The sequence below is a fragment of the Corvus cornix genome, chromosome 1A (assembly GCF_000738735.6).
Source record: "Corvus cornix cornix isolate S_Up_H32 chromosome 1A, ASM73873v5, whole genome shotgun sequence".
Classification (NCBI taxonomy): Eukaryota; Metazoa; Chordata; class Aves; order Passeriformes; family Corvidae; genus Corvus; species Corvus cornix.
Genome location: NC_047057.1, coordinates 6735303 through 6790372, shown reverse-complemented (window position 1 = coordinate 6790372; position 55070 = coordinate 6735303). Strand labels below are relative to the sequence as shown.

The 55070-nt window shown below is 42.1% G+C and overlaps 4 protein-coding genes across 10 annotated transcripts; 1 reads left to right on the top strand and 3 right to left on the bottom strand.

The window, feature by feature from the left end:
- Positions 1 to 6105: 6105 nt before the first annotated feature.
- Positions 6106 to 14100, bottom strand: MEIG1 (meiosis/spermiogenesis associated 1). 5 transcript variants are annotated; one of them, XM_039571594.1, is made up of 4 exons: positions 13963 to 14100; positions 11798 to 11930; positions 9799 to 9961; positions 6106 to 7765 (listed from the first exon to the last, which is right to left on the bottom strand). In XM_039571594.1, the coding sequence occupies exons 2-4, from the start codon at positions 11899 to 11901 to the stop codon at positions 7637 to 7639; spliced, it is 396 nt and encodes a 131-aa protein (XP_039427528.1). In that variant the 5' UTR covers positions 11902 to 11930; positions 13963 to 14100; the 3' UTR covers positions 6106 to 7636. The 5 variants fall into 5 exon arrangements, with proteins under 5 accessions (XP_039427528.1, XP_039427530.1, XP_019146435.1 ...); XM_039571596.1 differs by lacking the exon at positions 11798 to 11930 and adding an exon at positions 10525 to 10585 and having other exon boundaries at positions 13963 to 14098; XM_019290890.3 differs by lacking the exon at positions 13963 to 14100 and adding an exon at positions 10525 to 10585 and having other exon boundaries at positions 11798 to 11884.
- A 105-nt stretch (positions 14101 to 14205) lies between these two features.
- Positions 14206 to 25963, top strand: DCLRE1C (DNA cross-link repair 1C). 2 transcript variants are annotated; one of them, XM_039570755.1, is made up of 14 exons: positions 14206 to 14330; positions 14431 to 14482; positions 16194 to 16278; positions 17337 to 17396; positions 18062 to 18117; positions 18196 to 18297; positions 18566 to 18638; positions 18809 to 18949; positions 19457 to 19558; positions 20169 to 20305; positions 20452 to 20506; positions 22100 to 22188; positions 23051 to 23151; positions 23620 to 25963. In XM_039570755.1, the coding sequence occupies exons 1-14, from the start codon at positions 14222 to 14224 to the stop codon at positions 24585 to 24587; spliced, it is 2130 nt and encodes a 709-aa protein (XP_039426689.1). In that variant the 5' UTR covers positions 14206 to 14221; the 3' UTR covers positions 24588 to 25963. The 2 variants fall into 2 exon arrangements, with proteins under 2 accessions (XP_039426689.1, XP_039426690.1); XM_039570756.1 differs by lacking the exons at positions 14206 to 14330; positions 14431 to 14482 and adding an exon at positions 16898 to 17104 and having other exon boundaries at positions 15040 to 16278.
- Positions 25964 to 26270: 307 nt separating this feature from the next.
- On the bottom strand, positions 26271 to 37472 carry SUV39H2 (suppressor of variegation 3-9 homolog 2). Of its 2 annotated transcripts, none has more exons than XM_039570757.1 (7): positions 37395 to 37472; positions 36250 to 36395; positions 34629 to 35300; positions 32576 to 32722; positions 30902 to 31031; positions 29385 to 29500; positions 26271 to 28501 (listed from the first exon to the last, which is right to left on the bottom strand). In XM_039570757.1, the coding sequence occupies exons 1-6, from the start codon at positions 37411 to 37413 to the stop codon at positions 29391 to 29393; spliced, it is 1224 nt and encodes a 407-aa protein (XP_039426691.1). In that variant the 5' UTR covers positions 37414 to 37472; the 3' UTR covers positions 26271 to 28501; positions 29385 to 29390. The 2 variants fall into 2 exon arrangements, with proteins under 2 accessions (XP_039426691.1, XP_039426692.1); XM_039570758.1 differs by having other exon boundaries at positions 26271 to 27281.
- Positions 37473 to 38447: 975 nt separating this feature from the next.
- Positions 38448 to 49987, bottom strand: HSPA14 (heat shock protein family A (Hsp70) member 14). The gene is made up of 14 exons (XM_039571532.1): positions 49900 to 49987; positions 49700 to 49780; positions 49515 to 49597; positions 48421 to 48469; positions 47536 to 47629; positions 47324 to 47414; positions 46059 to 46163; positions 45331 to 45492; positions 44773 to 44928; positions 43633 to 43735; positions 41901 to 42113; positions 41334 to 41507; positions 40405 to 40475; positions 38448 to 39129 (listed from the first exon to the last, which is right to left on the bottom strand). The coding sequence occupies exons 1-14, from the start codon at positions 49954 to 49956 to the stop codon at positions 39051 to 39053; spliced, it is 1518 nt and encodes a 505-aa protein (XP_039427466.1). The 5' UTR covers positions 49957 to 49987; the 3' UTR covers positions 38448 to 39050.
- Between the last annotated feature and the right edge of the window lie 5083 nt (positions 49988 to 55070).

Below are 55070 nucleotides of genomic sequence, written 5' to 3'. Positions count from 1 at the left end.
ATGCTCCAAAACCTCAGCTGAGAGTCACAGTGTTTGATAGATTTAGAGAAAAATGTCCTCAATATTTTTTATTTTTGAGAAAAAATATGTTCAAAAAGATAAACATTTCATTAATATATGCATGTGTATGCATATATAATGCAAATTTCCCTCCTGGCGTCTGATACGTGTATAAGCAGTTTACCAACTGCTCCTCTGAGCTGGTGGCAGACATTAAGTGGGGCAGCAGCTGTGGGGCTGCTTCAAAACACCCCTTTGAAGAGCAGAGGAAAGAGCTCGGTGTGACACTGCTCCTTACACACCAGCTGAACGGCAAAACAGCCCCTCCTCTGCTGCATCTGCAAATCAGACACCACCTGTCACCCCGCCAGGGTGGCAGGAATATCACAGGGAAATCTCCATTGGTACTGATATTCAAGAAGAAAAATCTACTTTGAATGGCAAAAGGACACACAGCAGCAGTATCACCTCCTGATTTTGCAGGTTTTCCATCTTGTCATTTAAGCTTTCCACAGTGGGATGAACACAAAAGAAAACTATCCATCTATTTGTCCTTCCTTATCATGTGCATATGCTCCCCTTGGCACTACCACAGCCTTGAAATGCAGGATTTTGTGATGGTCTGCAGAGAGGTGAGATGAAAAACCTTCTCTGCCCACAGCAAGCACACTTTGAGAGGTCATCCCACTGGCATCAAGGGTCTGTGTTGCTCGTTCATCTTCCCAAGCCACCTCAAGGCTACCAGTCATCCAAGCACATCCAGGAGAAGGAGATTCTCTTCCCAAAACTCGGTGTTCCTGAGGCACACACTCCATTAAACAATGGCTAGCCAGAGGCTGACTAAAACATCTGCCTGAAATCCAGACTGCTGCCTCTTGCGCTGAAATGTTTCCAGCTGGCACTGCCCCAACCGCAGGCTTTTTTCTTCTCCATGGGCAGGTGCAATTCAAAACCTGCAGTGGCTACAGCCTCTGAATTGAAAAGCAAGTCATGCAAATACTTTTTGCACAAGGGAGCTGTTATCTAACTAACGTTTATGGATTTCACGGAGTCTGAGGGTGTGGACTCTCATCTCGGGGTCTCTCACAGCACAAGTCACTGCTTATAGTCAGGTAACTCTGGGCTGAGACTGATGACAGTGTTTGGAAACTGTGTTAGTCCTCAGGCAGTACAATAATGTTCCAGAAACAAAACCTCTGCCTGCTCTGTATCTGTCTTACAACTCTGTATCCACCTCATCTGTATCAGACAAGATGTGTCAGTGGAAAATACTTATTACCCCTATTGACAGAGTCCCAATGTAACCACTTCATTAATTTATCCCTAATTAGAGTCTGTTTATCCAGTCTAGTCTCATTCCCTTTTAAGTACTGGTTCATGTTGACCTTCCATCAGTTCTCTGGCACGTCTCCAGTTTTCTAAAGTTTGTTAAGATCTGAAATGAGTGAAATTAGAGTATTGAGCTGCTGGTCTTAAGACTGGGAGTGTACAGACTTCTGCACTGAAAGTGTTTGTATTTAGCAGGTGATGTTCCACATCCTCCTCAGCTACAGATGGTAAATTATTTCATCTGGTGTAGATGGATCCTACTACTTTGTTCTGATATAGTAAAGCAGGAATTATGAACATTTGGTGTGATGTTTTTCCCATCTGATAGATATAAGTGGTAAAATTGTAAATAACAGAGAAGCTGTTCCGAAGTTAACATTCCTGGTGATATTTTAATGCCGTCTTAAAGTCTATAACATACTGAAGTTTTTATATTTCTTGTTTCTGTTGCCTTGCATTCTCAATAATCTGCTTGGAATATACATTCTGTAGCAATTAATATCTCTTCTAAACATCTCTTCTGAACTCATCCTTCAGATCTATCTATCTATCTATCTATCTGCCTACCTACCTACCTTCCCTGTTGAAATATTGCTCTGATCTGACAAAATATTAATCCACTAGTGTTTTAAATAAATCTCTGTAGTTGCAAGTGTAGTAATATTTCTCATTTGCTGAGACCAAAGTTTTGGATGACAGGCTATCAAAGAGATATCTCATGTTTTTAATTAGCATCTCCTCCAAACAGTGATCTTTCAGCTCTGTTACACAGACCTCCTCCTTTTCGAAGAGTCAGTGGAGGGAAGAAGAGTCGTTCTGGATTGTGATTCACGTTCTTTCTGAACAACATGGAGATGTATCTGTCAGGGAGGTTAGGATAGGAGCTGGCAGGTTGTAACCACCACAGAGCAAGAGCTCCACTGTCTGTAGCTTGAGGAGACCAGAGCCACGGAAAGAGGCCGATCTGCAGGGACACCATGCTCTTTTCTCCAGAAACACCGCCCAACACATCCCTGTGTCAAGTGTGCCTGGCTCCAGCCCATCTCTCCAGGCACAGCATCCCAGCGCTTATCTCCTCGCACTCGCAGCCCACCTGCTGGCTCCTTCTCGCTCACATCCCAGCACTGGCTGGAACATCGTGTACTTGGCACGAGGATGCTCCCCAGGACAGCACAGCAAACATCTCTAGACACCCCGGGCAAAAATGAAGAATCTGCCATATATCCAGTCCCCCTGCTTTTTGCTCCACCCCCAAGCAGCTGGCGGTAGCTGATCCACCCGTACAGAGCCGCTCCCCCTTGGATGAGGTATTTGGGTGCTCCTGCCAAGGCAGGAGAACATCTGCAGCGAGAAGCTGGGACCACACCCTACTTCCCCAACCAGCAAGAGCTGCCAGGAGGGGAAGAGGTTTCTGTGTGTACGAGATTGTTGGCGAAATGCTGCTGCATCTGTGTGCTTGACTCTTGAACCTGCTCGTCCTTCCCTGAACCCGCCCCCTTCTTCTCTCCGTTCCCCCTCCTCCTCCTCCTTCTGCTTTTGGGCATTCCCTTCCCTGTATCTCCACGCCCTTAGAGCTGCCGCCTGCCAGGCACGTGCAGCCGCGGCAGCACCGCGAGCTCCGGCGCGTAGGTGCCTCTGCATCATCCTCAAAGCGCAGCCAAGCGCCTGCCGGGGAGGCTGCCACGAGCACGTGTGAAACTGGAGAGCATCTGCTTCACTAAATGGTTTGGTTACTTCGTATCACAGAAGTAACAAATAACGAGGAAAGACAGTGATTTAAACATGCAGGCACACAACCATTAATGAGCAGGTGATGAGAGAGACAATAAGGGAAGCCAGAGCTTGCCAGGCACTGACTGATGGGCCATTAAATGAGCTACTCTGGCTTTGGAGACGATCTACCTCAATTTTGTAACTGATAGGATGGAAAAAACATGGTTAGTGTGAATTTTAAGGGGTATTTGAGGGAGCTTGGAGGATTGCACAAAACTTAGTCAGGATGTTTAGGGAAATGACCAAAGACACAGGAAGGGAAGGATCAGGGTGGAACAAGTATGGGAAGATGACAAGGAAGGAGGTTGGAGGGATCAGACATGTCAGCCAGCGTTTGGGTAGGATGATCACCTGGCTGGGCCCTGGCCCTGAATCTCCAGAAGGTAGGCTGGCCTGCCTTCTTATTAAATCACATCCTTAATTACCTTTTATGTGTGCCAGCCCCTGGAAAAGACTCAAGGTCTGAGCCAGGGCTGGTTGAGGGAGCCAGGATAGAGGACACTGGACAGCATTTTCAAGGGATCCATGAGCATGGAGTGCCTGTGAAGGCAGAGAATATGGAAGAGTATTGAGGGAAAGGAAGAGCCACAAAAGCAACAGGCAGCAAAGATCGTCTGTCTCAACACTGAGAGATGTAAACACACTGGCAGAACAAACCATCTATAAAAATGATTGTGTTTGTTCAAAGCTACATTGCAGGGATTTTTTGGGTGCCACCCTGGAACTCTACTGACAGTACACATTCCCCAGTCACCCTCCCAAATGCTGTTTGAGTGGGTGCTGGGCTTCAGATTTGAATTACATGCAAAGTCTTAATTGCAACAAGAAAGAAACTGTGTTTTATTAAGTAATTACAAGTTGCCAAGAAGTGCTCAGCACAGGCAGGCTACTGAGAAAGCAGATCCAATGCATGAAATAATCCAGTGGAACTGGATTAGTAGGAGAGAACCTGCAAGGAGCATAGAAGAACTCCATTCCAGCTGCTTTCAGGCAGCCTTCATTTGCATAGGCCATGTGAGGAACAGCTGCACCAACAGCTGGTGAGTTAGAAAGTTGTTTTTAATGAGTTTGAGGCCAATCATTTTCAACACTTTGAAACAATGGAACCATGTTTGAAAACCAAAAGGCTGAGGTTCAACTCTCTTCAGAGATGGAAAAACAACTTTCCATTTGGGTGCCTAAGTGAAAATCAAAACACTTATACCATCCTTCTGTGTAGAGCTTTGAGCTGCTGTGACTGCAAAGCAGTCAAACAACCATGGCATCACTGTCAGAAAATACTGATCCATAACAGATTCCAGTAAAGGCTGAAAAACAGAGCACACCAGCCTGGAACGCACAGGTTGCACTCTTGCCATTTCACATGTAGTTGTCAAACACAAAGCCTGAAAAGTAGGTCTTGGAAGTTTGTTTTACCTACTTCTTGTCAGCTTCAACAGGCACAGAAAGGATTTATTCTTCTTGTACAAAGCCATGCAGGGAATTAGACCAAGTAGATGAGGCTTAGGCAGCTGCAAGCTAACAGAAAGGCTTGCCACTGCCATTCCCTGAGCTGCTGCAAATGACCATTAGAGCGTTACAGTATTCCCTGATAAGAGAAATACCTACAGATAAGTACCTGGGAAAGTACTTTCACAGAATTACTTTTTAATAAGAGTCAAATCAGAAAAATAGCACATATTTTCATCTCTAAGCAATAAAACTTGAGAGATGTGCTTTAGCTCTTTAAAATTCAGTAAAGAAGTTTTTATAATGATGTTCAGAAATCATTTATGGTGATAAGTACTGCTGTGTCACCCTTAAAATAAAGCCCAGCTACCCCAAATCGCTTACTTCTGATACTCCTTCATAGCTTAAGAGACAAGTAAGCTCCACCTGCTTAAAACTGAGGTAGGGATATTTCAGTTACAGATGTATCAGATAAAACACTGAGTTCTTTTGACAGCTCTTTGAGTGAAAGATACATCCTGCACACAGGCAGCAGAGGAAAACTTGCTGGTACTCAAGTATCAGCTTCATGCTCAGCCAGCACAGCTGAACGCCAAAGCCAGGTCAGGAGGAACTTTGGCAGGCTGGAGCAGTGGTTACGTTACCTTAAGTTTGGCATGAACTGGATGTCAAAGGACAATTTTAACTGAAACCAACACTGCCAGTACAAAACCTGCTGTTTCACTAATGAACTGAGAGAACTCCCAAATTCAGCACTGTCCTGACAAAGGCCATCTCTGTAAACTGGTCTTACTAATTACAAGGCTTGTCTCTCTTTTTCATCCTGTGAATCTTTTAAATCTCACAGTGAGATTCAATCTTTTTGCACACTGAAAATGCTGAAAAATGTAAGTAATAAAATATAGGTAATTCACTCTCTCAAAGTGGGAAGGATCTGTCAACTCATATAAAGTGGAACATGAATTCCCATGCTACTCATTTGAAGGGAAATATCCATGGGCTGCATGAAATGCACACTCATGGTTTTAAAATATAGACAGAAGCATCCAGCAGTATTGCAAAAATATTGAGGAGTTAGGTAAAATGAAGGAATCCCAGAACAATCTCTTACATGTATTTCAACTTTTAAAAATCTTTCTTGAGGAAAAAATCCACATTAAATCCTAAAAAGTTACCTGCAGTTTTAATTCCTGTTCTCGAATGCCCAACTACGTCTTTTTTATAGACTGAGAAAATAGCTGTACGAAATGTTCTCACTTCTTCTGTGTGTGCTGATAGCAATAATTTCTGACAATAAATTTGAGCTGGCTATACAATACATCTGTGTTTTGTGTAATTCTTTAAAGGCTGCTTCATGTCCACTGGAAGACTGTTTTTAGGAATCTATGAAGTTAACAAAGTGAGATCCACTAAACTAAAGTGACAAAATTGATGGGTTATCTGGTAATTGTTCTGTTCCCACTATTTAATTGCAAAGTATGCAAAAAGTCCTGTCTTTAAAAAGTATATCTAGAGCACTCCAAATATAAAAGAAATAATAATGAAAGGCTGAAGTGGCATTTATGGTAGCAATGCTTTATTTCTCTACACTGCAGTAACTCTCTCTTTATATGCCATTAAAACCTTCCTAGAATATGTTTCATAGTTGCTTCAGAGTATCTTTCTGTCATTTCTCTAGCAGAGCTCATACAAGTTTAAGCTAATATTTTCCAAGTTGTCTAAATAAGATGAGATCACCACCAATCATTGTCAATGAGGTCTTTTAAATATTGCACCCATACTTATTTCGACTAGGAGCTGTAAGTCCTCTATTTCTCATCTCGAGTCTGCCTCCATCTTAGGCTCAAATAAATTAAGAATATCCATAAGACAGGTGGTCAAATGTACACTGCTAATTCATGCCTAAAACTGAGTTTAGATACCCTTGGTCAACAGTATAGAGATAGGAAATATTAATAGCAATTTTTTTGTAACTACCACAAACACACCTACTGGTTTACATAACAATAATCTGTTCTACTGGTCAATTATCAAGAGTTTTGGCATCTCAAAGTATTTTAATTAAATCCCTTCATGAGTGAAGGTAAGTACAGTTCCTCATCTTTATCGAGCGTCTCAGAGTAGCCCAGGTATGTGCAGCTGCTGCAGAGTTGACGTCACAGCAGCACATTCAAAGAAAATGTTACATAGCTGCACTTAAAAGAAATTAATTGTGCTCACAAGAGCTTTTCTCTATTCAGAACAAAGGCTGTCCAAATGACAGGACCACGCGTGGATGTTGATAATGTGACATTCCAAGTTAGATGAGATGAATTCTGCCCAGAAATCCCACACATAATCTGTGTACGTCACTTTCCCCTAAATATTACAGAGTGTGGATTTCATGTTCTCCCTGGAGTTTTATATCCCATGTTCCCAACACCTGTAAATCCACAGTCCACCCCTGCAAGAAGGCATATGCTAGTAAGTCAATTAATACTTCCTCTTAGAGTAATTAATACTGGCACCTGACAAAAATACTTTGGGGATAGATAGAAAGACATTTCTGTTGTGACTCTTTCTATCACAATAACCAGTCTTTATATCTGCAGCTCAGCACTGGCTGATTGTTCAGTGTCCTTCACTTAAATTCTTTGCTTGTTATTCTTGCTCTGCTCCAAGGGATTTTTAGTCAGTGCTCTGGCCTTACTTTGGCCCTTTGGAGTCTCATAACCCTTAGCTACACCAAGAGACTGTGGCTGACATTAACCAGTGTCAACAAGATTATATTGTTCGGAATAAAGATTGATGCCTTTACTTACAATGGATGCTATACAGTTAACTGAAATATATGATGCCCATCTGCCAGCTTTTTTATGTCAAAGCATTTGTAACCAGGAAAATGAGGAATAATAAGACTTTTGGTTATAGGAGGGAAAAAGTGAAGCTTCTATGTCTATAGTTCAGGCTTCTCTACATTTCCAGCACTCCCCTTCCTATCTAAGCATGACATGGATACTTAAGGTAAAACAGATTACACAATTCATTTACTTACAGGTCTTAAGAAATTATTTATAAAAACAAACCAACCAGAACAATAACAACACTAATACACATAAACTTTCACTTTGTGGACATCTTTGTCTTCGCATTCTCTTTGCCTGTTGTAATAATAGAATGTATTGTCCCTTCTCTGAAGTTTCTTAACAAATCCAGTTTCTGGCCAGCACTCTACCTACAAGCAGAACAAAAAGGACATGCAATCACCTGAACATGCTCACATTAAATGATGTTTGTTCATTACCTTGCAAAGAATATAGGGTTAAATTCCATAGGAAACCCTCATTTGCATCTAAAGACTACTTTTCTATTAATTTGCTGAACTTCTGAAAACAGACTGAGAACAAGATGTCAGAAACCAGTTTTCAGGTTTAGCATAAACTTATGTGATCTGAAAAGCCTAGAGATAGGAATCTAAGATATTTGACAGGCTAATTTAAAATTGCTCAAGTCAAAGATTTTAAAATATCTTGTTTAGGAATATAACATTGATGCTATTCAGTTATTCAGTAATCTGAGAGGCTGTAAGAGTCTGCTTCTGTAAGACTGCATACACTTAAAGGTTTCTTTCAGACCTTCTGACCATAAAAAATGTGGTTTTAGTTAGCAATTTCATGAAAATAAAGTAAGCTGCAGACTGTGTCAGTCTTAAAGATGGTGGGATCAACCCCACATAAACACAGCACCACTCTGGTGCTCTTCACTGTTCCACAGTGTAAAGCTTTAAATTAAAGGCTTGAGCATTTGCACATTCAATAGCTTTATGGCTTTAATAGCTCTCTCAGCTTGAGCATCTATGACTACTTCTGATTAAACTAAACCTTAAAAATCAGGTAATAAGCATCTTATTTCTCTTCAAGGCAGAGCTGACAACAGGATGTCAAACTAGAACATTCTCTAATTGGAGAGCCCCAGAAGTGGTTTCATCACTTACCTTATGACTTCAGGCATACAGCTGTGTTATTTGCATTGTCTGTCTAAACATAACAGCCTTAATATTCATTCTACCTACACTATAATTGCATCTTTAGTAACAACTGCATTATAGAAACCTAAAATGGACTAAACAAGACATTTCAGAATATGTAAGTTGAAAGAGAATCACTGCCAGGCCCTGGCAGACTGGAACAGAATACACACTCACATTACAATGACTCAGTGGTGTTCTTTAACTTTCATCAGGGTTTAACTGCCAGTGGTTGTGCCCTGCCATAAATCTTAAACACACAGATCCTACCACAATAATTACACTATTTCCTTCTGCAGTTATTGAAAATCATACCACAGCTTTTGCAGTGGTATCAGAGTCCATGATAAAATAATAAACTGTATCTTATCATGCACATCAATGTTTTTCTGTGTTGTGAGTTAACTGGATGGGGAGTGAGTTTCTTGGAACTTTCTGTGCTTTCTTATGTGCACAGGAGGTCAACATCTTTTAAAATTGTGGTTTTCATACTATATTTGCTGCTTTGGGAGATAAATTACAGAGTTGTAAGAAAGATGATGCATTCTTCACTGTATTAACCTTTTGGTTGCTGTTTTGAACCTCAAGTAGCCACTGGATATTTGGCCACTACTCAGTAGCTCATCTGATGTGCTGGGGAGCATCACCACCAACTGTAGCGAGCAGAGGCACAAGTCCTTGGTGTTGACAAGAGCCTGTGTCACAACTGCCTTTAGCACAGCTGGCATCAAATATTTCCATTGTGGACATCATTTTGACAGAGGCCAAGTTTTGAGTGTGCACAAAGTCCAACTGTGCTACCACATAATCCAACTGCAAACCGAAGCAGTAGCAATGACACAGGACTGACTCTGTGGACAACCAATGAGTTTCCTATCAAGTCTATTGACAGAGTAATGGGGAAGCTTCAGAGAACTCACTTTGAAATATTTCTTCCCTCAATACTGAATTATTCCCTTGGAGATCAGCTACATCTGTTCAAAGAGATCTGTGATGCTTCTAAATGCATCAGAGAGGGGGAGCAAAACACAGGCTAGGCAGTGTTTCTGTTTCACTTCTGTGAAATGAGGTATTCTGCACAGTAAACAACAGCTCCAAAATTCAAGTCAGACCTGTGAGGAAACACTGTATCAGAACCTAGCCTAAATGAAAGGAAATAAGCTGCATCTCCATTCTTATTTAATCATTTTACATGAGACAGAAGTTTAAAGTAGTAACCCTTTCAAAGTTCTGAATCTTACCTCATCAACTTGTTTTACTTGTTTATATTCCACCTCATCTCTGTATCCAGCTTGCTGAAATCTGTATAAGTTCTCTACATCATCTGACCATATTTTGGCACGATGCATAGATTTTGGTTTCATGTCAGCTTTACTCATGACTTCAGAAACTTCAGACTTCTTCCTGAAATTAGACAGGAAAATTAAATAGAGAAGACAGAAGCAAGTGATTTTGTTGGGGACACAGAGTAACAGATAGAAAACAAAATTTAAAATAAAGGAATTACAGAGTTCAAAGTCTGAGGTTAAAAAAGGAAGAAGTTATAAGCAGCTGGAATCAAATTAAATGCACTGCTTGATCTCAAACAAACCCAACTCATCTGTACTTCCATACACATCTTGACTCAACCTTCCTAAAACTTAATTGTGCAAATTGATGCATTAAAAAAATATTAAATGCAATATTTTTTAAATTTCACATCTTCGCATTTGTGTCCCCTTGGGGCAGGCAGGCAGATTTCCAGATTTTTCTTTATTGCTCCTGAAGTGACACAAAACTGGGAACCACAGAATGAAGATCTGGGCTGTTACTGAAGAACAGCAAACACTCAGGATAGGAGAGGAGGGGGAAGGAGAAGTGTGCAGCCAGTCACATGGCCACAGTGCAGACGACAGAGATGAGGTCTTGACAGATAAACTGGATAAGGAGACAAGGCACACAGCCTGCCAGAATTCACCCTTTCCTACCTTCGCCCAATCCAACTGACTGCCACTGACTTCCTCCTCACACAAAACCCATTCGTTCAATCTGCTGAGACACAGTAAACAAGTTAATCAACTGCTAAACCTGAAAAGAGCAGAGAGGGGGCAAGCTGAAACTCAAACTGAAAAAAAAAAAAGACAAACCACCAAACAAATTAAAAACAACAGCAACAAAAAAGCAATAAAAAATTGCAGACAGTGGATACTCACCAGGGACGGATTTGAACTATATGAAAAGAAATATGAACCATTTGACTTCTGCCTTATATCTGAATTTCACTGCATTTACTTTCCTGAGTGTATCTTATTTTGCTACTCAAATAGAACTTCTGTTGCTTCTGCAAGCAAAACACACATATCACTATCATGCCTAGCAGGTATGATCAGAGATGAGTACTTTCCTAGTTTTGAAATGTCACCAAGCTTCAGCTTTATAATTAGGAAGGAATGAAAGCTTCTGGATTTTGCAGTGAGAGGATGAATACAGTCTCCCTCCCTGTGGGTAGGATGTTGTCTCCAAACCCTGCACATGGAGTAAAATTTCTTTTCTTGGCAAGTTCCCGTATCAACAGAGAGCTTGAAAAGTTGAATGCTGAAATCTTATCAAATGCAAAATGCCACTAGTCTGTTAGAAAAGCAGAAATTGGAAAAAAAGTCTTGCACCACAGGATAAAAATCTTTGGGAAAATTATATCAAGAATTATTGTTATCATGATGTGAAACTAGCAGAAAGAAGCCTGCACACCTGTCATCTGTTTGTATGAGAGCCATCAAGAGACAAAGAAAGGGCCTTTCATCTCTTACTGAACACACTTTATTAGAGATCAACAAAAATATGTAAAAGGGCATTTTTCTGGCAACACTTCACCATTTCTTGCAGTTCAGTACTCCAAGCATTCTTTTACCAGGCATTGCAGCATTTTGCAATTCAAAGCAGCCATTTACTGAAATAAAAAAGAAATCTTCCCACCTGGTTATGAGGTATCAAATACAAATTAACAGGATAAGCAAATCCTTATTCTTAACATTTAGGGTAGTCTTTGGGATATCTATCTCAACATTTTTTTTTTCCCCTGTGCTGAAAAGGGCTCTTTTGCAGCCATCATGGGATTTTTCAAGCTCTGTATTTGTTCATCAGTGTTTGATGAGAACTGTTGTCAGTCAATATTGACTTTAGACAGTCAATATGATTAGGAATAACATTAGATCTTAATAAATGCTAAGCCATAATGAATGTAAGTGTCTTATGATAACTTACATGTCATTAGTATTAAGTACTTCTTTATAGGAGGTGCTGGATTCACCTAATGAATGTTTTTCTTCAAGACATGTAGGTAGGTCTGGGACTTCCTGAGTCACCATGAATTCACAGTGCCTGTCCACAGGCGCTCCTGCCCAAAAAGTAAAGAACATACATTGAAAGTTCCAGCTTGGTGACTTCAAATAATGAAAACACCATCCTGATATTTTTGGGATGCTATTTGAAAATTGTACTCTTTGTCTATTGTGTGTCCAAGTTCCAGGCATAGAGCTGTTTTCATTGTACCAGAGCAGGAGACAGCTGTACTCCAGCCAAGAATTCAGTGAAGAGATGAAAGACAACAGACAGATAAAGGCAAATAAAGAAGACAAGAGAATGGTAAGAAAATACCCAGTTTAATATTAACACTTTTCATTTAAGGGGAACTTTTGAACAGTGAAGTGCACTTTGCTAAGATGACAATGTTTGCCTGCTCCTAATTCAGGGTAAACAGTGAGTGCTTTGGCCTTGGGAACATATTTTTTAATGTTAATCATAACACAATTACTGTGGAATCCTAACTAGCCTGGGCTCAGACATGGTGGTTTCCTGAACAGTTACACAGGCTGTAAGGGTCTGTGGGAAGAGAGCATCTGCTCCTTTAAGGCATCTGCTCAAGGACCATTTTCACTGCAAAACGGGGTTACAGGAAAGGGAGGAAGCCATACAACAGTATATGGGGACTCAAACCTGAGCAGCAAATGAGGAAGGTGGTGATGAGAACCACACCTGGACAGTCATGGGGCATGTGAAGAGCGTGAGAATGTTTATTCCAGCAAGGTTATCTGATCAGGGACCTTGTCAGTTGGGAAATTTGGGAAAAGGGGGGAAACAAACAAATCGTGCAGAGACAAGGACCTGACAAAACAAACATAGAGAACAAACCTCAACTCTAGCACTAATAGATGGGCTATCAGGAAACTACAGGAATGACATCCAGGGAGATCAACCTGGACTTTGCACTGGTGAGACTATTACCCAGGGGGATCCAGACTTGGAGAGCTGTGGAAATCCATGGAACTGTATAGATCTGTGAGAAACGTGTAGGAGAAGTGGAGCAGGGAGGAACAAAGATGGGAACAGACAGAAAGGAGTATAAAATAAGCCTGTCCTGTGTAAAACAGGGCCAGTCAGTATTACACACCTGGCTGAGCCCTACACCTTCTTAAATCTTAACTGTCTCTCTGCATAAGCTCTGTATTCCACATGTGTGTGTGGTGCAAGGACAAAGTGTCAGCTCTGTGTGAGACCTGTGTGTGAGTGAACAGTGGTGCCAGCTCCTGGAGTCAGGCTTGGGGGTATGAGCACCTCTGGCCTGTGATATCAGCTGCTGACGCAGGTGGGGGTACTTAACTTCCAGCCACTGAAGCAGGAACAGGATGTGTCCTGAAAAATTAGCTACTGGGGGAGGGCTGTCATGAGTGAGGGGCTGCATGTCAGCAGGTTCAGCTGACAGCCTGTGTGCCTGGTGCTGGGGAGGAGTGGTGTCTGTACCTTCACCCATTTTGGTATACCTAGGGTGCACACCCATATTCACCAGCAAACCTGAAGCTGAAGAGTAGGGACACCTTGGGTCCAGGCCAGGGTATCAAGCAGGACAGGGGGCCCTGCTGCATCCTCAGCCCAGCAAGGAGCGCCATGTCCCCAGGCAGGAGGGGCCCTGGGCCAGAGCAGCGGGAGGGCTGTACCTCCTACAGCACTTAACCCAAGTCAGCAAATACAGGACATGCTTGGGGTCTCAGAAGAGCCAGTAAGAGATTTCATAGGATGTGAAGGGGGTGGAAAGGACCTTAAGGATCGTCTGGTTCCAACCCCCTGCCATAAGAAGGGGCACCGTCCACTAGATCAGCCTTGAACAGTCCCAGGGTTGGGGCAGCACAGCCTCGCTGGACAACCTGCTCCAGTGCCTCACCACCTGCTGCACTGTAAAAAAATTCTTCCTAATATCTAATCGAAGTTTCCCCTCTTTCCAGTGACTTCTACCTACTCTACCCGCCAGCTCCTTGTACACGCCGTGGTGCTCAGGCAGACATCCCGGCCTGAATCAGTGCTGCGACGGTAACTTCACCCTGCTCCCACTGCCATGGCCACAACCCGCCCACCCAGCCCTTAAGGCGGCCCACCTCAGTTCGAGAGAGGGAAAACGGCGACTCTTCCCACGCGGGGCGGGGCGGCGGTCGGGACGCGATGGCGGCGCCCCTCACCGGCCTGCCCCGCCCCCAATCCCCTCACGGCTCTCCCCCCGTGACGCCAACGGTCGCCAGGCAACCGCCCGCCATGGCTCCTTTAACGGGCCGTGCCCGCCCCTGATTGGCCGGGGCGGGGCGGGGCCGCCTCGCGATTGGCTGGGGGCTGGGCGGGCGGAAGCGCGCGCCGCCCGCCATGAGCCGGTTCGGGGGCCGCACGCGCGAGTACCCGGCCGTGTCCATCGACCGCTTCGACCACGACAACGTGCGCGCGCGCGCCTTCTTCCTGTCGCACTGCCACAAGGGTGAGGGCCCGCCAGGGTCTCCCGCCGCCGCTCTGCCCCTCCCCGCGTGTGTCGTCCCGCCCCGTGTGTCCCCCGACTGACCCCGTGCCTCTCTCCCCAGATCACATGAAGGGGCTGCGGGCGACCGCCCTGAAGAGGAGGCTGGAGGGCAGGTACGGGCTGGCGGCGGGGCGGCCTCGGGGGAAGGGGCTGGTGCGCGGCAAAGCGTGAGTGAAACTGCGTGGGGATCTGCCGTGGGTCGTAAGCCACAGGGTAGGAATGGGACAGGGACACGGGAGGTGTCCCAGGAGCTAGACCAGGTTGCTCCGAGGCCCCGTCCTACCTGGCCTCAAGCACTTCCAGGGATGTGGCATCCACAACTTCTCTGGGCAGCTTGTTCCAGTTCATTGTAAAAAACTTCTTCCTTGTAGCTCATCTAGACCTGCCCCCTTTAAATTTGAAGTCACCCCACCTTGTCCCCACCACGTCCTTGTAGAAAGCCCCTCTCTATAGTTCTTAAAAGCCCCCTTTAAATATCAAATGGTAGCAGTAATGTCCCCCCAGAATTTTCTCCAGGCTGAAGAACCGCAGCTATCTCAGCCTGTCTCCACAGCAGAGGTGCTCCAGCCCTCTGGGCATCTTCCTGGCCTCCTCTGGACCTGCTCCAACAGGTCCCTGTTCTTCCTGTGCTGAGGTCCCCAGACGTGAATGCAGCACTGCAGGTGGGGTCTCACCAGAGCAGAGGGGCAGAATCCCCTCCCTTGTCCTGCTGCCCACAGTGCTGGTGATGCAGCCCAGGATATGACTGGCTTTCTGAGCTGTAGATGCACACTGCTGGCTCATGTCCAGCCTCTCATCCACCAGTACCCCAAAGTCTTCTTCAGGGCTGCTATTAACCCCTTTATCCCTCAGTCTGTTTTGATATTGAGGTTGCTCAGACTCGGGTGCACTTGGCCTTGTTGACCTCCATGACGTTCATGAGCTTCATAAAGATCTCTCTGTTGTTCCCTGGAAGTGTGTTGGTACACAGAGATAGTGCTGTGCCTGTGCAGTGAAGGGGGCCAGCTGTGCTCTCTGAGGTGTATGAGCAAGTAGCCAGCAGTTTGAGGGAGACAGTTATTCCCCTCTGGCCCCACTTGTGAGACTTGTCTGGAGTACTGAGTCCAGCCCTGGGCTCCCCTGGACAATAGACCAACATGTGTTTTGGAGCAGGATCACCATGCTGGTCTGGGGCAGGAGGGTGGGATGTGTGAGGAGAGGCTGAGAGAGCTGGATGTGTCTTCAGCCTTAGGAGTAGGAGACAATCATGTATCACTGTTTGCAGGTAGGGGTAGAGAAGATGGAGCCAGACTCATCATGGAAGTTCATAAGGAAAGGGCAAGGGACACCTTTTTCACCATAATGATGATCAAACGTGGCAATGGGCCCAGGGAGGTTGTGGACCAGTTCCTAGGCTCTGTTTATTGGAGTAGATGTTGCATCTCCTGAGATGCAAGCAGAGAATCTCTCTTTGCTCATCAGGTCTCTGTGCACAAGCTCAAGCTTCATAAGGGAGTATTCTGTGTTCTGCTGAGTGCTGACTGTCCCAAATGCCTGTTCCTTGTGCAGGGGTATAGAAACAAGCAGATAGGTCTGCACATGACCATGAACCACACACTGCATTTGTGTCTACACAAAACCATACAGGCAGGGGCACACAGGGGTATATTTGGGTTTGCTGTGCTGAAGAGAAGCCTGCAGGCTTCCAGTTCTGCAGGTCTCCTCACATGAGAGGTTTCTGAGCGTAGGGTTGATGTACTGGCTGCCAGGTGCTGATGTGTTGTTAGATTGTTCCTCATGTCTACTTTAAAAAAACACTTATCTGTGTTTTTTGTCTCCTCACAGCTTGAAAGTTAAACTATACTGCTCACCAGTAACTAAGGAATTGTTGTTGACTAACTGGAAATACAAGTTTTGGGAGAATCATATTGTGAGTTTGTGTTTATTTTGAAATTAGCACTTTCCAAGAAGTGATTCTCAGAAAGAAGCAGCTTTGCCCTCCTCAGAAGTGTCTAAATATTGGTGTTGATACAGTGTTTCAGGCCTTAAGTACTTCCAACAATGTGCTTTCTGCAGCTTGCTATGTGGGACTGGTTTATTGCTGTTCGTTGTTTAATTATTTTTCCCTCCACAAAATTTTTCCTTTTCTCTCAACTTCAGCTTTACATGGCCTTCATCTTTACAGTGATCATTTGTACATTTGAATTTGTATTCATTTCCTTACCTTGCTCACATCTCTTTGCTGCTGTCCTTAATTTCTCTTTTGCTTCATTTAAAGTCTCTCATTGCTTGGAGTGTATATATCTGAAGTTACATGATTTTCCTTTTGATTTTTGGAAAATGGACTATAACATGAAGAAGTTTTAGTATAAAGTCACTGAAGAACTTAAAGGTACATGATAGTGTTTGGAGCCAAACTGCAGGGGATCAGTGTTATGTACAGGTGTGAGCTTGTAGTTATTTCCTTCCCTTTGCAGATGCAGGCATTATGAAATTGAACATGAGTTTTTTTTATAGAAGTAAAATTAATTCTCTCTGCACAAACACAGGAATATGTGCTCCCAGTGATTTGTGGGCTCTGCTTCTGGTAATAGTGGGCAGTGGGAAGTGCTGCAGCACAGAGCTGTCCTTGCAAGATCCACTGCTGTGCTGTGGATGTTTTGGGCTTTGCAGTCATCCAAAAATCAGGCGTGTGATCCATCCAGAGGAACAAGAGCTGTTGCTGATGGAAGTCCAACATGCTCTAACTTTTTTAGGTACGCACACGTTGGTTGAGGTATCTCCATTTAATTTTTAGATCACTTTTAGGAAAATTTATTCCACTGGAAATGGAAATTTATGACTTACTATGGGAAAATGGGTTTAATTTTACAGGCTTAGCATTAGCCACAGTGAGTGCTAGAGATGTCTACATAATGAATACCTGGACATAAACATGAAACAGAATGTTCAGTAAATCCTATAATGCAGTTAATAATTTTGTTACAGGTTGCATTGGAAGTTGAAACTCCAACTCAGATTTCTTTAGAAGATGAAACATCTGGTGAGGTAAGTTACAGGAAAAAAAGATTCATATTAGTCATGGGCAGTAATGCTGTTTACATGAGTACAGGAAACAGCTGCAACATCCAAAGTGGACAAGCTGGTTTTAAAATGTATGTGCCCCTCCTCTCCTCTAGTGACAGAACAAGGGGTGATAGTTTTAAACTAAAAGAGGGTCTATTCAGACTAGATAGAAGGAAGAAGCATTTTACAATGAGGATGGTGAAACACTGGAACAGGTTGCCCAGAGAGGTGGTGGATGCCCCATCCCTGGAAACATTCAAGGTCAGGATGACGCTCTGAGCAGTCTGTCTAGTTGAAGGTGTCCCTGCTTATTGCAGGGGAGTTGGACTGGATGAACTTTAAAGATTCCTTCCAACCCAGACTATTCTGTGATTCTGTACTTGTTCACCAGGAGCCAAGGAGGTAGAACTGTCCTCTGTCCAACTTGCTTTATAAGCACCGTACAATACTTGGTCCTCTCTTCTGCCATGACAGGATGATTGTTGCTCTTTAGTGCTTGTTGCAATGTGAAGAAACTCTCTGGATTTAAAAGCAACACTAAATGCTGCAGGAGGCTGTGGGGAGTAATGCATTGCTTTCACTGTGCTGACAAAAGTACTGGTAGTACTTACTACAGTGTGAAAATAATGCTAACCTCTCTCTTCCAGAAAGAAGATGTAGTGGTGACACTTCTGCCAGCTGGTCACTGTCCAGGTTCAGTCATGTATGTCCTTTCAATACTTGAAATGTTTCACCACCTGGCATTTAATGATGAGTTTGACCCAAGTGTTGCTGTCTGCAGGTTTCTGTTTGAAGGTGAGAATGGCACTGTGTTGTACACAGGGGATTTCAGGCTTGCAAAAGGAGAAGCAGCCAGAATGGAGCTTTTGCATTCAGGGACCAGGTGAGCTATTTGTGGGATTTAGAAAGAATCATATGACATCGACAATTTGGGAATAATATACTATTTTTTTTCTCATTTTTAATTTAAAATTTTAAACTTAATAATTTAATAATTATTAAATATAATTGCAATACTGCAGTTTTAAGCCCCCTTTGACTTATTCTTTGTAATAAAGAGGTAGAATTACCTCCTTTTGAAGAGAGAGGAAGTGGCATATCTTAGCACTGTGATGCAATGTTTACTCTGATATCACATTTCTCTCCTCCAGAATAAAAGACATCCAGAGTGTGTATTTGGACACTACTTTTTGTGATCCCAAATTTTATCACATACCAAGCCGGGTAAGTCTAAATAAACTGTGGGAGGAAAGGCCCTTAAAATTGTTAATTAATAATTAATTACCTACCTTTGTTAGGTAAGTCTTGCAAGGCAATGCCATTTTGCATTACCAAATCACAGCACTTTGGAAGTATCTTCTAAGATGATTGACAGCATTTTCTATACTTTTCAGGAGGAATGTTTAAATGGGATCTTGGAGTTAGTGCGAAGCTGGACCTCGCTGTCTCGTAATCATGTTGTGTGGCTGAACTGCAAAGCTGCTTATGGATATGAGTATTTATTCATAAACCTCAGTGAGGAACTTGGAATCCAGGTAACATTTCTCTAATTGTTGTTTGGAACCTCAGTAATGATTGTGGCCAGTCACTGAGATGGCAGTGGCTGTTCAGAGGGCTGCTCTAGGTCGCTGTTAGGCCTGTTTCATTAACTTCTCTTAAAAAGTGCAGTTGTGCTCAAAATGAGTTAACTAGTTGACTTCAGTCTGGAACATCTGGACTTCACAAAAAGAATTTAATTCCCAGTTTTCAAGCTTTGTGTTTACCTCTCTCCCTTTTTTTTTGTGAATCGTAAAAGTAATTTGCATACAGTATTAATAGTCAGTAGATAGATTCTGAATTCTTCATGAATATTCATCCCTCTTCAGCATAGAAGGTATGTTCTACTGTTCTAGATGGCTGACACGTCTCTGCTTGGACATTATTGGGACTAATAATTTAACTGCCTGCCAGCATTTGGGGAGAGCAGAGTCACATCTGAATAGCTGCTCCAGCTGCAGTCTGGCAAACACACTGAACTACTAAAGAGTAAACTCTTTCTCTAGGTGCACATGAACAAACTTGATATGTTCAGGAACATGCCAGAAATCCTGTGCCACGTTACCACAGACCGACACACGCAGATTCACGCCTGCCGACATCCTCGGGTGCGTTCGTTCTGCAAAGCCTCCCCTGACTTTGCTGTGAAAGTGTGGTTATAGGTGCTGATGTTTGGGACCTTTTGGGTTAATGAAGACTGGTGAAATGGTGACTTAATGTAAAGCAGAGTGAAAACCTTAGTTAGTGGGTTGAAGGTTTTGGGGTTTTTAAAAAAAAAAAAGGAAAAATATATTAATTTATGCTAGAAGTAATTTAATTGTATTTGAAACCTGAAAATTGTGGTTTTAAGTGAAATGAGACAAGCAATACTGGATCAATCAGGTATTATCCACTTCAGTGTATCAAAAGAGGCTCAGAATGACGCCTGCTGCAGCCACACACTGTGTGGTTTTAGCACAGGCTCTCCCTTTCTGGGATGTCTGGCTGGCTGGCTGGAGGCTCCAGCTTGGAGGAACACAGGTAGAACCCAAGATGGCACATTGGGGCATTGGTCTCTGACTGATTCTCTCTGCCAGCTGCACTAAAGAAGCAAGGTGTGGTAAGGTCTTTCAAGGGAGTTGTAAGTGAGAGAAGAACATGGTTTGGCTAGATACTATGTTGCTTAATTTCTGGGTAAAAAAGGTCACTGTGGGCTTAATTTTATATTCCATTGGACAGGATGAGGACTGCTTCCGAGGCAACAGACTGCCGTGTGGGATGACTTGCCACAATGGAACTCCCCTGCACATAATCAGCATCAAACCCTCCACGATGTGGTTCGGGGAAAGGAAAAAGAAAACCAGTGTAATAGTGAGGTGAGCATTTGGGCCACACAGAAACCTGTTGTTTCAGGTTTGTAACTTGCCTGATACCTGTATAACTGAATCTCAGGTTATGCTGGTCTGTTGACCGAGGATGAAGAGCAATTACCTAATTTTTGTTCCTCCTCTGTTTTATTTAGGACTGGTGAGAGAACATACAGAGCTTGTTTCTCTTTCCACTCTTCATACAGCGAGGTTTGTATACTTGTAGTACTGAGTATACATTGATTAAGGAAATGTAAGAGTTTTGATTATTCTGGAGTGGATGACATGACTTGTCATAATAAAAAATATCTTGTCAGTAATAAGATATAAGGGGATAGGAAGTTCTGAATGCTGAAGACAAAAAATTGCTTTAATATAGCTGCAGAGGAACTTGTTAATGTAGGGCAGGATTACAAGCCTGTTTCCTGTTCTCTGTTCTCAATGTATAGGTCACTGGTACAATTGTTTTGACTGCCTTTCTATTTTAGATTATTGTGTAACTGTGCAATGCTGAAAGCATGGAGTTTTGCTTCACAATACATTGTTTATCTACTCAGATTTGGGTGGGTTTGCCTTCTTTTCTCTGCCCACACATTTAAACATAATTCTCTCACATCCTGACTGCCACTGTTGCCCCTCTTCCTGTGTTAAAAACGAAAAGGAAACTGGTCATGGCAGCATCCTCCCCACAATCACGCACTTTCATTTAACATGACTCAATACAGCTCTAAAAACACTTCTTTCTCCTAAAAAACTGAACTGAAACTGGATCAGTGATAACAGTGAACTATCACAAAGTCTTGCACTACAAAATGGAGGAAGGCAGTACTGTTTTTAATATCCTGGATAAGTTTAAATTTGCTCTGCCATGCAGAATTTTAAATGTAGGTCCCAGTGTGGAATTTGCTGGTGGAATATGGGGGATAGTGTAACTGTAACATTCCTACCTCCACATGCAAAAATAGATGGGTCCTTGTCTTGGTTTGAGACAGTTTAAAGGAGAACACTCTGGAACAAGTTGTCTCCCTTTATAGGTTCAGCCAATCCCTTTCCACCAATAAGGAATGAACACGAGTAGAGAGAAATTAAAAAAGAACAGTTTCCTAACAAGTGGAACAGCATCAGGCAAAAAAGAACAGTAAATAACTGCTGGATACAAAATTGCAATAACATTATAGGTCACCCCAGGACAGTCCTACTGTCTGTACAGATAGGAGTGTAATCCACAACCTGCAAGTGTTTCCAATGCTCAGCACTGAAAAAGCCTCAGCAGGAGTGCCCCAAACTGGACACAATTCTTCAAGAAATTTACTGGAGATCATCCAGAAGGCAACAGAGTAAGGCTTGGAAAAAACAGTGTATTTTGTCATAATGGGCTTTTACAGGGGACTGAAGAGAGACTTTAGGAAGAGGAAAGGAATACCTGATCTGCATACCTGGAGACTTGAAGTGTCCAGTAAGGCAGCTGCATTTTGGAAAGATCAACAGCAGTAAGGACAGGCAAGCACTGGATCACATTCCAGGTCTTCCCAGCCTTTTCTTTCAGAGATAGTGATGGTCTGTGTAGATAATTGATACAGATAATTGCAGTGAGGTGTTAGGTGAGGCTGAGTTCTCAGCATCCTTTCAGGCCTGTTTTCTTGTTCCAGAGATACCCACTTTGACAGAGTCATGGGCTACATTGGTCTTTACTTAAGACTACTAGTAGTACTTTTGGATGTGCTTGCATCAGTGCTACCTTTAAGTGATTTTCTTAACTGTTGATGTAATTTGTTAAATTGCTTCTTCTTTTCTGGAATTTAGATCAAGGATTTCCTGAGCTATATCTCTCCTGTGAATGTGTATCCCAATGTACTGCCACTGGGTGCAACAGAGGACAAAGTTATGGAAATGTAAGTGACAAGTGGATGCTGGCCAGAGGTGATCCAAACTCTGTTCCTGTAAGGACAATTCCCCTCCTGAATCCCAGCCTCTCAGGAGGGCCTCTGCCTTTTGCTTTACTTGTCAGATAATTCAGATTTTTTTTTCTATATTCAGTCCCACAGATCTGGGCTTTCTGAAGCACATGTGTGTATGTTAAGCTGAGTCTCAGAGTTTGTATTCTACTTCTATCTGTGTGTAGAGGCTTTTCTGCTGGTAAACTCTGGGGTGAAGCTGAATACACATTCATCTCACTGTGTTCTGTGACCCATTTCTATTTGTCATTGCTACTTCTCAGAAGTTTCTTTTAAAGAGGGTTTCTCTGGGGACTTGAACTCCTCCTCTCTGCAGAGCATCAGAGGCCAGTTCTCTTGTGCTGCTACAGATGCTGGCAGCTTAAAAAGCGCCCTCGGGGGACAGGAGAGCTGTGGTGTGTCTCAGTCTGGACAGAACAAAGATTCCTGTTCCTTCTTCCTTTCCTCCTTAGTTAGAAAGAAGACTTCCACTTAATAATCACTAAATAAAACCACAGTTGGATTTTGAACCCTGTCAGCTTGTCTTCTCTAAGGAAGGAACTACAAGATAGTTTCCAAATTATGTACATGTTTTAAGGTAAATATATTGAAAGGACAGATTTCTACCTTTCAGCTGCTGAAGCTCACCAATGAATCAAGGATTTTGCCCTAGGTATTGCTGCCTTTGTTTTAACATTTTTGCTGCAGTGCCTGTGAAACGCATGGAGCAGTGTACTTAAAACAAGTTAAAAGGTTTACTTTTGCTCCTGAAAGCATATGCTGAGTTCTAAATATTAACTGCTTTTCTCATTCCCCTCAGATTAAAGCCACTATGCAGGTCATACAGGAGAAACATGGAACCCAGGTACAAGCCCTTAGGAACACTGAAGAGAGCCCACAAGAGAGAATTATCTGATACAGGTAAAGGTTCTGCTGCTACTACTGCACCTTAAATTAAAGTCTGAGACTAAGCAGAGATGCCAAGAGCCTTGGTGTTCACTGCAGCCTGCGTGTTCAAAGCAACAGCTGGAAAGGAGAAATAGAAATGATGTGAACTTAGGTATTAGGAGGGTGAGAGAGCACTGATCACGTAAAACCACACTTGTTTGCAGTCTTAAAATGCACTTAATGCTCAACAGTCCTGTAAGTTTTTGGATGGAGCTCCTTCTCTCAGTCCTAGATCAGCCCTAGGAGAGCTTGTTCTAACTGTCCCTGTGCTAGACAAGGCAAGGCAAACACTGTCAATATCATCCTGCAAAATCTCCAGCTGGGTTCAAGAATATTTTCCTCAATTTATACTAAATGAATTTTTATTAAAACTTTGCTCTCAACAAGATTTTAGCAGAGATGTGAACTTTTCTTAGTGATTTTCTGTTTGTTCCTTGCCAGATGAAGATGATCTCTTTGATTCAGAATTAATTTCTACAAGGCCTAAGATTCCAAAACAGCAGAGAGGAGAGAGCAGGCCCTCCAGTACAGGGCAGTCTGAAAATGCTGAAGGAAACATTAATGAGGGCACAGAAAGTTATAAAGGGACCACAGCTTACACCTCCCTCAAGGTAGACTTTGTGGACTGTGAGGAATCAAATGATGATGATAATGATGATGAAGATGACGAAGAAGAATCTGAAAAAAATACAGTTCAATTTCATTCCCATGAGCCAGATGCCATTTCCACAGCCAATTTCAATGGAGTAACTAGTGACCAGCAGGAGTCTAATGCCAATGTCCCTTGCTGGGATGAATTTTTTACGGGTAATAAACTAGAAGAAAGTTCTGAAAATGAGGACAACGTGCCATCTTCAGCAGATGCTGGCGGGTCCCAGTCACTCTTCAGCGATTCAGATGGACTAAGTGACTCAACACACATCTCCTCCCAAAATTCTTCTCAGTCAACACACATATCAGAGCAGGGGAGCCAGGGCTGGGATAGCCAAATGGACACAGTGCTCATCACGTCCCAGGAGAGAAGTGCCCTGGACATGAGCAAAGGGGGGAGCAGAGCAGTGGTTCCTGTGCTGCAGGAGACTCCCACGGACACTCAGCTGGACAGTGGCAGGGGGAAGCCACCAGGTCAGAACAGACCTTGTGCCCACTATGGTGCCTGTGCCTTGAAAAGCAAAGGCTGTGAGAAAGCTGCAGAGGCTGGTGCTGCCCATGTTCAGGATGTGCTGGTGGAAATAAGTGACAGCTCCAGGACTCCTGATCTGGAGCTGAGGAGGGACTCCCAGAGCTCCTCTGACTTTGAAATTCCCTTAACTCCTGATGCTGAAGCACCTCAGCCAGATAAACTGCACCATTTATACAAGAAGCTTGCAGCAGGTGAAAACATTATCAATGAGAAAAAAGTCTCCTGAGAACTCATATAACTGATTACCTCGTGGTAATACCCAGCATGTTTACTAATACCTGAACTCTTTTTCTCTTTGTGCTGCTTACTGTCTGCAGCTATGCTGAGTCATGTTTTTTTCAGAAATATCTTACTGTCAGAACTAGGAATCTGCAGCCTGTGTAACTTTATTGTTCCTTCCATGAAATACTGAAAAGGAAGTATTCCCAGGAGGGACTGTAAAAGCCTTCTACCTCTCAAGGTTCAATTCTCCAGGACTGTAAGCAGACAAAAAATGGACCAGACAAAACTAAGGGTAGAACACTAAATGAAATTTAGTGTTTAACATGAGCTCTAGGAGTTTGCCTTTTAATGTGATCTCAGGGTTTAATAAAATACACATGGTTAACTGTGGGGAGGAACACCTAAGAATAACCATGCAAACAAGGCAGTTGTAATATGGCTTTAATCACTATTATTATTTATCATTATTATAACAATTTAATGAGTATTCACTGCAGTTCATTTTAAAAACAACTGCAAAACAGATTAGAGAATTACTGAGGTTGTGAGGAGGTTTAATTTGTTTTAAATCAAATTGTTCATTTCAAAAAGTCTCTCTTTACACTGAGCTTTAACTCCTGAGTAAGGTACTGCAGACCACTGTCTGTGCTTCATCTCCAGCTCACTGCAAACAACTTGTCATCAGTTCCTCTGTGTTCTGGTTTGTTCTGAATGGTTCTTCAGAAAAACTTAAAAATAAAATCCTGTAGTTCCCAAGTTACCAGCCCTGTCCTGCTCTGGCAGGTAACTCAGCCACAGAAGGTAACCTGGTATCCCAGACAGGTGCTTGCATTACTTAAGGCTCTTGTACTACAAAACTTCACCTCCTCTGCAACATTCTGTAGGCTTCACGATTTTAAATCAAGACAATATATTCTCCATGCACGTGTGCCATCCTAAATCTCTGCCAAAATTCTTAGCTTCTAACACAGAAATATAATTCAGGTTTTTCTTAAACTGGAGTGCCTAGGAAATATCCAAACCACAGAAGTCATCTAAAAATCCCTGAGGTTTTCCAAGTCCCAAAGAATTAAACATACTTTAGCACAACACCTCTTCCCTCTGAGTGCGCCTTCAGTTGTTGTGCCATGTTTAGTGACATGTGAATGTTAAACCAACCAGCATTCTGCCACGGGGAACAGAGGCAGGAGGGACAAAGCATTGCCATAATCTATGTATGATTTTAAGGATATTCAACATCCAGGTATTTCTCCACTGTTACCTCCTGCTGTTTGTGGGATTTGTTAACCTGATTTCCAAATGTGATCTACCAACTTTCAGCAAGCTTGAGTGGAACTGCTGTTGGAACTACCTCTGTGAATAAAGTCAGAAAGAGCAGAACCTCTTCTGTTGGCTCATTTCATATCAGTACTGTGCACAGAAGTTCAGGGCTGCCTTTAACAGGATGCTCAAATATACAGGAATCCAGTCTGCTTCAGGAAAGTGTAAATTTATACCAGTTCTTATCAGCTGTGAACTGCAAACACATAATTTCCTCATGGTCCCTCTGCTGGAGTCCTTACAGTCCTAGAAAATTTGGGTACAGGCCAAGAATTAAGAGGTTGCAGTCTTAAAGCAAATTCTACTGCTAAAACTAATTTTGACAGCCTAATTTTTTTTTTTTTTTAAGAATGACAACAACAAGAGAAAAACTAAATTTAATTTATTTTATCAAAAACTATAGGAAGATAGCAATACTAGAGATGACACAATATGAAAAGAAAATGTTCCTGAGCTTACAAACTGCATATTCTAATACAGTTCCTAAAACATACATTAAAAATAACCAAAAGATTGACTTAATTGGAGATTAAATAAATAGACAATAGCTTTTCTTACAGGTGATCTTGCAGCTTTAGTTTTGCTACCAAAAAATAAAAATAAAACCAACAAAAATGAACAGCTGGAGGACAGGTCACCAGCCCCCAAGAAGTGCATACACGACTGGTGACCGTGACGATGCCAACAGACCACAAAGCAAAACAAAGGCAGAAGCTGGGCTGGTTTAGGTTCCCTAAGAAGTTGAAAACAGCTTTTTCTGCATTTCCAATTCGGCAATTTTCTGCCAAACTCATAAAAACAGTAAAAGGAGTTTTAAAAGTGACACAGTGTCCCATTGAGCTCATTTACTGACTGCAATCCAAATACACTGAATATGTAAATATAAAATACTGTTCAAGGCTCTTATGTTGGAAACTGGATCCATGGGTTTCCTTCAAATAAATACAAAATACTGCTACCTCCCAGAACACAAATTAACGGTTCTTTATTTATGGCAGAAGATAACACACATATCCTTAACAAACAGCAGCATTATTCCAGTGCTGGTGATAACATTCTCTGCCTCTGGAAAAGGAGACACTGCACTCCAGTACAACTGCCACAACTATTACCTTCTAAAATGCACCAACTTGCAATATTTAAATCAAACTGGGCATGGGGAGAGACAGAGCCTGGGGCCCACCCTGTGCCCCGGCACAGGGGAGGCTGGAGTAAGGAATCCATCTTTTGGAGCAAGGAATCCATCTCTTGGAGCAAGGAATCCATCTCTTGCCGCAGCCACTCCGTCCTGCAGGGACAGTGCAGGCTGCCGACTGCAGCAGATTAAGGAGCTGGAGACTGCAGATTCCATCCACATGGAATGCACTGCTCACTTGAGCTACATGCAAGAGAAAGCACTAATGATTCTAAACGATGCAAGATCATCTAGAGTTTGCTGACATTAAAGCTCCATATTCCACTTAAAACTTTAAATTAAAAAAAAAAATCATTAGAGATATGGCATAATAAAAACTGACAAGACTCAGCGGTTATCAACTGTGTGGATACAGGTGAGCCTGATCACATCAAATACTTCCAAATCTAGGCAAACTTTCTCCTATTCATTAAACAATATAAAGTCTCTATTTCAATGTGTATCTCTGTATTGTAGATTACAAAACTCACACAGCATTTCCAGTGGCCCATGCTCTTCACCAAAAGTTTAAAACTGATTTTGGCTAGTAGCATATAAAATGTCATTTGCTACCAAAGAGCCAGATCTTCAGTACAAATGCAACTGTGCTTCTTAAGGAACAACATTGAAATGCTCTTTCTGAAGTGCTAGTAATTAACATGGAATTTAAGGCATTTTCTAACAAATTAAGTAAACAGTTACATGCTGGGTACTTGACTTCATTCACCTGAGCCAACAGCTGTGCACCTTATAAAGGCAACTAGCTGACCTATGATACATAGCCAGCAGCCAGCTATGGAGCATCCATTTATGGAGCAACATTATTCTGCCTGACCCTGTCAACATTTATGTGACTTGTAAGCAATATGCAAGTTTTACAAGCTTTGAATCCATGAGAATAAAGCATTTGGATCATACCTAGAGCATGGACCTTGGCTGTAACTCCACTCATCACCCACCTCAACTGCTCTTCAGTGGTTTTGAAGCCAAGCAAAACTTAGCATATGTTATGAATAGATTGAGACAACTTTAAGATGATCAGGAAAAAAAAAAGATGACTCAAGCAGCTGAAGAACAGCACATTTCTCAGCCTTTACATTCAAGAACATCTTACAAATGTCTACAGCAAATGGGTATATTCACCCCTAGTCTAACTTCACTGAAGTTAACATTTTTGCAACCAGAAAATACAGGCCTAGTATCTTAGAAGTCTGTCACTAGGTAAAAAAAACACAGTATGTAAAAATAACCAAAACCAGTTGTGAATATACATCAATCCCAGGGCTCTTTTGCACCTAACAGATAACAGAGCATATCTCCACAATGCATTTGCTTTGTTAGACAATGGGCTGCTCTCCTTAACCTTTTGCTATCTATTTCCAAAGTGTAGCCAGCAACTTGTTTCAGCCATGACTGCCAAATTTCTGCAATGAAAACAAACAGCGAATGTTACTTCTGACAATCCCATATTTACAAATGCTCTGTGGAACTGCAGTCCTCCTACAGAATCTTAACTAAAAATCAGAGCATAACAACTGAAAAAATTCTACGTAACACTAGCTAAGAAGTTCAAGTTTTACACCTGGGATCTGTTAATACCAATTACAGAATCACAGAATCAATTAGGTTGGAAAAGACTTTTGAGATTATCGAGTCCAACCTATGATTGAACACCACCTTGTCAACCAGACCATGGCACTGAGGGGAGATCTCACTGTGCTCTTCAACATCCTCACAAGGGGAAGCAGAGGGGCAGCTACCGATCTGTCCACTCTGGTGACCAGTGACAGGACTTGAGAAAACAGCCTGAAGCTGAGTCACCCGAGGTTTAGACTGGCTATCAGGAGAAGGTTCTTCACCCACAGGGTGGTTGGGCACTGGAACAGGCTCCCCAGGGAAGCAGTCACAGCACCAAGCACAAGTTCAAGGTGTGACTCTCGGAGACAGTCCTGTGCAGGACTAAGACTTCGACTCGATGACCCTTGTGGGTCCCTTCCAATCCAGCTTATTCTGTGATTCTATGAATGTTCAAATCAAGGTACATTTTAGAGTTTTCTTTGCATACATTTTACTGCTTCCTAAACAACTGTTCTAGAAAAATGAATTTTTAATCCCCATTATCAGTTTTGTATTGGCTTGAAACACTACAATCTCTTTCTTTGGCCTATGCCATTTCAATTACAAACACAATGCCTTGTTTCCACCATCCTTATTTATATTAGATGTAAGAATACTTGAATATATTTGTGAAAGAAGAGTCTTCTTAAAACACATTAAAAAAAGAACAAAATATTTGACTTTGGATACCCGAACTCAGTTGAGATAACCTCTGCAACACACGGCTCCACATTTACAGACAGTTCTGATCCTCTTTTTGGATGGGCTAAGACCTTCAGCAGAGTCTGAAGTCAGATCTATTGAACCTGCAACACAGATGAACACAAGTCAGGAAGTTCTAAAAGACAGACTGAGATCATGCTCAGTACTCAAACAGCTTCTAAAGGCCTTCTAACACCCCAGTTCAAAGAGTTGTGTGTGAAGCTATACTCAGATTCCACTGACACCCTTGTTACAACTACTTGTACAACACCTGGCATACACATTGAAATCCAAAACTCAAACTTGAGCTTTGTAGCCCCCAGGTATCCACATGGATCAGCTGAGAGTGCAGCTGGCCTTCACTGGCCTTCAATGTCAGTGTCACAGACAACACAGAGAAAAAAGGACTTTTAAGGATTCAACATCAATTTGGCAGTGCCGTGGTTTAAGCGCAGTTGGCAAACACCACGCAGACACTCACTCACTTCCACCCCAGTGGAATGGGGAGGAGAATCAAAAGTAAAACTTGTAGGTTGAGATAAGAACAGTTTAGTAATTGAAACAGTAAAATATTGTAATAATGATGGTATTCTGATTATGCTGATGCTGATTATTATTATTAGGTGTAGTAGTAGTAAAAGAAAAAGCCAAACACAAGTGATGCACAATACAATTGCTTACCTATGGCTAACCAATGCCCAGATACCATCCCTAAACTCTGATCAGCCCCTTCTGGATAACTCCCCAGTTTCTATACTGGGCATGACATTCTCTGGTGTGGAATATCCCTTTGACCAGTTCAAGTCATCTGTCTATGCTCACTCCCAGCTTTTTTTTTTTACATTTTTTTTGAGTATCTCTTCACTGGTAGAGCACGAGACACAAAAAAGTCCTTGACTTGACAAAAACACCACTTAGCAACAATCAAAACATCAGTAAGTTATCAACATTCTTCTCACATTGAATCTAAAACACAGCACTGTACCAGCTACTGAGAAGAAATTAACTCTATCCCAGTTGAAACAGCTGTTCCATAGGACCTACATCTACAACTGAGGCCTAAAGACACCAGAACCCAGAGACAAACCTATGGTGCCTCATGCTGCTGTTACAACTGCCTTAGTAACTATCACTAGCAGATTACCTAGAAAGTAGTTTACCTGAAATGCCAATTTGAATAAAGGAAAGCTTTATTTAAGGGCAGCCTGACCATACCTTTGAGCATTCCTGCAAAAAAGCTTCAAAATCATTTGCTTCACCAGACAATCCAGCCACAATCCCTGATGTGCTTGGAGCACTGAGGGAGGAAATGCACTAGAGATGCAGGCAAAAGCTTCTGGGTGTGCTCTTCTCTGCCCTACACGCCATGAACGATGACTGTTCTGAAATCCAGAGCTGAGTTAGGAAAAGCCATGCCTGAGCTGAAATGCTACCATCAGTCAGCCTGCAGTAAAGCCCACCAGCACCCCAAAACTCCCACAAGAACCATGTTAAAATGTGCAGACCTTTCATCTGATAGTCAAAGGTTAGCTCTTCTCCAGCCTTGATGGTTCGGGTAGAGAACAGCGCTATTCGAGGAAGACGCAAGTCAAGGTTATCAATAAACACATTGAAGACTTGAAGATTTGGATCACACTGTAAACAAAAATTAATGCAGTTTCTGTTTAGAAAAATTAACACTAAACTTCACAGAAGTGTTTAAGTAAACCAAGGTCACAGGAAAGAAAGAATGGGTGCTTGTCTCAGTGACAGAAGCCTGCAATTAAGTTATCTTCTGAAATAAACAAATTGAAATAGTGTTCCAGGAGAACATTCATAGCTCAGATTCAAGTCCTTCCAGGAGGGTAACCTTTACACAGTACATAGCCTCCACTAATATGCAACAACCTATGAAAAAAAATGGCACCTTCAAAGATGACAACAAAAATGATGACAAAGTAATTAGAGCTACATCCAGAGGCTAGTATGTACTAACAAAACCCACAAGAAGAATTAAAGTTGAAAGAAAATTAAAAACAACCTAGTATTTCAAGCCTCACACACTCTTTAGTCTGTACTGATGTTTAAGCATAGCTTCCAGACCAGGGATAACATCTTCATACTATGAATGAATTTCTACTGTCAACTGCAAACCTGCTTGGCTTCTGGATTCCCTGCCATGGGCTGGGCGGTAGGAGAAGGGTGAAGGTCACTAAACAGGAACTAGAAACCACTTCATCATTTTCTCTGGATTAAGTGTCAGAAGTCAGCAGTCCCTGAGACTCTTAAAATCTGCATGTTTTTTTGTTCTTTAGCAGTGAAATATATCACACATTAAAGAATCAGAAGCAAAGTTACAGACATTTAACTTTACACTGAAGACTGAAAATACTTCACTCCCATTTGTGAAAGTGAAGAGCAACTGTCTGTTTCTCCCTGGCAAGCCTGCATGAAATACAAGTATCATCATCTCACAAACCTGAAGACATGAATTTTCTGTATTTGTAGAACACTGACTGCATACCTCACAAACACTGGATCAGTAAGAAATAATAATTTTTAGTTCAGGAATCCTTACAAATGTAGCTCAGCCTTCTTGCTTTAGGTACTTCAGTTGAACTTGAATAAAACACTACAAAAAATTGCTCATTAAAATTTACTTTTGAGCTCTCTGGCAAGTTTAGATTAGGAGGGAAAATTACATTTCTCCCCTGTAGATACCTAAGAAAGCACAGGAGTTTTCTCTGTTTCCTCTACCAAACTTGCAGGATGAAATTCAGAGTAACATTCCATCCTGCCCAGCTACAAAATAACACATCAATTCTTGTCATCTATGACTCTAGCTAATTTTATTAAGGACCTGTCACATGTTAAGTATTTCACATACTCGGAAAAAACACACCCAAACCAACCCTATTTTGGTTGTCTAGAACTAGCTGATTCAGTGAAAACTCCAGTCCTGTAGGATGTCCACTTCAGGCAGCATCTCCCTCCCAGATTTTTATAGGCAGTCTCAATCCAAGTAAGGCCAAGAATTCTGTTCTATTTATTGCATCATCTGATTGAATGGACTGTGCTGGCATGAAGCAAACGACTCCAGAAAAACTGTGAATATGGTAAGGAAATGTTTACAGTAGAAGACATTTCTAGCACAATTAGGATAATTCTCCAAATTCTTAGTATACAAAACAAGGTCTTACACTGTGGTTCACAAAGTGGGACACATTTCCATATCGAGCTGCATCTACTGTAAATTCATCTGAGTCATAGTCCAAATCAAACAAGTATGTATTTCCCTGGTTGTCATAGAGCTGGCCTCGCCTCTCTGCTTCCTCACTTGTAATCACCTAAAAAAAAAAAAAAAAAGGAAAAAAGAAACCTGCATCATATTATTAACTATTACTAAATCAAAACAAAAATCACAATCAAGTTAGAAAAATACTTAGTAAAAAATACCACTGTAAGTTTTTGATGTTAAAATAGCATTCCATCTAATGAATGAAGAATAAGAGGACATACAGCTGAACTAATTAGTGACTGAGACTTCTCTGGATGCAATTTGTCTACAGCTGATGCACAGCACTACCTTGTCTCTGGAAAAAAAACCCATATCAGCGCCCTCTGTTAATAGTTTTGATGATGACAATATAATCAACTGTTTCTGCCTGAGGTTTCTATATATGCACTTTTTCCATAAGACCCAGAAAGCCTCGTTTCTTTCACATAAAACCAAGATTTGACCTTCTCCCTTTGCACAGATGATCAACAGGTATCAGTCTTTAAAACCCAGCCACATTTACAGCCCGATGTTCATTTCCTCCTTCCCAGAAGCATTTCTTCCTGCTATTTTTGACTGCAATGAAAGATCCTATTCATGGCAGCTCAGACAGACATCACTTCACAAAGCTCAATCTATTCAATTAGGCGAGCGTGTCACTGTCGACAGAAGAAACAGCTTAAACAACTTCATCTGCAGCCTGTCACATTAAACACATTCTGTTGTGCAGATTCAGCAAAGAAATAATGATTTGGCAGCAAGAGAGATACAAAATGTGATGGAATTGGACAACAAATCCCTCTAAAATCTGACAGATGAGATTTGAGACCTTAGCAGTAGGTATTAAGTATATTCAGGTGAAAAGTTGCTTTCCTTTAAGCAACAAAATTACATAATCACCTTTCTGCATTAACAGAGATATTTGGAATGTCTGACCTCTTGCATATTTAAAGGAAACCTATGAAAATGAGAAGTTAGAAGCTTTGGGGCAGCAAGCATGGAAGAAATCTACTTAAGACCATAAACACTGTACAAAGGGACAGAAGGAAATACTTTGAGTCAACATAGTAGCAAGGCAGATTTGCGGTAGAAATCTAACACTGTAACAGAGAGGCTGCTGGGAACTGCTGGTGTGAAGAGCTCTGGAGCAGAGCAGAGGCTGAACCATATAAACAAACACAGGGCAATACAAAATCTCAAGAGGAAGTCAAGGTCTGTATTTTATAACATAAAAGTTCTCCTTGAAATAGTATGAGATTGAATGAACAGATAATGTCTGTACTACGAGTCTTATTCTTGCTGTTAATTGCCCCTAATAAATATGCTTGGAAATACCACCTTAGAAGTTCAGACAAAACAGAAAAGGGACTGACAAACTGTGCAGGCAGTTTCCTAACAACTGTGCTTTGGGAACAGCAAAAACTCCAATAAAGATGATCAGGGAAGAATGAAGAATATGATTGCCATGAAAGAAATTAAGGACTTGCCTTTAGAAGCACTATTAGGGCATGTATCTAAAATAATTCTTTAGTGCCATATGAGATAAATATTCTCTTTACCTTTGACCTTTTACAACTGCTCTGGAATGAAGGAATGTTCTGGACAACATAATTTTGCTGTCGACTTGAATGTCTCTTTATCTCTCTACTCAAAAGCAGACTGATCTATTATACAGTAGAATCACAGAATATCCTGAATTGGAAGAGTCCCACAAGGATTATCAAGTCCAACTCCTGGCCCTGCCCAGGACATCCCCAGGAATACATCATGTGCCTGAGACCATTGTCCAAACACTCCATGAACTCCATGAGGCTTGTTGCCGTGATCACCTCCCTGGAGAGCCTGTTCCAGTGTCTGACCACCCTCAGGGTGAAGAAGTCAAGAAGTGTTAAAACTGAGAGAAAGCTCAGCTAGATTTTACCTACCATTTCCTTGATGGTATGTAATTCACCTATATGAGATAAATACATACCTACCTCTCCAACATACTCCATCACAAAACTGTTTGTTTTAATTTTCTGGAGGGTTTTTACTCCCCAGCCACGGCCATTGTTGGTTCTGAAGATGCAGAGGGAATACGGGGTCCCTTTCTGTACGATCCTATTCGGGCAGTCAGGCCCACACCTACAATATGAATTGCACTCATAGATGGGCAAGCCAGGCTGGATTTTTAATTTCTTACGTTTATTGTAAGCCAAAATAAACCCAGCCTCCTTTGGACAGCACTTCTCAGCAGGGCAGTCAGCACATTCACAGCCAGTTGTTATTCCATTGAGCACATTTATTCCCGGAGCAGGTTTATACTCATTAATGTAGTAGAAGTCTAAAGGAGGGCCTTCAAGATCCACGGTGTTTTCCACCAGAATCATTGCTTTATGATTCTTTTTCCTGTTGAGTTCTTCTTTCCATCTCTGCAGAGCTATTCTTTGTTTAGCCTTCTTTACAATGTAATCTGCAATTGCAGGTTTCAAAGCTTTAACATGGTTTCTCACTTTCAGTGCTTTGCCTTCTCTCACCCGAGACAAGTATTCATTCTTGTCTCTAAGAAAGTTCTGCAGAAGCAGAGGGCAGTTCAGATGTTTCCGAGGCTCCCAAGTATTTGAAGATTCTGGCCATCCTTTCCATTTCACAAGATAGTATGCTTTGCCCTTGAAATACAGAAACAGATACAGATTTAGCCAGAGTTCATGTTGCTGAAATCCAGCATCACAGAGCACACAGACAACTATAAGGGCTCTGGACTTAAGGATCAGCACACAGGGCAGAAGGCCTTGATGTCCCCATAAACATTACAACTGGGGAGAAAGAGAAAAATCAGGGGTTTTGTTTGCAAATTAACTTACAGCACAACTTTGCATATTTTACATATCATCTCTAGGGGCAAAGAAATCAAAAGTTGGGATGAACTCTGATTGCTAACGGCATACCTGGAGGAAGAGGAGGCTAGTTTGTAAAGGCAGGTGCTAAGTTATGCTAACCTGCTGTATGACTCATATGCACAAGCAGAATGCAGTTGTATCACATACAGAACAAAAAAAAATAAATACAAAATTTAGCAAAAAAAAGTCTAAACCCCACTATTGGTCATATCAACCATCCTCCCAGATCAGTAATTAATTTGATACATGTAATATTGTATTTACAGTAAAGCAGCATATGTTTTGCACTTATTTGAGAAGGACAAATAACGGTAACAAGGACAAATCCTGAGACCGAATTTCACAGGAATCCATTTGCAGCACATGGCCCTAATTATTTGTTAAACAGACTAAAAGAGTCAAGAGAGAAATACACATGGTTGTCTGCAAATAAAGGGAGAGGCATCATAATTCATACTGAGCTATCACTTAAAGCATCAGCATCAGATACGCAAAGGTGAAACATTTCACATTCTAACGTCTGTAACTTCCACATTACTGAACGTAGCAGTTTACACCACTTTCTGTTTACAGTTCAAAGTTTAAAATATATTTAATTTGATGCCAGCAAAAGCTTTGTCCTCACTGCCTGCTGCTTTATATTACGAGCAAAACTACCTTTGGCTTGCTTCCAAATTTCAGCTGAAAGAGTGATCAAATTGGTCTGTGTTTCTCTTACCTCTTCTACCTTGTAGTCACACAAATATTCCACCTCATAACTCTTTAGACTCCTGTTGGTGATTCCAATGGATTTACATCTGAGATTTTCCTTCCTACATAATTCTTGGAGGGTCTCAAGTGAAGCTAGACATGGCACATACCAGGCTACAATAAGAAAATTGGTAAAGAATCCTATTTAATGTCTCAGCTAAATTGAAATCATTATGCCTCATCCCAGAGTCCCCACATTACCATTTCTGACAGCAGTCCACGAGTCTCTTGTACAACTGCAGTGTCTTCAACTCAACCCTTCTCTAACAGGTCAAGCAAAACACGTCAATGATTCCCTCCCTGCACCTTTATTCTGTACAGTACGTACACTTATAAAGAACAACAAATATTTTGGAGGGCAGAGACTTCCACAGGTGAAAGCTACACTAAGAACCGAGCAATTTCTCTACAATTACAGCAACGCATAACTGAACTACGGCAAGCAGGAAACCTCCATTCTTTAATAAGACCGCCAAATTTCTGTAGTCAAGCGCAACTGAGCATTTGCGATGCAACCATGGTGACTGGACGAGGAAATAGAGACCCACCGCCCGCATCCAGAAGGATCGCAAGTGCCCTGTCAGCCAGGCGGATTTAGAGGGACGAGACACTCCGCAGAGCCCGGGAAGCACCGGGATCAAGGGGCTGGATGAAGTCCAGAGCGGGAGCCGCCTCCCCCCGGGCTCCACGGGGCTCTCCGGCCCCGGCCCCGGCGCAGTTCACAGCGCAGGAGCTGGGGAGGGGGCAGCGGTGCCTTTCCCGCGGCCGCCACCGGGATCCAGCGCCTCTCCCGCGTCCCACCCCCGTTCCATGTCTACCGCAGGCACCTCCCGTCCTCCTCCCACAGCTCCCCCGGGGCAGCGGACAGGACCCTCAGGGAAGAGGGCAAGACCCCCACAGCCCTTCCCTCCCCGCCCCGCCAGGGGTCTGTGGGCAGGGGCGGCGGGAACGGTCCTGACGGAGCCGGGCGACAGGGACCGGTAGCAGCTCCCAGCGCCGAGAGCGAAAGGGAGCCTCCCCGCCCGTCCTCCCCCCGTCCGTCCCGGCCCCCCAGCGCCCGGGGGTGCGGCAGAGCCCCCGGGCGGCCCCAGCCCCAGCCCGCTCCCCCCTCACCTCCTCGCCAGCCCTCCATGTTGGGGGCGGCGGGCCGCGCTCAGGCCGCGCAGGCTCCACCCCCCGCCGGAAGGGGGCGGAGCGGAGAGGGCGGCTCGGCGCGCGCGCGGCTCCGCCCGTTCCCCCCCCCCTCCCCCCCGGTTTCCCGCCTCTGGTGTGAGGGGCGCCCGGCGAGACGGGCTGGGAAAGCGGGAACGGCGCGGAGAATGGTTGAAATGGAGCGGGACGGAGTTCAAGCCGTTTCTCTTTTGTTCTTATAGAGCTCTGCAGTGCCTGGGGCAGGCGGGGGAAGCGCGCGGCAGCTTCGTCCCCGGGCAGAGCTGAAAGGAAGAACCTCAGAGAAATGGTCTTTCTTGTTTAAAAAAAAAAAAAAGTTACACCGTCATCACACCTCACTCAGATGAGGTGTTTACTATTAATGTAGCTTTGACAGAATCACAGAATCGATTAGTTTAGAAAAGGCCTCTGAGGTCATTAAGTGCAACTTATAACCAAACAATACCTCGTCAACCAGACCACGGCACTGAGCGCCATGTCCAGCCTTTCCTTAAACACCTCCAGGGACCGTGACTCCACCACCTCCCCGGGCAGCCCATTCCAATGCCTAATTACCTTTAATGTGAAGAAATTCCTCTCACTGTCCATCCCAAACGTCCTCTGTCACAGCTTAGGAGTCAGCAACCTCTCACCCTGGCAGTGGTTGCCTGGCAGAAAGAGCCCGACTCCCCTGGCTACAACCTCCTTTCAGGTGGCTGTAGAAGAGGTTTTCAAGTTCACTTCAAATCCCAGGTAATGGAGTACAGCTCTCTTCAAATCCACACAGGTATTCCTTGCTCTATTTTCTCTGATTTTTGCGGCTCTATTGTGACACTTTCAGTATTTTACAAGGTAACACACTGTTGTAAGGACTGAACTGTTGCCCCTTAACTTTAGGCTTAGACCCTCAAATTCCATAACCACACTTGCCTGCCCCATCTTGTATTGAAAAAACCTGCCAGCTTATACCCAGACAAATGTATGACAATACAGATTAAAACAGTGCCACACAGAATGGAGATTGCCAGGATCTGCATAAAAAATGTATTTTAATAACATATAAATAAGCACATTTAACTCTTACATTTCTCAGGTAATATCACAAAACCATTTTACAGAAAAAAACTCCTGAAAAAAAAAAATTAACTTGCTCAAGAGGTCAGCACAAATGGGCTCCACCTTCATGGTTTTGGGCAGTATCAAGAACACATGGGATTCCAGTACAATTACCAGGGAGGGGATTTTCACCAGCCTGGTTCTTGCTGGTTCAAAGCTATGCTGCTGAAGCCACAGATACACTGGTGGAACGGGTACAAGACCGGATCAGTCAAGGAAAAATCTTCAGACTACATAATATGCTTGTTTCTGAACCACAGGCACAAGCATTTGTGCTTTCCATTTTGTAAATCAAGTGCTGATAATTCAATAATCTGCTGTCCACACGTCTTGACTAACGTATTGCACCACACTCCAAACAGACTTGGTGGCAAATTAACATTTTACTCTAGTTTATTACGTCCTCTAAGAATCATGAGAGACATCCCAGAGAGTCACTGCTTTGGCAGACAAGCCAATAAGAGACAAAAATCAAGTTAGAAAAATGTTGCCTTCCAAAATGGACTATGATGCCACTTCAACAGTGATGACTTCACACTTTCCAGTATCTTGATCCGTGCAGGTAACGTGCAAGGACCCATCCCTAGATAAAAGAGAGGGTTATGTTTAGGATTATCTCAACACAACACTTACGGCATGTTCCAGAGAGGATAAAGAGTAGTCCTCACACAGATGAAAGGAAGACAGATTAGCATCAAAAAGCATGACAAACATGCTTCAACACAGATGAAACTGATTTATGAAATTAAGTTTTAATTAATTAAGTTTAATTAATTAATTTAAATTAAGTGTTTATGTATGCACTTCTTGCCCTTAAAGCATCTATCTTCTCTACATATGCTGGAATAGCTGTTTAAATCTTGCATTCAAATACTGCAATTGAATTTATTTAGTAAAGGTTTGTAAACAGAATACGTGGTAATATTATTCAAAATATTCACTGTGAGAACTCTAAGTAACAGCAACAGATTGATAAGCATGCCTTGCCATAGCACAAGAACTTGACTTTTGAAGTGTAAGTAGTCTTTAAATTCCAAGGATCTTCTTCAACTAGGAAAACCTTAATTTTCAAAATCCAAGAATTAAGAAACAATACTGATCCCTACTTCAGCTAGGTATACAGTGACACAAAAAACTTAGGTAGAAATAGATGTTCTCTACTAAACTTCCTCTCCCTTTTTCACAGAAATATTCCTTAAACCTCCTTTAAAACAATGCTCGTTTTCTGCACAACAGAGTTGCATCTATAATCCCCTAAATGTTTTCCTTATCAGTGCTCAGTATAAATCTCTGTGTGACAAACAAGGCATTTTAGGTGAGGCCTATTAACAGGCATTAATATGCCCGATAGCTAATATAAGGAAATGAAGTATTTTGAACTTAAATAGCAAGTAGAAATTTCCTGTGGCACTGTTTCTCTGCTTAACAACCCTGCCTCTAAAAGGACAGAGCCACTGTAAATTCTACAATCCTTCATAACTGAAAAAGGCAAAGTCTCCTTCAGTTTTTCCCAAGAGTGTGGGCATTCAGCAAAAGTTCCCAACCCACTTCCACAGAAGTCTGGGATCCTGACTGCTCTCAAGTGTGGTTAAACTGATCAACTGTTCAGAAGTTGCTAAAAATAACCTACATAATTGTATTAAGCTTTGTTTCTTTAGGAATAGAACAATGACAGCACCAAAGGTATTGCAGAAATCCCACATTTCTACAGGATGTACCCCTGCTAGGACAGTACAGTCCTGTGACCAATAAAATGCTGAAGTTTCACAAAACAAAATTAAACACTCAGGAGCAAAGACTGCTTGTCAGAAGTGCAACACAGCAGGGTAAACAGCAGAACAACAACTGTTTTGGGTACCTTTTCATAGTGAGAACAGTTAGGATATCATGTAGGCCATCCTCCTTTTTATCTAAATCCTGTAGTACAATCTATTAAAAAAAAAAAAGTTTGATTATAATCAGGTTCTCCAAGTTCTTGCACAGCAGTTCAAGGAAAGTGACACAACAGCTAAGATGTGGAAATTCATGTATTTTTAGCTACTTGCACTATTGTTTCTGTGGTTTGGTTCAGGATCTATCCCTCAGCTGAAGTACCTATCACTCCCACAGTGTCCTTTAGGATCAGCACTGTAATTATTAGTTAACATCCCTTCCCTGTCCCCTTTAAAGGTATTTGGGCAGAATTAAGGCAGAATAACAGTCTTCTTAAATACTCCATCAATTTCAGATACATCTGCCCCTTCCCTGAAGTTTTCCAAGGAAAACACATCATCACTGTTTCAAAAAAGCTGTGTTCTCTCTGTAGGTTGACTCCAACAACTTTAAACCCCCACTTGATAGAATCATTTCATTTTACCACTGTGATAAATTGAATTCAATATTTAATATCAAGATCCTGACCAATCTAGAAAGAACAAAAAGTAATCAACACATCAGCTATGCCATTTTCCTCATCAGTTTTATTTTTAAAATGTTGGAGGATCTGTGCACTACTGGAATAACTGGTAAAGATCTCTCATCCCAGGTGATCTTATTACAGTAGTGCCAAGTGCGAAACCCAGCCATTAAGGAATTCAAAGGGGAAACTTCAGTTTCTTTACTAAGTGTTTGAATACTATGCACGTACAAAAGAATGAATCAAGACCAATGCCAAGGAGATGCATGTCATTATAATTTTCTAACAAGTTTTGGTAGTAGTGGGATTGGTTTCCATTTTTTTCCCAGGTCCAACTGATTTCCAGGTGTTTGCTGTTAAAAGAGCACACGAGTGTGCATATACTCACTCACCTGGGCAAATTTCTCTTCTTCGTTCATGGGACTCTTCCCCAATGACTCGTACAGCTCAAGGCACACAGAGGAAATATTTCCAGGAGCATGCAGGGTGTGCTGCCTTCGAGCTGGCAGTGGTGTCCCCGATGGAAACAGCACTGTGAATTTATCAGCCCCTGACTCATCTACTCCCTTAAAAAAGAAAAAAAACATAGAGTTCACATCTGTCTTTGAAATGCTTCACTGAGCTGGAAGTGCTACAGCAATGCTCCACAAGAAAAGAAATCCAAGATTCATTCCCTCTGTCACATTTACCATCACGGCAAGTAAAAAACCCAACATTCCTACTAAGAAGAAATCCAGCTATTGCAACATAGGAAAGATACAATCTATCTCCCCTTTAAATCCAGTTTTTCTGGTCATTTTTTTGTCAATAAACCTAAGTTACCATGTACTGCTGATCTATAGCAAATGTGCAGAAGTAATAATAAAACAGTGCTGTTTCTCTAACACCAATCATACATAATTAGTGTTACATATTCACTGCAGCAGTAAATTTTTCTAATATTCTAATTTTAGACTTACCTTAAGAAGAATATCTTTGGCAGAACACTCAATGAGTGCATCTTCTTCTAACAAGGTATTCTCTTTCCCTAGCAGAATTCCTGCCTCTATGGCTGCACCAATGGGAATAACTTCATCTGGAGGAATTGAATTCAGTAATTCCACAGTTGGGAAAATATCTTTGATCAGCTGCTGTAGCTTTGGGATTCGAGCAGACCCACCACAAAGAACTACCTGAAAAACATCAAAATTATTTCAAATCTTTATTCTGGCAAATAAAACAGACAGGTCACTCCCTGCTGTGCAGAAATGCGAACTGCTCTGGGATATTTTATTATCTGCAGTTGTTTAAATAAAAATTGATTTAATCTTTGGTTGACTTCTAATACTTTTGGTTTTGAAATTAAAGGAAATACGATGTCTTTGAAAAGTTTCTCTTTCAGCAAGAATCATCTAGATAAAGTAATACTTTGAAAATTGAAAAATTCATCACAAAAAGAACATCAAGTTGAAAGGGACTTCCAGAGGTGATCTAGTCCAACTTCCTGGTCAGAACAGGTATAGTTACAACAGGCTGCTCAGGATCTGTCCTCCACAGAAACATATTCCACAGACTCTGTAGGCCCTTAATTCAGCATCTGATTTCCCTCATACTATAAATTCCTTTCTCGGAATCTAAAATTTTCCCATGTTGTAACTTGTGCTGCTTGCCACTCACCCTTCCACCATGCACCTGTAGGAAGGAGCAAGTCAGGTTTGATCCATAAGTCCAAGTCTTATTACAGTGACTTTGAAAATCAGCCAGATCTGGAAATAAAGCTAACTCTCACTTTTCCTCATGTAAAACATAAATCTAATTTACAACTCTGAATTTTTTTATTTTTACATTTAAAGTGTTCACTGCCCCTCATCCAAAGCATTAAGGCCTGAGATGAGAACCTAAAAAGCCACCTAAGAACCACTGCCACCAGAAAACAAAAACTGTTCTCTAAATGGCCTGGGATACTTCATTATCCACCAGTGAAACAGAGATGTGACTCAGCAAACACTAATAATTAAGAGTCTGAAAAGGCACCAAGTGTCACTGAAAGCACCAGGCAGCTTTTAGCTGCAGACCTGATGAGCCAATTCCAACAGCAATGAATGCAGCACCATTTGCCATGCACAGGTACAAAGGGGGTGAGATGAATTTCTTCTCTTACACCAAGGCAAGCGCCATTTGAATTAAACTACTAATGCCTGCTGCCTTGCCCACCATCTTTGGAATTAAAGCACTCTCCTGGTTTGGCACCTCATGCGGTTTTTAAGCCAGCAAGGAGGAGCACAGGCACCAAGTGGACATGAAGCAATTTGTTCCACTTTGAATCAAAACTTTGCCTTCCTCCAGAAGTGTCAGCAAACCCTAACCAAAGTTCAATGAAGGACTGAACTTAAGGAAGGTACTCCTCAGCCTGAATTTGGGCAGAATTACACAAATACACCAAACTGAGACAAATCCTCCCCCACCTACTCAATATGCAGCAGTAAAAACACACAATTGAATCTGACTCTACCTTGTACTTAACTTCAAGTAACTGAAATGAAAGCAACTACAGCAGTCCTAAAGATCTCGAGTCTATAGATTCAGTTGGATCCCAGTTAAAAATGCTTAAGCATATCATTAAAATCTCCATCTGCAAGGAAAACAGGCCCCACAAGTATTGTTCTTGAGGAATTATGAAGCATCCTACAGACAAATTATTTCTATTATTACCTTATTAATATCATCTGCTGTAAATCCGACTTGCTGCAAGAGCCTTTTAATTGCTTCTACACATTTATTAAAAAGTGAAGAACAGATAAGTTCAAACCTCGCCCTAGAAGAGAAAAAAAAAAAAAAAAACTACAAAAGTATCATCTCATCCATTAAAGACAAATACGTGAAATGGAAGAACAATAATTTTTAGAATATGGTTTAGTTTTCCAACTGGTACTAAGGGATTTTTAAAAAATCATGTTTTCCCATTATTAATCTTCAAGTGATTTTGTTGTTTTGGAAGTATCTGTGCTATTAATTCCATCATGAACACCTACATAGAATGCACAATCATTCTTCTTCAGTGTACTCTAAAGAAAAAAAACAAACCAGTATTGTTGTTTTGACAACATCCAGTACTGCTGTCTTGACTTGTGTAAAAAATAAATAAAAATCTTGGAACTGCTTCATGACCTTTAAAATAGATACAAAGACTCAATTTTTAGAGGAAAATCAAGCTGTGTCTTGATTTTCACACAGGGAGTAGATTAAGCAAATTAAAAAACAAACTTGTGTTTGCCTTTGTCTCTTTCAACTGTGCAAAGGAAGTTCTACTCTGCACAAATACAACAAATCAAAGTCTGCAACACTGATCCACAGGACTGGCATCCTGATCCAAAAGTGAGCCGACCCCAGTTATACTGTATTGCTTCTCCCACTTTCAAACATGCTGTGCCTTATTTTAGCAGCCCCAACTGCTGGAGTTCTGGAATGGAAAAGTCTGTTTGATTTTGCTAAAGCTGCTGCTGCCTGGAAGAGCAATCAAAGTGAGCTAAAAATCAAGGAAAGTACAACAAAAACAATAAGGGGGAGGAAACAGTCACCTTGACTCATTACAGTATCCATTCCCCTCCCATCAAAAACCAGACTCCAAAGATGGGGTGTCCTTGTGCCTTTTCACACTTTATTTTCTAACCATTAGGCAACACTGTTACTGTGACTGCCCTGACCACTACAGATTGCGGCAGCAGTATGAAACAACACATCTGCCTTCAATCTTATTTCCTTCCCTAAAACAAACACCACCAGAAATCAAAGCTTACTGAATGTCCATAACAGCACCTAGAAAGATTTCAGTAGCTTCAAAATCTGCCTTACCTGGACACATTGCAATCAAAATCTAATCCATCATACAGTGAATCTACAAAACAGTTTGCACTTCCCAGGGTTGATAAAGAATGTTTTGCAATATCAGCACTGTTCATTAACTTCATCATGGCTCTGGGATTTCCTCTAATATCATGTTTACAAGACCTGTATTTAAAAAAAAAGATGATACCAGTTTAAAGAGGCAGGAATTTGACTGATAACTCCTTCTGAAAGGAAAAACAGGTTAGAGCTCTTGAACTCTTTTTGGTAAACATTTCAGTATTAACTACAACGCCACTACTGAAAGTTTGCACACACCTCAACACAGCAGAGTTCATGGCTGAGCCCTTACAGTTCAACACCAGCTTCAAGCAACATCCACTCAAACCCAGGCATTTCCCAGTCTTCCTCCTCAGCCCCAAACAACTGACTGCTCCTTCAACACCATCTTTACTTGAACCATTTCACTCACAGATAGTCTGCTAGATTGCTTTGTTTTCTTTACAGCAAGCACCAGATAATGAAGTTCCTGTCCTAAGAGCAACATGCTTAGAATTCAAATCTTACCTCTGAAATTCAGAAGCTAAGTGTTGAGCTAGAGCTTCTGTGAAGCAAACTCCACCAATGCTGTCATCTGTGTTTGCAGCAAGCACACGATATATTCCACTGTTTACTTCTATGACTGTGATAGAAAGCGACGTTCCACCCAGTTTATAAACCAGCACGTTGCTGCCACATCAAAAAAATATTGAAAGTAGCATTAATTTTGACACAGTCAAAAGATGACCACCATGTATTGCAGGTTTTAATCAGGCGAAAAGTATCTGAGAATGGTAAAAAAAAATCAAACAAGAACAAAAAAGCTCAAACTGATACCAGTCTTTGCTATTTTGAAAGTGAATTTTCTGTATATTCATAAAGACAACCAAATGCACCTACTGAACCCAGGAGCTCTGCTTTAGTTCTTCCAGCACATGTAAAAGGATCCCATCTCCCACAATTAAAACCAGCTATGCCAAAATATGTTTAAAAAGGAATGCATTTTTCTTCAAGCCAATCAGCTTATTCAAGTCGGAAACTGGGGACAAATTTTTAAAGACAATTCTCAAAATATAAAGACCAAAACAAAGGGATTTAAAACACTATAAAATTACAACTTCTAAATGCTTCTTGTCTTGATTGAGAGAAAAAAACAAAACAAGCCTTATGCTAAGGTAATACAGCATTCCCTCATTTAAGATTTCTCAGGATTTAAGTACAGCAGCTTAAAAAGAAGTAAAATATTAGGATTTTACCTTTTCCCAGTGGGTGAATCTTGGCCAATTCCATAAGCAAGGAGAGCTGCAGACGGCTCATGAATTAATCTCATAACATTGAACCCAGCAGCTGCAGCTGCTTCCCTGCAATGAGCCATAACAGCATTTCATTTTACTCTAATGTTCTCACTATAGTCACACACTATTAAGATTTCACCTGAACTACATGTGCCACCTCATCAGACCTTGTTTATAGCATGGTATTAACAAAACTGAATGACTGGAAAAGAAAAGTACCAAGAAGTTCAGTTGCTACTGTGTTCTTCAGGTAACTGGATCTGCTGTGTGCTCCTTGTCAAAGAAAACACTGGTCTCTCAGTCTACACAGCCTATAAAAACTGCAAAACACCCCTCAATCATAAAATTTAAAACCCCACCCTAAATCAAACTTGGTAACGTATCTTCAGGTGTGGTATTAAAAGTTCTTGATACATTATTTCAGCAAGAATACTGATTTACTTCAAAAAGAATTTACTGTGCCTCACTTGTAACATTTTACTTCGGTATTTTCTTGAAACTTCAGTAACCCTGGGACTACCCCACAACTTGTTTTCCTCCACTTTCAAGTTATACCAGAGCAATAGAATGTTTCATTATAGACACTGCAAATCCCCAGCTCACCGTTTTCTGACCAACTTTTAGGGGTGCTTTACTTATTTTATGACCGTTAAATGTAATGGCTTCTACAGATCAAAAAAAGCCGAAATAGATGCTGCCATTTATGCTCAGCTTTAAGCATACTTATTATGTTTTCATACAGAGAAATTAACTGTTAGACCAGAAGTGTTTCCAAACAGAATTTCAAAGTAGAAAACTGGTATGTATTCCACATCTGCGCTCTGACAAAGCGGATCTCAATAGGCCAAGTAGCACCACTTGCTTTGGGGAGTATGAAGGGCAGGGAGGGGAAATTATGGAGCAGGGTGAGAAACTATTTGCATTTCAAGGGGGTCACTGAATATCCTGATCTAGAATGATGTTCTATCCTTGATGAAATCAAAATTCTGTCACTTTAGTGATTCAGAATTTCATTTTGGTAGCATCAGGGAATTCCATTGAAAGTTTCTCAGCTCAGGATTTAATCTCTTGCATCTCTTGCTTTCCTATTTTCCCAGTTTAAATAACATCCCAGCATCTTGACTGATGGTCCCAAGCTGAAGTCCAGTAGCAGAATTCGCACTGTTGATCTCCCAGCCCATCTGCTTTAGGCACATAAAAAAAGAGAAAAACCTCAGTGCTCTTACCCAAGGGCATTTTTCTGATTCTCTCCAAAATCAAATGGTACTGTGACAACAACGTCATTCACATCTGAACCCAATGCAGACTGGGCAGTCTCTGTTTATAAACACAGGCACAGCATGGTGAGCAAAAGCAAAAGGGAAAAAACCACGACACCTTAAAAATATGAGGACAGCTTAAAAAGCTAAAACATGTTATAAATTTAATTATTATGTACCTTTCATTTTACTGAAAATTAGTTTTGCCACATCTTCTGGGTTAATGAGTTTGTTATCTATTTCATACTGAAGTTTTCCATTCTTCTCAATTATCTGTAAGCAAAACCAACACACCTTTGTTAGACAGTAATTTGGTTAATAACAAAAAGTAATGTTTAACTTAGGTTCTGTTTAAAGTAAAAAGCACTGGACTGTGTAAATACTCTGCATTAGTACTCTACTACTAGGGAATAAATGCTTTCAAGATGCTTATCAAAGATCAGAAGAAGACCTGTAGCATCTGACAGACACAACAGTGACATTCAAGGACTTAAAGAGTCTAGGCTTCCCTTTTCTGTTGAGTTTTCCTTAGTACAAAAGCAATGTTTGGAACGAAAGTACACACTCCTGGTCATATTCTGTAAGAAAACCCCCAGCTATATATAAAATCACAACAATGTGAACAGTCAAGACCCAGGGAAAAACTTCTTTATGAATATATTTTCCAAGATAATTTTTCTCCTGTTTTGCAAAATTTTCTAGTAACAAGCACAATCTTATGCAAATTAACTACTGACATTAAATCAAATGGTTAAAGATTTTTATCACAAGATGCTACAACCCAAGTATCTCTACCAGCTCTAAGAAAAACCACAAGGCTACTACCTACATATATCAGGATTCATCCCTTTAGAGAATGGCCAAGAGATAAAAATTTTTCTGTTGGAACTATATTATGCTGGCAGATCTCAGAACATGGTTATCTACTGGATAAAAACAGAAACATTCCACATTAGCAGCAAAGGGACCTTATATGATGAGAGCTGATCGCTGCAGAACATGGACATGGCGTGGCCCAAACAATGACAAGAAAAGCATAAAATTATACAAATCATCATACTCACAGAGCATTTGCTTTCTGCAATATATTTTTTTGCCTGAGGGTCACCAGAGCTGCCCAGAAAAATGCAAAATATTAAAATAAATCACATGTTCAAGGTTAATTGCACACATTCATCTTGCTGATATTTCTTCTAACATCTCCAACACATCGAGCTATACTTGAACCAAAAAGTCCTGTTTTCACTCTACAGACACAAGTATAGAGTAAAAAAAACCCCAACAGTTCTGCCTGCTGGCATCTTTCATTCTCCTTTCCCCAAAACTTAAGATTGAAAAAATACCTACTACTTAGAGAAAAGGAAAACCCAACACATTGTTTTAACCTGCTATGCTCCACAACCATTATAAAAGATTTCAGTGAAGTCCTGCATCTGAAAGTGCTGAGAAATACACCAGAATGGACAACATCTTGTTGGCTCCTGTCAATGAAAGGGCTGTAACACACAGCCGGGTCATCACTAAAAAGTTTTGTCACATCTCTGATGTTAAATCCAACCCAAGAGGTGTAGTTCTAGTGTCACTATAATTACCAGTACAAATTATCACAGCTCCACTAACAGGCGTCACAACAGGAACAGAACCACACCAGCGGAATCACAACAGGCACTAATCAATAGTTTCACTATTGCAATAAAAGCAACACAAAGTTTCATGCAAACAAAACCATAGTGGATTTTACACACAGGAAAGCAGTCAGGCAACAAAACATTGTAGTTAAGAAACTTAAGTAAGCATGAAAAGCATACATGCAATTTGTTACTATATTTCACAATTTCATTTCCAGAGACAAATTCAGACATAAAATACAATGTTTCTTCTCTACTTTTCTATTTCCAGAAGCATCTCTTTGCTGCTGGAATGAAATATAGGCTACGAAATTTATAATATCAGCCTGGTCTAGGGGAAGGTGTCCCCGCCCATGGCACGGGGGTTGGAACGAGGTGATCATTAAAATCTTTTCCACACAAAAACGTTCTGTGACTCTATGACAACAGAATGATTTTCTTAAGAGATGATTTCAGTACTAGTGCTGAGACGTTAAACCAGCTTCAATAGGAAAAATTTCTCACCGCCCCTTTCACGCCCGTTCTCTTACCTTCGCCCAAGGATCTGCTTGACTTTCACTACAGTGTTTGAAATATTTCTTATCCTACTTTGCTTCGCAGCTAAGCCAACAACCTGAATGAAAAATAAAAGAGAAAAAAAAAGGAAAAACTGAGTAGCAGACAGAGCCCCCTCCCTTCCTCCTCCCCACATGGCCGTGCGGAGGGTCAGCCTCACCTCCTCGCTCTCCGAGAACGCCACGACCGCGGGAGTGACCCTGTCCCCGGCGTCGTTGGCGACCACGTCGGCGCGGCCATCCTGCGGAGAAAGAGACAGACACACCCGTGAGCCGCCCCTGGGGGCTTCACCGCCGAGGGAACAGCTCCGACCGACGGAGACCCCCGGGCCGGGACCCCCAAGCGGCCCTGGGCCCTCACCTTGTACACGGCGGCGCAGGCACAGGTGGCGCCCAGGTGGACCCCGATGGCCGCCATCGGCCCCTCCCGCCCCGACGTGCCCCGCGCGCGCCCGCTCCCAGCCAATCCCGCGCCGCGCTGCTCCGTCCCCGGCGGGGCAGCCAATGAGAAAAAGCGAGGCGAGAGGCGTCATCGCGCATAGCAACGGGGGCAGAGTGTGCGCGCGGGGCTTTCGGCGGGAAGCGGCGCTGGCGGCGGGTCCGTGAGGGTGTGCTTAACCCGGGGCGCTCGGGCGGCGGGAAAAGAGACGTTAAAGTGCAGGAATTAGAAAATAGAGAAAGTAAAGTGGAGAAAGCGGCAGCTGTGTGTGTGGTCTTGAAACATAGATTTAAAAGAAACATAAAGATTTTAGTTATAGGCTAGCTATATGGAATGGGTGGAATAGGAAAGAATTTAGGCCCAGCTAGAGTTAATTAAAATAGTTAGGAGAGCTGGACCTGAAGTAGGGTTTTAGATGTTAGTAACTGATTACCAAGTAACATGATCTGTCATTTGCATGTTTGCCCAGCTGTGCTTAGAATGAGGAGTAGAAACATTGGTAAGTTGGTGTAGGGAACAAGGACAATTACCAATTTCCTCCCTTTGTGGGAACCCATCCAAAAATCATGCAAGAAGAAACTTACAGGTCACTAAAGTAATTAGGATTGTTAAAGTTCAGAGAAGCAAAAAGGTCAAACTGAGGAAGATGAGTTACTTCATCTTTTTTGGGACCACTGACCCAATTCGAGACCACCGACTCAATTCAGAACACACACTACGCATGCTTAATGACACGTAAGCTCATTTCCATACGAAGCGGAGAATGGGAGGTGTTAATGTTATGAATATGCATTTGTATTTTCGATATTCATAATTGTAAATAAAAAGCTTTGTGTTTGCTTGGATCGGGGCCCTGCGTCTTAGGGAGCTATCCCATGCAGTGCCTGGGGCCAAATAAAACATACACTTTCTAACTTTAAACTGTTAGAGAGTTTTTGTCCGTCTCAGTTGGATATTGATATTAGATCGATATTCATATTTTGGTAAATCAGTTTATGTCCGTGGCGCCCCTCGCAGTTTAATTGCTGGCAATGAAGCACATGCAGGGAGACGCTGTGAGTCACAGAACCTTTTCAACCTTTTCCATTAGGTTGGAAAAGACCTCTGAGATCATCGAGTCCAACCTAAGACTGAAGAACACCATGTCAACCAAGCCATGGCATTGAGTGCCACATCCAGGCTTTCCTTAAACATTTCCAGGGACTGTGACTCCACCACTTCCCTGGGCAGCCTGTTCCAAAGTCTAATCATCCTTTCCGTGAAGAAATTCCCCCTAATGTCCAACCTTCCTGTATTACAGAAATATCTCTATATTTAGTGCTGCAGGTTGAGCTGAAGTGCTGGTTTTGCGTCATCTAACAAGGCATGACCAATGTCTGGAAGCAAAGCTCAGTGTCTCATAATGCTGCACTGCTGTTGGAGAAATCCATCCTCAATGCCACAGGACAGGGAAGGAAAAAAAAAATCTTTAATCCTGCCAGGGGAAATCAGCATAATTCACACAGAACTTCATCCTGCCAGAGCTGTTGTGCCAAAGGCTCCTCAGATTTCGTGTGGCCCCATAAAAGGAACTGCAAAGTTATCACAGCACAGGCCACCTCACATTTGCAGCCTCACACTGAGCAGGTGACAGCACTTGTGTAGCTTTGGGTGCTCATTTGCATCTCATTTCCGTAGGGAGTCTAAATGCCCCTCTGGGCCATCTCACTGCATTGCTCCGAAGCAAAGATTGTCCTTATGCTGCTTTATATGTGATGTGTTGAAGATTAAAGCAGTGGACTGAAAGGAATGAGGGACATGTCTTTACAAACAAGCTGTGGGCCTGCTGGAAGATAGAACTAGTACTGAGAGATAAAACTAGCAATGGGAAGGATTCCACTGATTGGTGAAGGGAAAGAAAGAGATTTGTCTTTACAAATAAATTATAGGTCTGCTGATAAACGAAACTGGATATTGAGAGATGAAATAACAGTGGGAAGAACCATAAATTCCATAAGGATTAAAATAAAGGGGGGATTATACATTAGAAGGGAGTCTTAGGTATTAGGCATTTCGAGAAGTCTGTACCTCTCAAGTACCTCAGCCCATAGGGAAAGAGAGAGGGAAATGCGGTTGGGAAATTAGGATAAAAAGGAGGCTGCGCCCTCCAAAATGTTGAGACACCCCAGGGGAAATGCCCCATGGCCTCTCCCTTTATTCGAATAAAGTAACAGGACTCCTCTGTCTCCTTTTTGGACATAAACCTCTGGTGTTTGTGGATTAATTTTCCTGACAGGACCTAGGTCACATAGAGGTGAAAGGTGTCGCTCAGAGTCGCAAAGGAATATTCTGTCCCAGAACAGATCCCACGGTTCTTAAGTCACGGGACAATCTTCCTTTGGGTAACTGAGCTTGCTGAAGGTGACCAAAGGCTGGAGCTCAGATGCCAGCAGTCCATGCACTGGAGATGATGGCAGCATGACAAAGGCAAAGCTTATACAACTGGAAACAATACCTTTGGAGTATGTCCAAACTGTAGTAGCTCCTTTCTGTCTTCTCTTGTAAACGGAGGAATGAAAAGAGAAAAAGGGTAGAAGTGGGCAGGAGAGAGCTGTGCAGACTGGAAAAAGGTATTGTAGAATTAGGAGGGAAGGGTTTCCAAGTGATGCTTTTGGCAAAACAAAAGAGAAGGGAGTCTGGGAAGAGACACTGAAGATGGGAGGGTGAAGGAGAACAGAAGCCCCAATACAGAAACCAAGAATATTTTTCCTGTGCTTTCCTCCAAATCCTAATACCAGTTGCACCATTTATATCAATATATTAGTATTTAGAACCCAAGCCAGAATGTGTAATCTGTGCATTAAAAAGTGCTTGTGGCCACACTGGTAACAACTCCTACGCAGCTAAGCACATCCACAATTATTGTCCAGTTGTTGTTATGCCATGGCCATGTCCCTATGGACATACAGTAGTTCTGCTTATCTTAACTAAAGCAGTTCATGTTCCTGCCAGGTGTAAGCAAACCTGAGTGGCAGCAGGCAGGAAATGCCTTGGCAGAGGTTTGTGGTGGCAACTGGTGTTTGCTGAGGAGTGAAAAGCCTTTATCTGCCTGTGCCCTTCCTATCTTTTTGGGAGTTGTTCTTATCTAATGGGAAGTTCAGAGGCTGCACTGAGCTTGAGTGAGCTGATAGATGGGGCAACAACCCACCTTCAAATAAAAAGTGGATTCAGGATGCAAGGGAATTTGATCTTGCACACCCCTGCCAGAGCTATTTCTCTGACTCGGGAAGAGGAGAAACATGCAGCCCCAGTCTGACTGGAGTCCTGCACATCTCCAGGCACCTACATCCAACAAACACCCACCATGCATCAAACTCAGCTCAGAATTGGATGGGTACTCTGATGGAAGCCCCTTAGTCTTATCCCCAGCTGAAAAAGCAGTAGCACAAACCTTTCACAGTGTCAGAGCTGTCCCCTCTCCTCCGGACTGTGGCACATCTCTCAGCCTTGCAAAAACCAGAGCAGCCTTATATCCTCGTATCTAATCCTTATATTTAATACAAATCAACCCTCTTTTAATATAAACCCGTCACCTGTTGCATCAGGCCCTGCTAAAAACTCTGTCCCCATCTTTCTCACAGTCCCCCTTTGAGTACTGAAAGCCTTCTAAAGTGGAACCAAATGTCTCTATCGAACAAAGACTCTTTTGCACTTTTAAATGTCCTCTAAAATGTCCCTTGGGGTGAGGTAAGAGGGATGAGAGAACGTCTTTTAATTATCTTGTGTGTGTTCTGACTTAATTCTCAGAAAATAAAGCTCTGAGGAGACAAGATAGCAGCTGCAAGACTGTGGTCTGTGGTCATCTCTGGCCTGAGGATGTGAACAGAGCCAGTGCAGTGGCCAGAATTCTCAGGAGAGCTTTGTGAGAGACTGGCTGTGGGGGACCTGGACAGGAATCCTCTGTGTGGCACTTCACCCCAGCTTTGAAAACAGCTTCTTCTCCAAGACAGAGGTGCAAGACTGCACAGTCTTACTGGAGGTACTGTCATCTCTGTTCAGAACCTTCCATCTCCCTCACTTTCTATAAAAAGAGGCATTTCAAGCTCATTGTCTAACCCCCCTCAAAGTAATTACACTATCATTATTTGTCACAGTGCTTATTTTGGGCACACATGGTGGTGGAGGGTCTGTCTGTATATCACCTCCAAAGCTGCTGGGCTTTGGTGGAGGTTGTAGCTATTTCTGGCTTTGCTCTAACACTTGCCACCCATTACAAAAGTCACTTGATAAAATCGATTTCAGTATCCTTGCTTCATGACCACAGTATATAAATGATAGGGAAGAAGCAAGCTCAGATACTGGGTCATGTAAATCAAATACTTGTCTTAATATATAATAAGTGGAACAAAATATTTTCATGGGTCGAAGATGGGGGCTGACTGCTGTGAAGTGTTCCCTCAACAGACCAAAAAAGAGAAGTACATAGAAAGTTTGGCAGGCAAACGCCTTGTAGAGCCGCTCTCAGTGCCTGTAGGTGGCAGAACTGCCGCGTGAAAGCGCAGTGCTACAGCTTACCTGCAGCATTCAGTCTCTTTGGCAGCTCGGTAGGTTGGCAGCAAAGTTGAAGCCAGATTAATTTTCTTTTACTCACACCAGAGTGCTTATTAGAGAGTATCCCAAGATTGGTTTATATTTTAGAGGACATAAAGTATATTAAAGTATATTAAACATCTCTGATTTCGATTGTAAATCAAGAATGGTAATTTTCTTTCTCTTCTTGAAAAATCTTGGCGTTCTTTCAAAATAAACCACCCTTTTTTGCACTCCACATCACAAACTTGAGTCACAAAGTAGGAGAAAATTTATTTTCTTACAACCGGAAGCAACTAAGCTGCCAACCTGTACCTGGGGCATTGATCAGTGCTCCTTGAATGAGCTACTCACCCACACTGAAGCATCCCAAGGGAATCTGCCATGACTCCACTGAAAACAATATTGTCCTGAAAATAGGAAGCTCTTTCAGGTCACTCCGGTACATTTCATCTCTGCTGCCACTCAGCCAGTTGAGAATTATTGTTGACAGGAGCAAGGAGGCACTGAAGACCAATTAAATA

Excerpts from the sequence above, each read along its gene's own strand:
- SUV39H2 (XM_039570757.1), bottom strand. Across the intron at positions 35,301-36,249 it reads GTGACTACAAGGTAGAAGAG|GGCAAAGCATACTATCTTGT; the intron begins GTAAGAGAAACA and ends CTGTATTTCAAG. Across the intron at positions 31,032-32,575 it reads CCCACTTTGTGAACCACAGT|TGTGATCCAAATCTTCAAGT; the intron begins GTAAGACCTTGT and ends TTTTGTTTACAG.
- HSPA14 (XM_039571532.1), bottom strand. The coding sequence starts at position 49,956 with ATGGCGGCCATCGGGGTCCACCTGGGCGCCACCTGTGCCTGCGCCGCC. Across the intron at positions 49,781-49,899 it reads CCTGCGCCGCCGTGTACAAG|GATGGCCGCGCCGACGTGGT; the intron begins GTGAGGGCCCAG and ends CTTTCTCCGCAG. Across the intron at positions 39,130-40,404 it reads ACTGTTCTCACTATGAAAAG|GGATGGGTCCTTGCACGTTA; the intron begins GTACCCAAAACA and ends TCTTTTATCTAG.
- MEIG1 (XM_039571594.1), bottom strand. The coding sequence starts at position 11,901 with ATGGTGACTCAGGAAGTCCCAGACCTACCTACATGTCTTGAAGAAAAA. Across the intron at positions 9,962-11,797 it reads GTACTTAATACTAATGACAT|GAAGAAGTCTGAAGTTTCTG; the intron begins GTAAGTTATCAT and ends GTCTAATTTCAG. Across the intron at positions 7,766-9,798 it reads AAGTAAAACAAGTTGATGAG|GTAGAGTGCTGGCCAGAAAC; the intron begins GTAAGATTCAGA and ends TTCTGCTTGTAG.
- DCLRE1C (XM_039570755.1), top strand. The coding sequence starts at position 14,222 with ATGAGCCGGTTCGGGGGCCGCACGCGCGAGTACCCGGCCGTGTCCATC. Across the intron at positions 16,279-17,336 it reads AGTTTTGGGAGAATCATATT|GTTGCATTGGAAGTTGAAAC; the intron begins GTGAGTTTGTGT and ends ATTTTGTTACAG. Across the intron at positions 19,559-20,168 it reads ACGCCTGCCGACATCCTCGG|GATGAGGACTGCTTCCGAGG; the intron begins GTGCGTTCGTTC and ends TCCATTGGACAG.